Source organism: Phasianus colchicus, chromosome 4, assembly GCF_987193195.1.
Source record: "Phasianus colchicus chromosome 4, bPhaCol1.hap1.1, whole genome shotgun sequence".
NCBI lineage: Eukaryota > Metazoa > Chordata > Aves > Galliformes > Phasianidae > Phasianus > Phasianus colchicus.
The window spans coordinates 63,217,503-63,280,506 of NC_143439.1; the positions used below are offsets into that span (position 1 = coordinate 63,217,503).

The 63,004-nt window shown below is 38.5% G+C and overlaps 1 protein-coding gene across 2 annotated transcripts; it reads right to left on the minus strand.

Moving 5' to 3' along the window:
* Positions 1-2,620: 2,620 nt before the first annotated feature.
* On the minus strand, positions 2,621-60,686 carry DOK7 (docking protein 7). Of its 2 annotated transcripts, XM_031588323.2 has the most exons (12): positions 59,612-60,680; positions 59,422-59,467; positions 57,007-57,237; positions 53,362-53,562; positions 44,806-44,925; positions 37,534-37,641; positions 34,666-35,540; positions 13,468-13,510; positions 8,108-8,173; positions 7,002-7,073; positions 5,331-5,483; positions 2,625-3,892 (listed from the first exon to the last, which is right to left on the minus strand). In XM_031588323.2, exons 1-12 carry the CDS (start codon positions 59,663-59,665, stop codon positions 3,756-3,758), a joined length of 2,106 nt encoding a protein of 701 aa, XP_031444183.1. In that variant the 5' UTR covers positions 59,666-60,680; the 3' UTR covers positions 2,625-3,755. The 2 variants fall into 2 exon arrangements, with proteins under 2 accessions (XP_089995841.1, XP_031444183.1); XM_090139715.1 differs by having other exon boundaries at positions 2,621-3,892; positions 59,422-60,686.
* Between the last annotated feature and the right edge of the window lie 2,318 nt (positions 60,687-63,004).

Sequence of the window (63,004 nt, forward strand, 5' to 3'; positions counted from 1 at the left end):
ACTTACTGGAGTGTACATGTTCCAGCACTATTTAAACAACAATGTAATCTCTCATAATTTAAACTTAAGTACAACTTTCCAAGCTATAATAATTAAAACTGTTTTGTTTACCTCTATGGCAAAGAGGAAGATGAGAAATTTTTCCAAGCTATTTGTTAAAAACAACTGATTTTCATGCACATTTGGATACCTGCAGGCACAACCTGGCATTTCACCAATGAGGTATCACAATACTGTCAAAACCCAGACAGCTATTTGCCTTGTTTGGTGAATGAGTGCCTTCAAGCCTTGGCCTTTTCCTCCTGCTGCACTTTTTGACTTGGAGAAATTCCATTATCCAAATAAAAAAAAATGTTCTGCAACAGCTTACAAGCAACATTATAAAAAAAACACTGGAGCAGTATTTACATTTGGCAGCAACCTATGGAGAAAGGCATTGGGAGTGAAGAGGCATCACACGCTGCACGCAGATGTGCAAAACAGATGCATGGTGGAAAGCATCCAAGCCTGGTATGTTAGGCTGGTTCAGTCCAAGTTGCTACACCCCAGCACTTCACTGGCAGCTTGTTTTCTCATCCCTGAGAGCACTGTCCCCAAACTGGAACTTCTGGCACATTGATGTACTTTGAGAACATCACCAGACCAACATCATTTTGTCCTTCTGGTAGTTAATACCCATTCTGCTAGCTCAATGACAGAAAAACACTAAATTAAAGATGAGCAAAGCTTTTGTTTGTGCCAGTGGAAGTTACGAGTCATATTTATGATAAAAACATCCGAGATTTCTCTCTCTTTTTTTTTTTTTTTTTTTTTTGCAAAGAGCTCGGAGTCCTATAACAATCACAATCACTTATGCAATACTTATATATTAACTGCATTACTAGAGTTGGAGGTGCTCAAGGACGGGTTGGATGAAGCCTTAAGCAGCCAGATCTGGTCGGGGCAACCAGATCATGGCACAGGGGTTGGACTGGGTGATCTTTAAGGTCCCTCCCAACCCAAGCACTCTATGATTCTATGACTGGAGTTAACCCATGAAAGCTATATGGTAAGCACCATTCTACTCAAAGGATTGTAGCTCGACTTTCTTTTTCCCCAGTTCGCCACTGGAAATGGAAGGCACATTATTTACTTAAGGAAAAAGGTTTTGCATTTCTGTGAGTTCTGCTGTTCTTGAGAAAACTGTAATTTTTTCAAAAGAAATATCAAGCTTATAGCTCCACAGGGGGGTGGCTGCAAGATACTGTAAAAAAAAGCAAGCCATCAGTTTTTAACAGATGCAACAGTAAAGCTTAACTTGCTGCTTCAGCCTTCTCAGCATTTTGCAACACAATTTCCTGCATGAGGAAACAAATTTAAAAAACCAGAGAAAGTCATCTTTCCTATTTAACTTATTCAAGCTAAGAACAAAAAGAGAAATAGATGCTTGAAAAGTAAGTTACTTCATTTGTGGAGATGTTTCTGTTAACATTAACAAGACTATAAATATAAATCTATATCCAGCCATCTAGCTAATCCTAGCTGCAGTTATTATGACATACGTAAGTAAATAAATGCACACAGAGAACCACGTGCAGACTCATGCCCCCTGTTGAACCTGGAAAACATTTTTAATGTTACGACCCCCCCTGTAAGGCCAGCAGCAGTCTGATGGCAGCATCGTTGCATGAAGTCTCTGTTCATGATGTGAAGTCCCAGCGCAAGCAGTTTTGAGCAAGGTACAGAAAGGCAGCCCTCTGCAGAGAATCTGGGCGGTTTGTTTTCCTTGTAAATACGTTTTTTTTTTACAATAGAAATATTACAGTTTCATTATCTATCATGATTCTGCAACACTTACAAGTACGGTCCTGTTCATGGTTTGCTAAAGGCTGAGTCCATGCAGATGGAAGGCTCATTTCTGTGCAGATGAGAGATCAAGGCCAGTGGCTTGGGGACTGTGAATCAGGGCATTGCTCCATTCTGTTGTCACACATTCTAATGCCACAATAGGTAGAAAGGAACTTCAAGAAAACAGTTCTGCACTGGCACAGAGGCTATACTACAGCACAAGGAAATCCACTACTTTTGTCTAAACACTGGCCTTCTGAAATCCCAACTTTTTATTCTATTTTATTTATTATTCAATTTATTTTTAACTTTAATTTTTTTAATTAAATGTATTATTTAAACTATTTTATTTATTATTATTATCAGAATACAGCTCCGAAACAGTGACTAAGCAACAAATGGAACTGGAAAACACTGCATTTCAGTACATCAGGCTAGCAAGACTCATTTTAAATATGAAATATTAATAAACACATCACAGAAGTTTCATCCCTGCAAGCCCCGCAGTAGAGAACTTGGAATGGAACAGCACTGGTTGGTCCTGGTGAGCACTGGGCCTAAGAAAAACTGGGCCCAAGGATCTCCAAGTCCAGGGAAAAAGTTCATGCTACTCCCTTTGTGCCAACCATGTGCTTACAGAGTAAATCACTACAGCATGTTTATCAAATAATAAGAAAATATTTTAAAATGAGAGTCTCATAAGAAATATTTATTTTTTCCCTTCAGAAATAAGCCAGGGTAATAAATAATTTCTTCATACCGAAAAGATGACAATGGCAATTATCACCTCCCAAGTGCATTTTTTTTTATTATTATTATTTGAGAGATTTCCAATATTTTCCATTACGATTGAGGCTACAATCAAATAAATTGATAGGTCAAATTCTGCCTCACAAAACATCTTGGAAGACATTTTGCTCTAACCCAGGACTGGTTTAATGCTACTTACATATAGCAAATAATTATTCAAAAAAAAGTGTTCATGTCAATGTGGATGATCCAATTTTTATGCTTGTACATCAGGCATAGCTTTGGAGAGATAAATAAAGAACTCAAATTTCAAATGTGGCTATTTCTTTTGAATAACTTGACTTTAATCTATTCTGTGTGAGAAACCTGAGATCTGATTTTGTCAGTATGTAATGTTAAATTCCAGATGATAAGAATATTTAAGAATTACGGGTACACAGCATGTATGAAATCAAAACCCATGGTGTCTAACACAGAGCTTTTAAGAACAGAAGCACCCAAAACATCATTACAAATTACTCAGGTTTTTAGGCATAATGAAATTAAACCATCTGTATATGTGCGTGCTCTTGTCTGTATGCACCCCTAAGACTGCAACATTTAAAGCAGAGCAATTTTAGCCAAAGATTGGTGAGGTATAAAACTTAATTACTCCTAGATACAGTTAACTACGTCCTTAAATGAGCATATAAATTGAACAAAACCATGCCTGCAAATAATCAGGCACTGAGTTTTCTAGCTTTCATAAGATTTCATTAATACATTAATAAAGGTTTTACATAACTTATACACTCAGACATATACATATATTTTATCTGTAATGTGTGCTTACATACAAACATACATATGCACGCATGCAAACTTATGTGTACACATACCACACACACTCACATCCCCTTATCTGCACACATTCAAGTTCTTTAAAGAAAATGCCACCATTTAAAAAGCACTGGAATTGGTTCCAGGTTCTTACATGACTTTAGACTTATAGAAAAAGGTAGTTTACATCTATTGCATATGAAAAAGAAAAGGAATTTACAACCAAAAATTTTTTTTAAAAAAAAAGAAAGAATGCACACACCCCTGTCACGTTACCAGCTTTCCAATTAGGAATCAAAATATTGGAATGAATCTGGTATAAATACAATATGCAATGGCAGCTTTGTATTTTAGGCAAGTCACTGCTGAGCTCCTTTCTTCTTCTGCTCCAGCTCCTGCAAGCGTTCCTCCCGGCACTGTGCATGCTGTGTTCCCACTTTGTGGGCTGTCTCGGTGGCTGCAATGTCAATCTGTGCATATCTGGATGATCCACTCCCTGAAACGCCAAAGGAAATCATATATCAGTCCATACCCTTCATGCAATCTGAGGTAAAACAGGCTCAGGCTGAAGCTATTGCTAGACTTCTCCCATAGATTTCCTAGGTGATCTTGGTCTGGTATTAAAATAAGCTCTATAAAGGAAGTAAGATGATAAGCACAACAAAAAAACTCATAAGCTTGGTTATCTACTTCTTTTAGGTATCTGATTTTCTTCAAGTAAGCACCTGAATCACTTGTATTTATGCTCCACATTTCAATCTCCACCCCTGTTTCTCCCAGTAGAAGACAAAATTGAACAGAACAACAATTTAGTCCGATAATTGACAATAAGGTAGACAAAAGTTGCTCTATTTGTTCAGGAGCAGAGCAGTTCTGTATCAGTGTAGATATACCACTCTGGAAGGGAAAACTTCAATATGAGAAAAGTATAATACTTACAATCATTAGGAGCACCTCCAAAGTTACACAACTTGAGCATGGATTGGTGTTATACCAAAATTAATGTCAGTTTATAGAAGCAAGGCTCTTCACTCTTAATGCCTTGGTTCACCGTCTTTAAAATGGAGATAAAACATGACTTCCATATCTCAGTCTTCCATATCTCCCAAATGTAAGGTCTGGGAAAAGCTTAGAATTACTTACCTAAAGGTATATGGCACTGAACAACAAGACTAAGTAAATAAATAAAGGAAAAATTGAAAGATACTTCAACAGCAAATGTGTTGAATTGAATGCCAAATCCTTGCTAAGAGTTTTCTGTAAGGGGGGATGAATCTGTAAGTGACTGTACATGGTAGCTATAATTCACACGTGTGGGCTAATTCTGCAAGACAAGCATTACATGAAAAATATCCACATCCAGTAGAAGAATGGGAGCAGGTGAGGTGGGCAGGCGGGGAGTGGGGGGAATGTAATCAAATGCTTCTGCTTTCCTGCAACCCTCATGGAAAGCAGACAGAAAACACCATGTTCTATTCTTACACATTTGCCATGTGGCTCTAGAGGCACTATTTTAATATTGTTAGCAGCAAGCCCAGTAGTACCTACATGCTGCAATGGTACCATGACCCTTTTGCTGAATCCAAGTAAGAAAAGTTAAGCAAGTGTATTCTTAATGCATGCACTGAAAATCTTGAGAAAAATGAAAGAAATCACTGTCTGTCAAACTTCAGAGACATGGAAACATTCAGTTTAGGAGGAGTTCATATACAGTGCAACATCTTAGAGAGCTTTGCTTGTTATAAGTCTTTTCCAAAATAGTTGACAGTTACAAGAATTAGTACAAATGTACATGAGTACAAATTCCTGTTAGCCAGAGGCTGTGGGCAGATGAAATTAAGAGATATGGACAGAGAAATTAAGATTTTCCATACCACATATAGTTTGTAACGCTGTACCTATTGCTGTTTAAATAGTCCTGTAGGCTTTCTTACCTCTTATGCTTGTGCTGGCTTCTTGAAGTTCCAGTTCCATGTAATGAAGTTGTTTTTTGGAAGTAGGACTGACAGGAATATTAACATAGGTGGCTGTCTCACTGTGGGGTCGATCTGATGTAGGGACATCAGCTGAATAACCTACAGCCCCTTCTAAAATAAGTAATATGTTATTATAGACACTGTTTGCAATGACTAATGAACCATTTCATAAAACACACCATTCTGTCAAATGTTCTGAAAGCAAACATTCAGCAGTAACAAGAGGTTGAACTCATAAACAGATGACAACCTTAAGGGCTGATATAGAGTCACGAGTAGTCATGAAGAAAAAGATGTTTTTGAAGTCTTTCTATGCTCTGCTTAAGTGAAGTAGCAGGATTTTAAGTAAAGTGTCCTCAAAGTTAGCAAGCATGTAAGCCAGCAAACTCCTCTATAAAACTAAGCAGCAGAAAGGTGAATCTTATGCCTGGTGATTATCTTAAAAAAACAAAAACAAAAACAAAAAAACAAAAACCACAAAGAGAAAGATATATTAATTAGTGGATCTTTGTGCAAGAAAGAAAAGAAGAAAGCTTTGGCAAAACTCAAAATTTCTTCCTATAAACTTGACATAAAGAAAAATAAAACCCATGTACAAAGTTAGGCGAATTGGAATAGAAGTGAAGGAAAGTGAAATAAAGTGAAGAAAAACTCTCCTCTTGTTTAGTCTATGCTGTTTTAACAGAAACTTTGATTTCTTTGTAAATTTGGCTTTTCATTTTTTCTCTGCACAAAAATATCTCATTAAAAATGAAAAACCGGTTTATCCTTATTTGAAGAAAAAGGTTTATTTGAATAGCACAAGAGAGTCAACATCTCTTATAAGAAAATAAGGCATGCAGAGTGCCACGGACAAAGATGATGATTTCTGTGGTTCTGTTTGGATGGACTGAGGTAGAAAATACTTATGAAAAGGTTCAGAATACCAGGATTTGTGTGGGATTTGTGGTCATTATGGAGGGAGAATTTGGCAGAAAAAAAGAAAAAGACCAGAATTAGCAGTTACAGTCTGGAGACATTGCGAAAGAAATGGCAGAGTATCATGTTTGAGGAGAAAAGGAGGAAGAGAGAGAAACAAAATAGATAGTTAAATTAGCAATGAGAAGGGTGAAACAGGAGAAGAAGTGGTATTTAAAAGAATTGGAGAGTGGGAGGGAAGAAAGGAAAGGAAGAGATAGGAATGATTGGGAAGAGGAGAGAAAACATATATTTGAAAGTGATGTTTCAGTCTTACAGCATTTGTTGCTCACAGAAAGAAAACACTACAAATGCTGCTTGGTATATATGCGTGTGTGTGTATGTATAAGTGTTTAAGAGTCTGAACACACTTGTAAAACAGACATCTGCAATGATCACCACCTCAAAAAATCAACATTTAGAAGACATTACAGCATAAAAGAGAAAAAAAAGCAAAAGTTAGCTTCCTCTGATGCAATTGGTTGCAAAGATCTTTAGAATCACAGAATCATAAAATAGCTCAGGTTGGAAAAGACCTTAAAGATCATCAAGTCCAACCACAACCTAACCATACTACCCTAATTCTAACAACCCTCCACTAAATCATGTCCCTGAGCACCACATCCAAACAGTTTCTAAACACGTTCAGGGATGATGACTTGGTTTACTCACCAGGTTCCTCAGAGCTAGTAGGAGTTCCAGGTTCTGCAGGTAGTGTCAGCATCTCATAACCACCTTTAGGACCTACAATACAGGAACACCACCAACAGTTCAGAATTCAGCAATTTGCACAATGTAAGCAAAGCATCTGATTTTTCTGGTTTAGACTGGTGAACTGTTAATCTAAACAATCATACTGGGAAAAAAATCTTAGGAAGTAGCCAGTGTTGACTTTTCTGTGGTGGTGTGTCAGTGTTTTTTAATGAGAGAGAGTAAATAAACATGGCCATTTTTACAGATATACACACAGAAGGGCACTAAAGTCAACAGTGTGTTTTGCTATACATCAGTGTGGGAGCAAAGCTGTCTTGAATGCATGAATCAGGGAGAAGTGGGTGGGTGATCTTGGGAGCATTTGGAAGACTCTTGTTAAAATTCCACCTCCAGCATGATGGATAACTTCTTGATTTCTGACAAAGCATTGTAGAAAGTGCTTAAACTGTCCCTTGCAAGGACGACTTTGCATTTCAAGTGCAAATCACCATCCTTGCAAGAAGCCAAGGTGTGCAGCATCACTGGTGCTTCCAGAGCACTAAGATGAAAAAAGATTCCCAGGTTCCACCATGGTCATGGACTCCACCCAGTTTCACATAAGGCAAGCTAAAACACTATGCTCTTAATATGAATACATTGGTATTAATGTTGAATGACAAATACTCACAAGTTTATCTGCGGATGTTTTTTCCTTCATTACCATGAACTATCTTTAAATGTGCTGTTTTTTTCCCCATTGTCTCATTGCTAGGATTTTTCATGGCCTAAGGTGGGATTTTTTGGTGGGTATCCTTTGTTAAAACTCTGGCAGCATTATACTGCTGTGAATAAGATTACTGCCTATGCTCTGACACTTATCTCATCTGTCACCGTCTCTTCTAAACTTATCCCATCTGTCAATGTCTTTCTAACAAAACCCTGCACAGCAAAAAGCCCAAAGATATGTAAGTGTTACAAAAGGGAATCAAATCATATATTAACTTTTCCTGAAGTTTAAAATACTTCAAGCCTAAATAAATTTAAACTTACATGTACACACATACTTCATAACTACTCATACCTACCAGCTTGGAGACTGTACCCTCTCTGTAGTTTCAGAGACCCAGAAGCTGCCATGACAGAAGAAGCACCTGTTTCCAAAGAGAGAAAATCATATTAAATCTAAATACCTTCTGCTATCGTTAGATATCTGCTGTGCATCAGCAGCCTTAGTAAATGTTTCTGAAACATCAAGAAAAATTACCATAAGCTTTGTAAGTCTTTGGCACTTACTCTTGTAAAATTTCATGCAGTTGCTAATTGCCCAACCTTCTAATTTGTCAAGATCTCTCTGCAAGAATTTAAAGCTGTCATTACATTCTTATCAGATGGATCCAAAACCTGCCAAAGAGAAGAACTGTACTACACTTCAGTAGTCCACCGTCCAGTGCTAAAGGATCTAGCTTCAGTGGGGTTTGAACAGTTGGTTCTTGTGAAATATTGTTCCAAGTGTTACAGCCAAAAAAGCTTTACCAAAGACATATTGGATGGCACAGTAATTCTTCTTTCCTCTGCTCTATTCAGATCAGCATGAAATTCTCCAAACAGCTTTAGATAAGGAAGTCTAAGGGAAGATGAGCTGGAAACTTGGAAACGTACAAACTGGTACACATGTAATGCAGTTTGTCTACATCCATATATTCAACAGGCAAACTAAACAGCATTATACTTAGCTTTTCAGTTAGCATTATCATTAGCTGGCCAGAATTTCTTGTCTACTGTTCTTACAATGGGCACCTTAATCAAAATGAATGGCATTTGCTTCCTGACATGGATAATTTCATGGGACCTTCTTGTTCAAGTAAGTGGTACTTAACAGAAATGAAGTAGGAGGCTCTGCTTATTTGCAACCCTGCCACTGTGACAGGACAGCTGTACAACGTGCTGCTGAGATCATATAAAATTAACACTGTCTTCTAAAGCAATGAATAGTCTCTGAGCAGGTGAGACACATCTTTGCAAATTGTTCTTAAAATAGCAACCAAAAATTAACATAATTCATATGTAGCACAAAGAAATTCTGTAAGATAAATAGCAATCTCAAGTACCTAAGAAATCTGCGTGATCTGGGAACGAAAAGAAAAAGGTATTTTCTTAACTTTTCCCTTGCACAAATGATACACTCGTAAGAAATAATTTCTAATTCTAATAGTTTTCATGCTTGGAAAATTATTCCTACACTTTTAGAAAATAAGTGTAAACAAAACACATCATTTCACTTGATGAGGATGATAGATTAAAAAAACAGCAAATATCTCAAAAATGCATAACTGAACTAAAGTGTCTTATCTTGCAGAGGTTTTTTTTTTTGCACCTAAAAGCATATCGTGTAATCCAAGGTTACAAGAATGACTGAAAACTGACACAGAGAAAACTATATCAAAAAAATGAGATCAGACTGTAGAACTTTTATGTATCCTGGTGAAATCTTAAGCACCAAAAGCCTTCTTTAAAAACTTCTGTCTTTAAAAAGACTGTTAATACAAATAAATGCAAAAACAGGACAAAGAAGTATGACGTTCCAGACCAGGTTGTTCATTTATACTTCTCACCACAGAATGTCCCTTTCCGGCATTATTAAGGACATCAGAACGTGCTTTATAAAATTGAAAGTCCCATCTTTCTTTGAAAAGACAACTACAGTTTTATGCTAAATGTAGTTTCACCACAAACTGATTTTCTTTGCCCCTCAAAAGTTTTATGTAATCGTAATAAATAGTAAGTAAAATTGTAAATACAAATCATTCTTCAGGAAATTGGGACTTTGAAGTGATGTTTATATGATTTGTGAAAAGCACACAAGAGGGGGAAGTATAACCATAAAAGATTCCAGTTCATTTAGGGTCAAGTCAAAAACTTCCCCCATGGAGCTGCTTTGAAACAACCACGTTAATGCTTCAGGATTTGAAGTATTGCATTTTCCTCATCTTCAAATCCGGCAAATAACAAATATTTACATACAAATATCAAATCTCTCATGGAATTTTTGTGAAGTTTCTAAATGTATTACGTAAACATATATCAACAGAGATTGACCTATTTTCTTCCTTCTTCTTCATAGTGCATATGCATTTCTTTATGCTCACTCTTCAAGAACAAGCAGTTTTCAGTACATGCACCACCAGAAACAGCCATGGAAAAGAATATAAATGAGGAAAGCTGGAATGCATGTAATAAACCAAGCCCACGTAGGCACGTTTTCAAGTCTTGTCACCTACCCTTACAGTCAGTAAGAAGACACGTGTAATATGCAAGCAATCACCTCTTAATGCCCAGCCTCTCTGCCTTTATAGAGTAGGTCACAGAAAGACAAGTGTCATCAGGTCACCCTACAACAGGAAACAGGAACCTGCTGGATCTGCTCAGCCCAGAGGATGAACCAGCAGCACGTGGTTTCGTGGCAATGACTTTTCGTCCTTAGTCAGGCCCCTAGAATTCAGATTATTCTCTAAGGCCTTGGTTTGGTTTGTAGGTGCAATTAGCAATTCTGCTAAGCTTTTATTTTTCTTCTGGTATGGAATTATTTTAAGTGCACTTTTAAAATAAAGTACGATCAAGAAAGAGTATGGCATATTATGGCAAGGTTTTATTAATCAGCTTCTGATAATAATAATGCTGTTCTCCTGCAATAGTTAGCCCTGCGAACTACAGCTTATTGATGATGGACACTGTTCAGCACACTTTACTGACTCAACATTAGTATCTCTGTGAACTTTGCCTTCATACATCTGAAGCATTGATGATATGTATCCTCTAAATTTTTTTTTAATTATATATTATTTCCAACCCAAGCAATAAAAACCAACACAGTGTGGGCCGTATTCTTCTCAAACAGCACAGTCAAAAAGAAAAGAAATTTAAGAACCTCAAAACTTAATGATATTCAAGCATACTGCTCCCAACAGAGGATGTTTCTTTACTTCTTAATTTCCCATTCAGCTCTTGATTTTTGTAATGGCAGAGCCTGCAGCACAGAAGCACAGACTGATCAGTTTCCAATACAGATGTTTCATCTGGGTGTTAAAATGCCAAAGTATTTACAAATACTTTTTAGCTTGCCATTAGAACTAGATATGCTCCTTTGAAGTTGCTTAGTTGATTGCTCAGCATATGTAACTAACAAGAGAAAGATGACACTATCACCTACATTCTCTAGCAATAAACTGAAAAACATTCAAACAATTGATCCTGACTAACCCCATTTGTTGATACAGAACTGAAGCATTCAAAAGCAAAAATTGTTGAACAGAACAGGGGGCACATAGAGCAGCGAATGAGGTGGGTTTGCATTTGTATGTTGTATTTGAATGGAAAAGAAAAAAAAACAATACAATCATTTCTGTGCTAAAAATACAAAGTTTTTGTGACTAAGTGGATTGGTACAGGAGCAAACAACCTTGCTGTATCAGGTCACTGTAAAATTATGCACATTAGTAGGCGTATCTTGCCATCAAGCCAGATTTTGAAAGTAATTACCTCAAATTAGCATGCTTCTATGTTATCCGTAAATGTGGATAAAAACAGCATAAAAGAGAAACATAGAAAAGTTTTAATGCTGCTCCTTTAGTCCAACAGAACTGTTTGAATGACTGCTTGGCACCAAGAGGTACAAACCTAGAATTAAAGACAGTAAAAGCAAGGAATTGAAGGGCTACAACATTTTTTTTTTAGAGCTTTGTAATACCAAGTTTAATTACATTTGAAATGTTCACGTATGTAAAAACAATATTCCCAAATGGAATATCTGAGGATAATAAAAATGAGACAGAGAAAACGTGAGTTTATTTTGCATTGTGAAGAACAGTACAGTATTGAAGAATGAAGCACAAATATATAATCACATAATCACATGTAGCTGATGAGACTATCTGAAAGATCAAAACCCTACAAAGATGGCTAAAAACTTCAGTCACTGCTTTTAGATGCTGCATCTGTCTAAGGCATTTTATACTAAATGCAACAAGTATTCTGGTTTTGCAGTGTGCAAAAACCCACCCAAACTTTTACCAGTGTAGTGTCTTCCCTTTCTTTTGATCTTAAAATCTGTTCTCTGGTTGCTTTTCCAGATTGTTTAATGATAGATTTTATCAAATTAGCTAACTCCTTCATCTGCATGAATAGTATGAGATTAAGTTTTTGCCAAGTAATGTTTGCTCCCACGTTTAATTTGCCACTGAAATTTATGTAGAAATATACCCAATACACACAGCTATAGAACCCTCTCTACACACATTTCCGTCATAAGAATTTCTCTGGTTTCCTTGGGTTGGTCGGGGAACTAAAAAACTTGTGTTATTAGAAGTAAAGAGAAAATCAGAGGTAATGATCCAATTTATGCTTCTATTTAGACCTCTATAAATCAAGAGAAATTCCACTGACTCAAGCGGAATAACCAGGAACAAGATCTGCTACGTGCTTTTGGATTTACTCCTGCTAAGACAGACAAAAGAATAGAATTACTTATGACCTTTTTCAGAGACATCACCTGATCCTTGCATCTTACTGGATTTGCTCACACCAGCAGCAAGCAGCTACAATTCTTTCTGTACTTGCCAAGATTTTTAAAATTCATAAAGAATCCCAAACACGAAATGTTGTTCTGTTGGGAACAATGTACCTGGTATATTAAGTGAATCTACTGAATTATCAAGTGAACAGGCAAAGAATATAAAGATGTTAAAGACACATCATCCCTGTACAGACAACCCAAAGGAATGAGATGGGTGCAGTACATAAAGCCAGACATACTTACAGGCTTGTGAAGTGTTATCTGTGTAGTAAAATAATGATAATAAAGAAGCCAGACCAGTCTGACTAAATGAGGCAGCAAATTCCAGATGATCAACACGTTCCACTGGTAGGGAAATTTACAACACAAAGACAGTCGGTGTGTTACCTTTGCATAAATAATCATTCAAGGCAAGATATTCAGCTTCCTTCCTTTACTGATCATCTGTCAGTTAGAATTTCTACAGACATGAGAGAAGCAGCTCCATGTTTTCTCTGGTAAGAATACACTCCTGGGTTTTTGTGCTATTTAGAAAACATACAAATCAAGTTCATATAGCCTAAAAAGAACACACTGACTTTGGGGATGTAAACAGAAAAAGCACTACACAATTTGATAAAGAACCCGATAAATTCAAACTTCTTGATTATAAAAGGAAGGAAAAATTCAAATCATTAATCTTTGTAACTAAAGACACTACAGATTACAATCTACTTCATAAATGCCAGTCTCATGAATTGCAGCAGCAAAACCAACCGCAAGCTTCTCAATTAGAGAAGTTCAGTTATTCTTCCTCGAATATGATGCTTTCTTCATCACCATTTGGGACTTAAGCACCAATATGCACTAACAAAGTAAATAATTAAGTGTTCCTACCTGGTAGAGCTGGTAAGACTCCTGGCTGTAAAATTGCTGATCCCTAAACAAAACAAAGCAAAACAAAATTTTAGAATCTTTACAAGAAATAGAAATTTACAAAATATAGGAAGAATGGCAGAGAAAAGCACTTCACCATCACAAAGGCTTAACACGTGCTTGCCAAAGCCAGAACACAGGCAATGATTTTCCAACCTGAAGGTGTTCAGAATATGCATGTGTACCTTAGTGAATGCTAACTTCACTTTGATTGCTTTACAACTCCTGTAGCGCACATCATAAGGCTTAGGACAATTGAATTGACTGCAAAAAGCAGCAAATTTGGTATTCAGACAGAAATAAGAGCAAGCTGGAGTAACAGGATTAACATCGTGAATGCAGGGTAGGAGGGGTGGGCAGACCAAAGCCTGGTGCGTTTGTTCGGTTCCATAAAACCAACACATTCTAGTTTGGAGCCCAGACTGACTTCAGGCTGCCTACAAATCCCACCTGAGACATAGAGATCTTTGTACCAAAGCTTTGTGTCATCTCAGCAACATTACCATACTGGTATTGTGGCAATACAGCAGCTGCTGGGGGACTTCAAAGCAGGCAACCACAAAGTACCAGTGCCCAGTCACATCCAACAGCAAGCACATTTCAAATTGTGCAGGCCAGTATTCTCCCAAAACACACACTGTCATTCACAGATAATCAGAAACAGTGACACTTTGATCTCCAGACAGCACCGAGGCCTTTCCTGGGCTACAACATCAGTGTAGGCTGTGAGGTCAGCCTGCTCTGTGCTGCTGATCTCCATGCTGCCAAGGAGATCTTTTCTTTCTGGGCTCTCGGCAAGAGCAAAAATTCATCACCACGACCTATTCTTTTTGATTAATAAATGCATCTTCTGAACTTTGAAGTGAAAAAACACTATATGGCTACCAGAACTGGGCCATGATGTTCAGTTACACTGAAGTAAAATTCCATTTTATGCTAACACCTGACAACAATTTTCTTAATTTAAATATACACACTGTGACCTCTGATCTCTGTCTCCTATGCTTTCCTAAGAAGTGGAAGCTTTTGATAAATACTCAAGATATACAGGCACCTCTATATATGCACTGTGTTTACTTCCCCAAATTTCTTTTAATAGGAAACAAAATAGATTTTTGTATTATAAAGCTCAAGTCATACTAATTCCTGCACAGTATTTTCTTAAGGCAAACATATGGAGATGTAACATTAATTACATAATGCACTGCTTAACCCAGAACAAGGTGACACTGAGCAGCAAGATGGAAGGAATAGAAATTCACAGAAATACCTGAGAAAAAGGTGAGCACTGAAGCAACCCAGACATAGCATTTTCTGAGAAATAATCTGTCAGGCTGCTTTCAAGTGGTGAGTCTTAATCAGAGATTATTTTCTTGATGATACACTAATTATTTTACTTTGTATACTACTTCACAATCTCTTTTGCTGATATGCTTTCTAGTTTTCAGAAATTATGAACATAATATAGAAGAATAACTGTCAGTTAGCAACTGGATCCAGCTTCAGCTAAATTAAGTGAAAAGGCTCTTTTTGGCTTTGTTGAAACTTGCAAAACAATAAAAGATCGCAATGATTCTTTTTCAGACAATAAAATATACATTGAGAAGAGCTTCTTTGGATCACTTATAGTATATTTTTTAAAGTACAGTTTTAAAACGTGTGGTACCCCCCTGTTCAAGGATGTTTTGTGTTACACATCAGACAGGAGACCATCATGCAGACATGGAAACTCCGATCTCTGTGTTTATGGAGATTTTTGCAAGCTGTATGCTTAACATGAGAGACACTGAATATGAGCAACCTCACAGGGTAAAAGGGGGGGGATGAAGGGAAACAGAAAAAAAAAGAAATCCCACAGTGTTTTATTTAAATACATATATCTGTATTTGTTTAAGATAGCAGTTATTTGTTTCTATAGTTACTGTATTCCACCACAGAAGATATGGATTTCAGTGGGGGACAATGCATAATTATCTGTACAAACAAAGTAGAGATCGCTTTGGAAACTCTTACGAGTACTATATTGTATATTTAAGCACACTTTTCCTTCTCCCAATAATTTATTAGGGACATATTAATATAGAATATAAAATATCTCCCTGACTTCATGACTGTGGATATAAAGCAGAATATGCTGCCCCAAAGTTCATAGCTGCTAGCCCAGCTAATAGAATGGAGAGTGGCAGACTGCAGCATCAAAACACATAACATTCAGATCTTACGAATGAGGAAGGATCTCATAATGTTCAGGTAACTTGTTTTTGCTTTTAAAAATGAAGAATTTTTCTGTGTTTGTTTTTTGTAACCGACAGGGTTGGAGGGGTGGAATTGTATGCTACTACATGGGCTCAAAAGTTGTTTGAGGATGGGGAAAAAACATCTTCCATCCTTATGGCTCTAGAACTGGTGCAGCTTTGCTGCCATTCAAGGATCGTGCTTGATGCATGAGATTAGACAGCAAGATACAAAAAAATCTTTTCAAATTTTTTTTCCATAAATGCATTGCAGACAGAATATCCTAAACTATGGCAAAAGCAGGGCTAGAAATAACAGACAGAAAACAGAAGGCCTGTGAGGAAGTTACAAGTTCTTTAAAACAGAAAGCATTTGCATTCTCTATTCATCCATAGCCTCCAGACAGGAGTCCTCTTTCAATGTAAAATCTTAGAAGCAGCAGTGATGCACATAAACAAGTAATAAACTGCATAATTTTTACTATGATTGGTTTTCTTCTTAATGTCTAGCAAAGTTATTTCTTGCAGCATCAGCTATTATGTGCTGAATAACACTGTTCCTCCCGTAAATCCAAACCATAACTACTGGATTTATTTGCAAATGAAGTTCAATTATTTTTCCCTCTTCCCAATATTGCACAAGTAAGAACCAGAAGGATTAAGAAGCCTTCCAATGCTGAATGCTTCAGTTGCAGAAACTTTTTTTTTTTTTTTTTTTGCAATATGCTGCTTAATTCAACTTAAAGTCTGTCAGCAGGGCATTCTGAGCTCTGCATGTGAGCGCAGAGATCAAACCTTCATTTTCTGTTTATTCAGCACAGAAATAACCAAAGATTAAACATGTGTCACAAACTTAAGTACAGTTTCTTCAACAACTGAACCTTATCTCATGGCTTGAAATCCTAGTCAGTCTTACAAAACTAATTCTAAATAGCCTTTCATTTAAAAGTAGAGGTTAGATGAGTGATGATCGACAAAAGTTGGACAGAAAATCACAATTAATACTTTCAAAGCCATTCGAAGGAGATTAGATGATACCTGACATAAGAAACATAAAGGCAAGCAGAAGTTTGATATAATTTCACACATGTGATATTGGGCAATGATAAAATATCATTGGAATTACAGCAAGTAGATGTAATAAAGAGAAGAACAAATAAATAGAAGAAACAAATATGATTAGATATAAATGAGTCAGAGATAATAACAACAAAATGAGTCTTTTGTTTTCAAGTGATTTTTCAGACTATGAAATTGTTGTTTTCATTTTTGTTTCACTTCATTTATCCCATTATTTCTGCAACTATGAGGTCTCCTGCTATGACTCTTTACAAGAGAGACTTCACTAACTTACACTGGCTGCTGCTGAGGCAACTCACTAGAAAGAATGGGATCAGTGACTTTAAAGCTTTTCTTATTCTACATGCCTAAGACAAAACTGTCAGTAGGAGGAAGTTTTTAAATTACTGTGGCATAATGTAAACACACGGTTTTCAAATGTAAAGTACAATACAGATCTCAAACTACCATTAGGGCAAAGAAGAAAATCAGTAAGTGACCTCACTCCTATAATATGCTTTTGTTATGACTGGTATGATATTCAGACAGTAACTAATGGTGTACTTATTTAAATCCCACAGATCTGATGATACTTATCATTTAAGTCAAATATCTTTCAAATGTAGTTTACTACTTTCTTATTATCTGTGACCCAAGAGCTGAGTGTTGAAATAAGTGATGCACGGTTAGTTCAAACAACCTCACCACAACACCCACAGTAAGTGGATATGTACCACTTGTATATCACACATCATGGACTACATGTCCAGGGCTATTTTAACTCTGATAGTGATCTGGCTGCTGTCAGATGACATTCATTTTTTAAGTTCTGCTTCCAAACCTCTTGGGTAGGGTTCAGTGATGGATGTTAGGAAAAGCACTGGTTTGATACACTGATCCATTATTCATAGGTTAGTTCCGCTGCCTTAAGCAGAACCTAAGCTTTAGCATTTATGTCTGCAAACAACCATCACTGTACATAATTATTTTTACAATTAAAAAAAAAAAAGGACATCCTTTTCCCTGTATTTGGTACTTTTTTTTCTTTCCTTTTCATTTTTAGTAGTTTTATTTCATTCACTTTATTTCATTCCATGAAATACATAACTTACCAAATCAGTCTTTATCTAAAGAAAATTACCAGACAAGTACTGTCCCATATGAAGAGCAATATATTCATCTTTCTCTCTGAAGGCAAATCACTTTTCACCTTGTTGAGGTTAATTCCTCCTCCTACCGGGCCCAAGGGTATAAAACATGTACTTTAAAAGAACCAAAACATTTTTCTTTCAGATTTTTAAACATAGCTGATCTCAAAAAAAAAGAAAAAAAAGAAAAGAAAAAAAAAAGAAGGAAACCACTCTTCCAAGAAAGAAACCAGCTCAGCTTCTCTAGATTGTAATACTGAGCTGGGGTCCATCATCACTGGCAAGAGGAATGAAATGCCATTTGCCTGATTACTGTCAACATTTCAAACACACATCATCTCTCCACGGCTTATGTCATTCCCTTTGTGCATCTTCAGAAGTAAAGCTTTTCTTTCAGCTCAACTACATTTTTTTTTAGTAGCTCCATAATTCTGAACCTAGTAAGAGCTATATATACAGTCTCTTAGGTGTCATTTGCATTTGTCTAAGCAGATGCATGAAGCTTTGCCCCACTCTGGATTCTCAGAATGGCTCAACAAAAATGAGGGGGTCTAAGCTGCTTTTTCTGAAAGAGGAAACAGCAATAGTAGCAACTATTGTCACCACAAATATAAAAAAAATTCAGTAAATCTTCTCTCTTTCAATTTTAAAGCCACTGTACAATATCAAGGACATGCTAAACATCCATTTATTCAACTGAAGACCATCAAGATCATCATGACCTCTGAAGAAAGAAAAAAGCAGACTTCTCCAACAATACATGAGCAAATACTCTCATGCCTGCTATACTCAGCTGATAGCTCTTCATCAGAATCCCTGTTTATATGTAAAGAGAGGCAGCAGATTACACTTATATAGTTTACAACTATAGCATCTTGGATGGCGTGCAGATTCACAAAGGAGCAAAGGATTCAACAGCAAATCCTGAAGGAAGACTTTGAAATTAGCATCACAAAAACATATTGTTCTTGAAAAACAGAGAAAAAAACTTGAACACGTATAAGGTTTTGCAAAGCTCAGATACTTCAGCATAAAGATACCAGTTCCTAATGAAAGTTAATGTATATTTGTCATAAAGATGAAAAGCTATGACTTATTCTTGGAGCAAAGCCACAGTTTAAAGTTGGAATGCCCATGCTGTCACGGGGAAAAAAGTTCCCAGGAAAGGTCAATATAGAAACATGGAACAACCTTTAAAGGTTATCCACCTTGATGGCCTGATTCCCAATGCCCAGCAGTTGATCAAGTTTGGAACAAACAATACAAAAGTATTAAATTTTCATCATCTTTCATAACAATTCCAAATAAAACAGAAACCCCTGGCTATGATATACTTCAGGTGCAGTGCTCCAATTTCAGCCACAAACTTCTGATTACTCAGCTTCATCTGTCACAAGCCAACTGCCAGCTAACAGAAAGATTGCTGAAGTCAGTTCAGAAACATCTCAGTTCGCTCAGCAAAACCCAAACATCAGCTATTTTCTGAAGCATGAAGCTGCTGATTTTAGTGGCACTGGCAAGCCAAGTGTCACATTAAAACACACCTCCTAAAACCTGCAAATAACTGCGGCTCAACTAAGCTACAAGTTATAGGTGTCATTTAAGCAAAGAAATGAGAAAGAATTTAAAGTATTGTTTGATTGTCCAGATTTATGTGCCGTTCTTTTTCTTATTTTGATAGAGGAACATCTCAGTGGTGACTCTGAACTACCATGCCCAAACTACCATAGACCCGAGGAAATGGCATGAAACTGTGACAGGGGAGGGTCAGGGTGGATACTGGGAGATGATTCTTCACGAGATGTTGGTAGGGCTCTGGAACAGGCTCCCCAGGGCAGTGGTCACAGCAGAAAATTTACTGGAGTTCATGCATCTGGATAATGTTCTCAGACATATGGTCTGATTTTGGGTTGTCCTATGTGGAGCCAAGAGTTGGACTTGCTGATTCTTATGGGCTACTTCCAACTCAGGGGATTCTATGATTCTACGCCAGTTATGTATGCTTTTGTTTTTCTTCTTGCCATGGGCTTCCTCTCAGGCATGAGCAATTTGCCAGAATATGACCAGTAACATCACACTGAAGCTCTGAATATGACAGAATTAAAAGATAAATGATCCTTCCCTTCACTATATTCTGTTCAATTTAGGTAGAGAAAGGAAAGATGGCTGGCCTGAGCCTTCTGCCACAGCCACCACAAAAGCCAAAGTGCCTGGGCCCAGCTAACACCTTAAAAGGGAAGTCATTTCCAGCTAGTAGCCATACTCCAAAATTCAGATGGTAGGAGCCTTGGATGCAACACTAAAATGACCAATTTAATGCTGCTACTGATAATATATGGACATGAGGTAGCTGACAGAGTGACAAGCAACATGATTTGTTCTTGCCTTTTGCTTTTCAGGAATGGACCCAGAATTACTTTGTACCAAAGAGTTACACCAGGATAACGCAGAACTGATTGCAATGCAATTACATGGTCACACTCTGCTGGGACATTTGTCTCGTTCATTGCCCTAGAGGGACATACGTGTGGGTAACATCAAGACAGCATGAGCAACTGTAAATCTGTCAATTCCTTAACAGTAAGGGGCTTCATTTTTCATCCTAAATAACTTCCTTTTTACATCACACACATATCTTGTTATGCACAAAAATGCTTGGGCAGATTGCTGAAGGAGACAGCTATGCAATACCATCCAATACATATTAAATGTCTGGCATAAGCACATCAGTAAAGTTTGTGTCTGTTTCCAGGCACACTGCTACAAGTCAAGCTTGCACACTTCTAGACTAGAACAAAAATAAAAAATAAGAGCAGGAACAGCTGTCCCATACCTATATAGCTCACCCCCAGTAGATAGCAAAGTCTGAAGGCACACAGCAGTGAACCAGCATAAACAGTCATAGCACTAGCATCAGCTAGACAGTTTCCAGTGCTCAAATTTGGGGAATTTCTCTGTAACCCACAAAAACATAACAAACAAAAGAAATTTGCAGCACCTTCCAAAAACACAGATTTTGACTCTTTCAATTTGTTTTAGCTAATTTTACAAGGTGCTTTTTTTCTCATGGTTCTTCAAAGAAAAAATTGGTATGATAGTTCGAGTTCAGACAAAATGATGGAATATGTCTGTGAATTTGAGTATCCATCCTATTTAACCACAGGGGAAAATTAGAAGCACTGACTTGTATAGAAATGGAAGAACTTAACTGTCCCATGGAGGTACTGCAAGGTACAGTGACAAGCCGTAGAGAAAGACACTACAGCAGCAAGTCCTCAAGGTGGGTCAATAAAAGCCACTCCAATGAGGAGCCAGATGCAAATGATTATCAGCATTCCTGAACAGAGGATCTCATTTAAGCGACTTGACAGACCTCACAGCACCAAGATACTGGAGTATGACCAGAACACTTCTTGCTCCCAGTTCATGACAGAGGTCTTTCAGAGCAGGAGCTATGGATAGGATAAGGGATCCAGACAGAAGAAATAGCTAAGCCAGACACAGCAAATTGCCTCAGACACTAATTGTAACTCACTGTATTTGACAAACATGCCTAGAATTGATGCAGGAATTAGAAGGCAGGAACTAAAACCAATCCTTTACAGGAAATAAAAAGACCATATGCAAATATCAAAGGTTTTATTTGTCAAACATGACAACTGGAGCATAGCATCTCCTGATTGCAGAGTACAGAACTTTGAACAAATACGCCTAAGAACTGATGCTAGATATAGAATAAAATTCAATTAACATCAGCCTTCACTGTCTCATCTTTCACCAGATATATCAAATAAAATCATTCTGACATTCAGGACATGTAAGGCTCCTTACACAATTGCCATTAAAATAAACCATCAAATACACTCAAGTTCAGAAATGTCACTTCTTTTTCTCTGGTTATGATAGTTCTCTTAAGAAACATTCAGGTTTAAGATCCAGGGCAGATACTTCTCCTGATATAATGTTAAATTCATCATATCATATATTCCTAGGGCCAAATCGATAGCCAGTTCCTCCAGGCAATAAAAATCATGCACATTGCCTTCCCCCTGACTGCAGCTGAGCTGTTGTGCTTTACAGAAGCAATGATCTATTCTGGAATTTGATTAAAATGATTTTTAAGCTTAGGACACTTCGGAGATCTCCTAACTCAAGTCATTGCTGTCAACACTTTAGGAAGGCCTTCATTATAACATCCCATTCCCTTTTCCCCTTCTCAGAGCCTTGCTCAGCCAAGTCACCTCTCCTAAAAAAAGCCAGCTGCAATGATTAAGCAGAAGAGCTCAAATATGCATTTGCTCTGACTGTTGAAGGCACAGCAATGCAACCCACAGCACTGGTTTAACCATTCATGTTTTCACAGGTGAAGATGAGTGCTGTTATTCGTAACACTGGTGAATAGTGTACACAGCAACTTCAGCTATGCAAAAAAAAAAAACAAAAAAAACCAATGTATTTTTCTTTCAAAAGAAACAAAGACTTTACAAACAGATAGATGTTAACGAGCAACAGAAATCAGCATTGATCATAGGGGGCTATATATTGGTATTCTTAAAGAAAGACAGTAAAACTGCAACCACCTAAGCCTACAGCTGTGTCTTAACATGAAAAGGAAATTGTTTTAAATTCAGTTATGATAGCTCGGGTAAAAAGCTTTTCTATGTATGCCAAGCATACCCTGTTAAATAGGCTGACATTTCCAAAGTCCCATCATGTACAATGGAAATAAAATCATGCATGCAGACAGTTTTTACTTCCCTGTATTCCAGTTTATACTCCAGATATTCTAATTTCCAACAGAGGGTAGCATTACACTACTGCAAGAGCATTCTACCTTTAAACTACATTCAATTTCCCACATCTGCTGGCCTGAGCTTCCTTGTAAAACAGATCCATGAAATTCCACCCTTTCTGTACAAATGAAATCCACTCAGGGCAGAGACTCAGACAAAATTACTGTACCACTGAAAATAAGGCTCAGATGGGGGTAAATTAAGTATGAGTAAGAACAGAGTTCACTCTGCAGATAATTAGCAGCATGCTGCCTGCATCCCATTCTTCTCACTCTGCATGCAAAAGAAACAGAAGAGGCAAAGGGTAGGACCAGATGCAGCACCTCACATGACCCCTTCCTTTTGTATTTTCAAGCTCACGAGATTAACAGTGCCACCACTGAGGATCTCAGTACCACAGAAATAGCTGTGCAGTTAGGAAGTCATGACAAATGAGAAGTGTTTCCCTACATTTACTTAGAACAGCACATCCCAGAAATAACAGAATTCTGCTGCCCATACCAAGATTTTAGAAGTCAATAGAAAAATACTGTTTAACAGGTAGAGATTGAATACTAATTTAAAGGACAGTCATTAACAGAGTATATTAACAGAGACACATGTGCACACAAAAGGATTCAGATGTTTGATTAGGAAAAGGGTCATTTATGTAAATTTACACCTGAAGAGACATGTAAGAAAAATGTTCAAATAATTTATTGACCCACAACTATTTCTTCTCTGATGAGGAAATGGGATGAACCTAAGCCAACTCACATAAGAAACATCTAACGTATTTCACTGAAAAATAGTTCTTATGCAACTGTACTGGAAAGTATTCCAACTTAGCACAACTATGCTTGTTAAACAGTTCTCAATTAGCAGAAAATTTATTCCACTTCTTATCAAAATTAAAGAAAGTTTCACTTTTACACAAGTTTTCTCCTTGCAACAGGACTTTAAAACTAAGCCACCCGCCTATGAGGAAAATGGAAATGTTTGCAAATAAAGAATAAAGGCTACTTGTGGATTCAACTACACCATCACAGTTAAAGTGACAAACAAGGGATGAAATATAGAATATTTCAAAAGCTAGCAAAGGAAAATCTCAAACATTAATAACAAATTAAATTATGTCTACAGATTCTCAGAGAGAAATTTACATTAAGCTGTTATTACCATTGTGAAATATTCACCTAGCGACTGCCCTAAGAACACTCTGTTGCTTCTATTTCCCTCAAAGAGTTCTGTTAAACAGTGAGAGCTTGGCTTGTACTTGCTCTAAAAATACACTGGGGCCTGTTCTGCAGTCAAGGAACTATGCCAAGCTGCATTAGATTAGCTATTCGATTCCCTCCTTCCAGCCCATTCCACATAAAGGCAGAAAGAAAAGAATCCTTGTTATAACCTGCGCATCCTGCTCCACACAGAGAGAACTAGAGTGGGCTTAATTATGAACCTATGAAGAACGAAGATTAAAGCCTTGAAATACCACCATTGCATTCATTTTCCTTCTTTTTCAATTGCAATCCCACATTTACAGCTAAAATCAGTTGACTTTTCCCTGAAAATCAATGATCGTTATTAGAAAAAAAATGGATGGAACTAAAAGGATAAACAAGGGAAAGGAAACTCAGAATAGTAAGATTAAGACAAGTTCAGCCATCACTGAAATTATGGTTTGTCAAAGGTAATGAAACTATAATTAAGCATCACAGCTTCAAAGCATACAGATACTTAACTATGCATGGAAGCTGCTCGCAAATCTTTCCTTCATTGGAAAGCACTGCTATAAATTATTAGGTATAATTATTTCTGTAGCTTTCCAAAGCTTTCTATGGCAGTTATCTCCATAGCACGTGTGTTCTGCTTGACTTTGAGTCTCAAGGAATGAGTTGAATTTGCAAACTTCATCCGGTAAAGTTTTGCTAGTGCTACAGAGGACTCAGGCATTCAGTTACAAGCCCTGATATAGCCCACTTAACATTTCTCTGTCCTTGCAATAAACCAGGTCTGGAAAAGGCTTATATTTCCTTAATATTTTCCAGTGTCGAATTTCTTGTACATTCAAAATTGCTTCCAATCAACATTGAATTAGCAGAGGATTCCAGAGAATCCAAACTGCTGCAAAGGATGTGGTAGGGGAGAGGGAAAACAGCCAGAGCTCATGTCCCACTGATTCCCAGCTGTTGAAACAGTCATTTCAATTGACTGACAGCTGGCTGCTGCAGTTTGTACTGTGAATAGTCCGATATCCTCATGTGACAAGGCTTAGGAGCACAAAGTCAATTTCAAAGCCCCTTTTACTTCTAACCTTTGGACTTGTGTGGGATTGTGATGCTGCAGCAAAGAGTTGCTCAGAATGCTTTCTTTCATCTATCCTGTTTTACAAAAGGCAACGTGGAAACACATAAAAGCTAAAGCAAAGGGAAGCTTACATGCAGAGAGAAAGACAGTCTTTGGTACAGCCCAGAATCTGTACATAACACACTGGTATTCGTTCACCCCATCCTGGCTATCACTTATCACAGAGATCACATTAATAGTCACTTGTTTGGATCTTAACATCCCCACGCACCCTACAAAGCCTCAGTCTAACTTTTGCAGACCAAAGAAACCAGTGTGCACTGTTACAGACATTGATGCAACAAATGTTGTTGGATTTGAAGCATAAAGGATGAGAAAGGAACGGTAGCTCCACATAACGTTTTTCCTACTCTTATGTCCATGAATTGGATTACTCCCTGAAGCAAATCAGAGTTTTTCAAGGGATCCTTCAACAGTCAGAATGCTATTACAACAGCAAGGATAGCCAGAATCCAGGAAGTCCCTCTTTCCACATATCATCGAGGAAGGGTACTGAAAATGTTGCATGGAACTAGTAAAAAAAAACTACTTAAAAATTGGGATAAAAAGCTATTTTTTACACTGTAAAAAAGATTGGCTCAACTCCTCAGATGCAATAATTTTAACTTTTTTTTTTTGTGCCAGCTTGATTCTGACCCAGAATTCTTACATTTAGGTCTGAGTTTAACCAGCATCACAGAAACTCAACAGTATCTACTTGTTAAGATGGGTCAACTGGCAAGCTGAAATATTTAACTGCAGCTCTTCAGAGAGTTTGAGCTGCTACAGAAGTTCCCTGTGGCTATCTGCTCCTACATCTCACACAAATATGAAGATTTGGAGTTTCACCTATTCTGCTTTTCACCTCAAATAAGAACAAATAAAACAATTTTATTTATTAACAAAACAAAACAAGCACTCTTAGATTTGATGCAACAAGTTCTGAGAAGGCAGATTTCCTCAGAACACAGAAATTCTCTTTTTGATAAGCATGTTATCAGCTTTTATGTGTTTTTTTTTTTTCCTTCCTCAAGCTTTGCTTGAATTTCAGTGCTGCTCCCAAGCATGTTTTGGCATCTTGGACATTTCTTAATGCTAAAAAATAGTTCAATTCCCTGATTAATCCCATTTTTATAAAGAATCAATTTTCAACTGCCATATCCTCAGACTCTAAATTCACTGCATGCAAAGGTTCCTGCATTAATAACTTCTTTCCAGTTACTCTGTTGTTCTTGAAAGACATCATTCTTCAAACTGAATGTCACAGAAAAATTTTCTGTGAACATAGCATATCCATAGCATCAGCACTTTTCTGTCTTGAATTCACTGGGAGATGGCTATTTGAAATTATAAAAATTAGTGATTGATAGACTTCCCAGCAGTTTAAAAAAATTATATAGGAACTGCTCCATCTTAGCAGATTGATTTCTTCTTTAGTGACTCTTACTAATGAGTTCCTTATCTGTTCACAGTTCACATAAAAGGCAAATGGCTTTCTAGCTCTCTCCCTGCAGCCTGGGAAACATCAAATTTAATAATTTAGTAATAATTTAGTACTTGAATAGAATTCTCCACATTCAAATCACTATAGACAAACTGATCAATCCTGACAATAGACTTGGAAAGTAAATATTATTCTAGTAGGTATTATGGAGATACACTGACCAAAGTTGGTTGGACTCATAGAATTAAAGACCATAACCCAAAATTTCTAGACCAGTCCTAATCTCCAACTCCTTATCTCTCTTGCATGCTTTCGGATTCAACTTCTGTTAAAAGTGAGAGATTGCCCAGAATGCTGTCATCTGCATTTCACCATCACAAGTTCTTACCAGGAGTCTGCCTTAAACAAAGCACTACATAAATTGCAGGACTAATTTAACAGTCTATCTTGGAAACTTTGTCAAACATGTATTGGTTTTCTTTCCATATCAGAGTGGTTTACCCATATTGACAAGCCCTTCTGCTTAGTGGAAGTATTCATTCTGTTCTGAATATATAAATATACTTCAACAATTCATTCTTCAAATGCATTTCAGCAAGATTTTTTTGTGGAACAGTTAATAGAGAATCTTATCTTCAGTAGGTTTGTTGACACAGCTGCTACCTTGCTCATCAGCATGAAAAGCCACACTGATTACCCATATGTTGTAACTTTACTGGGACAATATTGGAAACTTTACTAAGACAACATTGGAAAACATTGCTTGATCTTTATCGCTAGGTGTAAGATTAAATATTCATATTAGAAACAATAAGAATTCACCTATAACACAATCTCTACATATGACTGATACCTTATCACAGAGTCACAGAATTGTAGGGCCTGAAAAGGACCTCTAGAGATCATTCAGTTCAACCCTATATGGATCTAACCAGACTACAAATCCATATGGGATGTTATCAAACTGCCTGATGGTATTTCCATAAATATCTTGAAGTATTAAGTGTACCAGGCACCTTGAATTACCAAAACTAGTTCTTCTCGCATGCAATCCCATAGATTGTGGAAAAAATAAAGTTTGTGTCATTTAGTTTGAACACATTTCACCCTTTTAAATTCATACACTTCCAGTTTTAAGTGGCTCTGTGAAAAACGGTTGGTAGGAAAGGTCCTACACCTACTGAGCATCTATTTTTCACTCTTTCCATCTACTCACAGTAAGCTGCTGTCAAACCTCCAGATATCCCACCCAAATGATTGCTATCCTACTGACATGCACCAATTACTTCCCCGTGCTGTGCAATTTCTATGGTATCAGTGGATTTTATTCAAAGCAGAGTATTTTCTGCATAGCCTTCTTCAATCTATGATCTTAAAAATAAAATATTAGTAAATGTTACCATCATATTGCAGAAATAATTGCCAAGTGATTTTTTTTTTTTTTTTTAAGTGACTTTGTTTACCATATTACAGAAGGAAATGAACCACTTGGGAGTCAAACCTCAGAGTCAGTCTGGGTTGGCACTGTAGTTACATTTGCTTTCCTCTGAGCTTCCACCTATTCCTAATCTTTTTGTGTTGCTTGCCTCTGCAGGTGAATTCTACTTTCTCTCTTTTTGAAAATGAAAACAGAAAATGTTGTCTGCTGATATTTCATACGATTCCATAGTTGTTGTGTTGTTGCCTTTTCCAGAAGTAAGTGGATTTCTAATTTAAAAAGTAAAAAGAGAGGGAAGAGAGAGGAAAAAACCTTTCCCTTTTCCATTTTGGCCACGTTGCCAGCAGTCTGAGTCTCTTTACAACTAGATCAAAAGCAAAACAGAACAAACACAACAACACAACCAGCCTACATTCCAAAGGGAGTAATTTTCCCAGCTTTCATTGTTGGAAACCACCTCCTCCTTTCTCTCTCTTCTGAAAAGCTATTGCTCCCAACAGAGGAATAAGTAGTGGCCAGCTGTAGTAATAACAAAAGCTGTCATCCAGCTTGATTCTATTTATAGTAGGAAGTAGCTTTTCCTATTTATTCATACCAATGGATGAAAGGTCAATACTGTGGTTTATCAATGTCTTCACGGAGTCTTTGACAGAAAAGCAATCCAGCAATGTTTCTGTTTGGTGCAAAAAAAAAAAAGAGTTCTGCTGAGCTATGCTGTCTGCATTCAAAGCATGTAGGAAATATGCCATCTTGACATTATTACCATTTCACTTACCAGTAGTTCTGTGGCAGGCACTTGCTTCCCCACTGCAGACACATGGTACGTATTTCACTTAATGTCTGATCTTAAGAAGTGCCAAGAGCAGTATTATTATTTAGATCAGAGGTAAGTGGCAAAAATAATTTGCACAAATGTTGTAGGATGGGCATGTCTTCTATTTCACTGCAATAACTCAAATCCAAAGTCACTTCCATTAGGTGACCTCCTTAGGCACACATTTGTTCAATTGCATGAGTCCTTACTGGCAATAGCAAAGTAAAATGGAAGCTGGGTCTCTTCTTGGGAGTAAAGCTTTCTGCCAATAAGCATTATAGCATTGTACAAAATAACAGCAAGAAAAAAAATAATTCCTCCTTTCTCTGTGAACTGTTGATAAGCAACATCTCTAAGCAGTGCATAAGCAGACCCAAAAGCAGTTCAGTAAGAGGAAGGCAGTAACTTTAGGGCAGTCCTAGCTAAAACTACAAAAAGGAAAATAAAGCAAATCAAGTTCTGAGTCTGTCACTCCTCTTACCTCTTTCCTGCCCCTTTCCTCTGCCAGTTTAAACTGGAGAATATTCTTTTGCTCCAAACTTTGGGTTGGATGGTGCTGGATGCATTTGTCAGCACAAACAGCACCAAAAATGACTGCATTTCATTGTCAAGGACAGCAATGATCACGGATATCTGCTGTTTCAAAAAGCTGCTGTGGGAAATTCAGTGTCTTTAAAGATCTCTTCAAATCTATGCAAAGTTAAAAAATACAGCACAACTTTATCGTAAAAGTTTCAAAGTCTTTTACAATAAATGTGATTATGAAATTATTAGCACGTACGCTTTCTTCGTTAAGCAGTGACAAGTGATGGAAGATGCAGGTTTAACTTTCCTAGTCAGGACTTAAATAACATATGGAATTAAATCCAAAAAGAAAGCACAAAGTAAGCTTTCTAGTTCATGCCAAAAGCTAATAGCACCCAGAATCAGCAGTCACCAGAACATAAGAGAGCCTCACAAACACATTGTTGCTGAGGTCAGTAACGCCAGCTCTCCTGACTTCCAGATTCTTCTGAGGTGTGAACTGTTCCTTTTATAGTTTGACAGCATTTGTTGCCTAACTGCCCAGAGCTCTGTGATTAAAACAGAAGCACAAGCAGGAACATAAAAGATTATAAATCTTTCTTAACGGAAGATTTACACAGCATGGAGCTTTTTTGTGAAGCTGAGAGGAGGCATAAAATGTTACAGCATCACACATCAATATAGATCTATATTAAAAAAAAAAAAAACCTTTGAAAATAAATATGAATGGTGTGTGATTATTAGTAATCATGTTCCTCCACTTTAAGAGAAAGCAGGAAACACACTGCAAGATCAACATAAGATGTTCAAACCTCGTGGAGAAAGAGGTACTGTCTGCAAGAGGAAAAGCAAAGCTATATTTAAGTAGTATATAGCAACAGTGTGGTTGCTTAAGTATCTATTTTAATACTACTATCTGATTAAAAGCCAAAAAAAAAGGCCCATTCTCAGTTACATGATTGTAATGAAGTAGCCTGCAGCTGCTGTATCTCAACAAAACAGAAGTTTACACTTCACCTCTTTCAAAAGCAGCATCTACGATGAAGGGAGAAAATCCAAGTTTAAGAGTCTTGTACAAGATTAGAAGGCTGATGTGGCATCCCCTACCCAGTCACAGGCAGCTCACAGTCTTGGTTAGATCAGTCCAGGCAAGAATGGAGAGCATATCTAGCCTTCTGTAGTCATTCATCTCCCTGGTCTACGTTGCACAACAGAAACAGAGATATTCATAGCTCTGGGTCTACTCACAGACCGCACTCAAAGATTGCATTTTATTAAAAAGCCCTGCAGGGACCTATAGTGCTGCATAAGTGCCTACTCAAGGATCACAGTACATACATGCACATGCAAAATGCAATGCAAAATAAAGCAGTTACTACAGAACAGACTAAATGAGTTATATTTCCTATCAGCTAATCAAAGCAGCACCCCATGTAAGTAGCAATCCACACACCCCCAGCACAGGTGTCAGATCTCCCTGTGCTGTGCAGGATGATCTTAGCCATTCAGAGCTGTAGATTCTGCTACCTAACAAAGTCTTTAACACATGGTGACCACAGCATTCCTGTGTTTCAGCTTACTGCAGACATGCTGGGTGCTACAAAGTTTGAGGCACAGTTACTGTGGAACCATAAAAATACATCACAGAGGGTTTTGGTAGATGTGCTCCTGATCTAGGACAACTGTCTCCAAGGAGAGTTTGGCATTTTTAAATGATCAGCTAAAATAAGTGGCTGAATACCAGTGCAGGATTGATAATAACAGATACATACAAATTGATGCTTTCCTTTTTCCTCTATCATGGCAGATTAACTACTGAAGCTGTAACCAAGCCTGTACATAAGAATTCCAACTAACGTAAATATGAGTTTAGGGCAAGTCAGAAATATATAAAAGTAATTTCTACTGAAAGGCACGTTTTGAGCTGTCAACAGCAATTTGAGCATAACACTGAGCAGTAAGAAGAGACAGCCATAATCATCCCACATTAATTCAAATTGCAAGAAGGTGAACGTCAGGGGACAAAAAGCAAAGAAAAATGAAAAGCAGTACTTGTCAGATGCAAAAGGACAAAACCAGTTGGAAAAGAATTTTATTTTTCAGACTAAGAAAATTTACAAACAGTGGTGGTGTAAAAAAAAAAAAAAATAGACACCCTATAAAAAGTGTTGACAGTTTCTCAAACTACAGCATCAAATGAAGTTACAGAGCAACAAACGTACAGTATAAAGCTATTCCTCAAATTAATAGCAGCTAAGTAACTGAAAATTGAATAAGTCTAATAATAAATCTCGGTAGCTTACTTAGAAATCCCACAACAATCCAACATTCTGAGCTTAAAATATTCTTAAAATACACACAGATTTCATCCGGGCATTAATCTATAGCACTAAAATCACCAAGGCAAAAGTTGCATAGCAGAAGGCACGCGTTGCAAAGGTTATAAAGAGGGACATCACGTGCACACTACAGTAATATACAGCAGAAAGCAAAACACCCTGTATATTTGCTTATTAATCCCCAACGCATATTATGAAATACAGTATAGAAATAAAAAAGGAAAATTTAGTAGTTTCATTCATGCTTGTGCTATTCTTCATCCACAGTGAAACAGAAAGGCTTCCTTCTCCTTTTTTGTTTGAACCCCTCTGTGTCCATCATCAACTTTTCCACTAGAGGAGCAGGTGCTTCCTAACCTAGACAATCCCCCATCACCAATGCTACCATCACTTCCACACATGCATGTTATCACTCTGCATCCTGCCTCCAGCTCTTCACAGAGCTTCTTTCAGCTCCAAAGCAAAGATGACATGCCCAAATCTAACCTTGATTTGCCACGGATTGCATCCAGGGCAGCAAACTAAGGCATACCTGTTTTATTCGTGCTGTAAGCTTCCTTCTATTCACTCACTTTAAATAGTAGGCATTCAAAAAACATCACCACAATTTAATTAACAGCTTAATTTGAAATTGCAGAGGCACTAAACATTGGCCCAGTAAAGCCTTCTGAAAGTGAATTCCAGTCAGTGTGAAACCTGGTGTCTCATTAATTCATAAATGAACTCCCCTTGGCCCTAACTATATCTCAAATTAATTCTGTTCAAAGCACGAGAAACAATTATTATTTTTAGTTAGATCACATGGATTTGTGCTTTCACTGTATTCAGCATGAGAAAAGCCAGACAAAGCATCCATTAAATACTGATAAAATAACTTATTTTGACAGTTTAAGACAATATACCTAAAAGTTATTTTTTCTTTCCGAAGTGAAAGCGAGTCCAATCATTCCTTTTAGTGAAAGTTCTTTCCCAAATACTTCCAGCCAAGTAGAGGAAAGGGAAAAGAAAGAAAAAACAAACAAGCATGCACATAATGTGAGAACACCATGAAAAAATAAAGTCGGTAAGAGTGTTCTATCAGTGTCTCTCTGTCACTAAACTTTCTTAAACAGCAACTATTCCTGACATTCTTACCAATGAATGTTAATAGGTAACTAGAATCAAAGTGAAACCTGTCGGCTCTTCACAAAAAAAGAAATAATAAATAGATATATTTTTATACATATACACACATTTAAATATATATAAAAATAAAAAGATCTGGCTGCGTATGTCATGGAAGTGAACAGGCAGTTAAAGGAGGAGCAGCATAATTTTGCCTTTAAATGTTCTGATTAATAGAAGAGAACACTTTCTTTCAGTTGCCTGTCTGCCACAGACATCCAGGGTAAGTTTCAATAAATTCATGTCTAAAGTGACAACTGAGATCACCCACAAACATTTCAACCATGTGAACTAACTCCATGCCAACTAATTCTCCCCTGCCTACAACAAAGCCATCTTGAGGCTTGCTCTTCTCAGAGTAGAAACCTTCTAGGAATCGGTTTTGTGCATTCTTTTCAACTTCTTTTTGACTAAGACAGCAGACACAAAAAGCCAGCAGCAGAAACTGTTCTCCTCAGCTCAAAAAAAGCAGAAGCTGGAGGCTGAACCTCAGCCCTTGCATCCAGTCAGGCTTTCAAAATGAAGCTGGGGGGCTTGCAAAGATGGCCTTGGAAGAACATTCTTCCTAACAATGAACATAGATGCAACCTTGTCCTGCTTTCTTGCCTCCCAAATGCCACAAATACAGGGCAATGTCCAGGTGCTCTCACACTGCTGAGACAGATGCTACACAAGCACCTCAGGCACAAAGGATTTTCTCGTTTTCAGACATGAACACAGCCAATGATGCAAATGCGTAACACACCACAAGAAGAAAACTGCCCCTCAAGTCTTTTTATTTCTTTTATAACTTCCTATATACTCAAGTCCTTTTCATAGCAGTGGTTTATGTAATCCCACCTGCTGAATTAAAAAAAAATACACAATTGAACCACAGTATTTAATTCTTCATACAAAAGTCTTTGCTGAATCCCCACTTCACACGTTCCTAATTTGAGCACACTCTCTGACCTTACCATCATTTCAGCAGCTCACTGACAGTTTTACCTTCATCTTACTTACCAAAACTAAAGTATTCTCCAGAATAGATAAAAACAAATATTTTCTCCATGCCTTGTAAAAAACTTACTACAATAAAAAGCCAAGAATTTAACAGGGTTCAGAAGGAACTCTAGAGGGAATAAGGTCATAGTTACAGATTGCCAAATGTGTTTAGAAAAGCATATGAATCTCCATGTCTTCTGTGACTGGTGATCAAGAATAACTTTCCCTGTAAATACACTGCCCAGTTTGTAGCTCAGTAATGGATTTTTGTATACTTCCCCTAAAGCATCTCTCAGTGGTCAGTTATAAATACAATAAAGTGATTTGTCTTGGATTGCTATGCTAACCAGACTATCTTCTCTTTCCCTAGTAAGAGGCTTCACTAATCTGCCTTCTCCTTGTGCAATATATGCTCACAAATTACAGCAATGAAGAAAAACATGAAAAAAATAATATGTGCTACAGCCATTCCAAAGAGGAGCACATAGTACACAGCCTCAACCTTCTGTCTTTTGAAATACCAGCAGCAAGACAGGTCAGTGTTCTCCATACCAAGTTGTTATCACTATAGGACAAATTCAGCCCTCTTATGTGTTTTTTCGTAATTTCTATCTCTGTCACTGCAGGCTATTCACATACACTCAAAGAAAAAAATTGGTCAGTTTAAAAGCAATGATTGATGGGCTATATTATTCAAGTGTTCTCTTGATCAGGCACAGATTTCGAAGAAATAACGTACAAAGCCTCTCAGCTTGAACATAAACAATACAAATATGATTACCTTAATTAAAATTATAAAGGAAATAACATGACTTGTAAGTTAAGCCATTTTAAATTAATCATGCTATATCAAGTAAGGCTTGTTAGCATCTGCTCAGCGTTAGGTATTTACCTTTAGTCCACCACAGATTGGACAAGCTGAAAAAAGAGCTCTTGTCATCCCAAGGTGGGGGCTACATGTGTCATAGGGGTCAGCTGAGGCTCCACCAGGTGGCGCTAACTCACTACTTTTGGAGTCTGACACCTGTCCTGGTGCTTTTGTATCTGACCACCTCGAAACAAAATCCACACACGCCTCATTACTTGAGTCTTTGGTGCTTTCTGGGAGTAAGGATGACGGTCTCCCTCTGTCCTGGCTGTGCTCTGGTGCCCTCTGTGCTTCGAAGTGTGGAAGGAGCAGTTTTGGATCACTAGCACCATGAGGAAGCAGGGCCTGGTCCTTGGGTAGCGTGGAATCTGCACTCTTGGGTTGCACATCTTTAGCAGCTGCCTGTAACAAACTCCTGGGTATATCATAAATATGTCTGAGAGAGCTGGGAACCTGATACTCTGATCCCACACCTCTCTGAGGCTCACTGTGAGGACAAGTACATAAATTCTGATCCGAAGGAAAGTTCAATGGCAGGCTAAGCAATGATCCAAACTCATCGCCATGGCAGATGTCCAAGCTCCCAGCATAGGAAGAGAAGCTTCCAGAGTAAGAAGAGTGACTACCAGTAGCTATTCCACTGTCAGATGAGCTCTGACGGCCTATCTCTTGTAGCTGTCTGGATCGGAGGGGCTTTGGAGGTGGTTTAGCAGTGCCACGTGCCCCTTCTGGATGGATCTTTTCTTCCCCAAGATGAATGCCCTTTGCAGCTGCCAGTCCATGACTCTCCTGTGAAGTGCTGGCTGAAGACTGTTCAGGCCAAATTGTCAATCTGCTCCCAACACTAACATCAGAGTGGCTGGTATCTGAAGATGAGCTTGAAAGACTTCGATCATCTCCTAAAAAAGAAGAAAAGAGATCAGCCCATGTTTAAAACACAACACACAGACTGGAAGCAGGGCAAGTACACACAGAAAGAACCCTGATATTCCATCTGCTTCGTGCTTCGTAGAGGGATCTTCTGTTGGAATGCCATCATTCCTGCAATTATTCCTATCCCTGCTGGAAAAATAACAGGCAGATAATAGTTTAACACAACCCTATCACACTGTGGAATACACTGCATTCAGGGTTACATTTTTAGAGTTTATGCAGCCAGCTCTCTCCTTACATGTGTTTCACTCCTGTACAGTTAACTAGCTTTATTTTAGATACTTCAGTCTTATAACACAGGGAATAGTCACAAACTTTCAGAATTTCAGCTGAAGATGTTCTGGAAAAAAAAAAAATCCACAAACTTAATAATGTAATCTAGAAGCATATAAAAGATTTCAAAATTTCTGTTGAAATTGAATGAAACAAAAGATTGTGGTACTTCTTTCTCAAGTCTTATCTGAATGACATCAAAATGGATGTGAGAGACAAAAAAAATAGAATGTCCTGTTCTCTGCTGTCTTCTACACTGTATTTCTCCATAATATCCATACTAAAAGACAATAATACAACAGCCACAAACAAAAGTAAGAATGCTACTACATTTACGTATCTATATAGAAAAAGATCTTATGTACATATTGCAAGATTTTTTTCTTCAGTGTATTTGTAAGGAGGACACATTTACAGTATCTATAGCTATCCAAGATGGAATATGGAAGGAAAAAACTAAACATTGATGAAAGTGTCCTCATGCTTTTGTGAAAAACACCATACTTTCCTGTACCAGCTCCATAAAGTTATTTTCTTCACTCAACTAAATATATTTTTTTAGACAAGATAAAGAAGACAAGGCCAGCAACAGGATAATTTTGTAGGTATTAATTCTAACTAATTTTAAACCTTGAGCAATAAGTTGCCAAATGGGTTAGATAAGTGAAGGATCCACTTAAAAATAAAAAAATAAAAAAAAAAATCAAGATCTGAGCTTTTGGTGTTACTGAACTATTTCTGTTTTCAATTGCTATTGGAAAAATTTAGAACAATTTTCCTACCCTCCTTGGAAGGATTCTTGTTTTGTACTAGCAGAAAATAGCAACATTTATCCTCTGAAATGTAATCCTTTCTTTTCCCCTAGCACCCACTACTTGATGCTAGCTTGTGACCCCCTGCACAAACCTGGGGATGAAATTATGCTGCCATCTAGGCAGAAGACATGAATTACAAAAATATTAGTGCAGTTCTCAGCAATGTCTGGCGTCTGAAAAAAAAAAAAAAAATTACCCTAATAAAAAATTACCCTGAATAAAACAGCTGTCTACAGACAAAAATACACATGCACATATACACACACTGACATATAGATATATAACAAGATTCTTCAATTTCTTTGAAATCACTTTTTCCCAGCTAAATATTTTAGAATTTTGGAAGGGAAGCTCTCCCACAATCATATATGAATTGTCCTAACTACAGCTTAGAACTGCATTAGAACCAAGACAATGGGAAAGTCTAGATGTCCAGATTCAGGCAAATGACCTCCCAAACTTAAAGTCTTGGTATTTCCCACAAATGTTTAATTTTCCTGTGCAGAACTCAACGGAATATGAAAAGCTCACTTTGTGATTCCTCATTCAGCCACATAACTGACCGCAGAGACTGGATTTAAAAAACAAACAGAAAACTCAGGCATGCTTTTCTATCATATTACAATATTACATCAGTCTGGTAGCTCTAAGAGACTTCCACAAGGGTCAGTGGCATTTAGTCACGAACCACATTACTCAGCAGTGACTGAAGCAGCCATGGACAAGAATACCCTAAATGAAACATATTGACCATTGTTTTATTAATTTTTTCTTTAAAGCTCATCATCTTATAATGACGTATACATGGTTCATTGTTACAGCCTAGAAAAGAAGGGAATACCACCTATATTTAATTAAAGGAATTTCTTACCTCCACTGCCCTGGCGACTTGTATGGGACAGCAAGCTCAAGCGCTTCTCTAATTGCAAAGCTTCATGAGCCAATCTTTCTTCTGAATATGCTGGATTTGTAGTTGGATCTGTAAAAGAAACATAAAATAAATAAATCAAAAAAGACATAGAAAAAATACATAAATAGAAATTAAGAAGCATTTTTATGTTAGACACTCTATTTTTGTGTTACAAGAGAGGGAAAACATGAATTGGAAAATGTCTGGGACATCCTTCTATCAAATAGGGTATCCTGAAATAATGCAACACAGTCATAATTTTAAGTGTCAGTGACTTTTGAAATTGTACCCCGAATCTGTCGAGTTTACCATAAGCCCTGAAAAGCACAGCATTCGAGGAAATAGCTACAGGAATAATTAGCAGGTCTAGAAGAGTTTAAAGCTAATAAATGACCTGTAAAATGCGTCCTGACTTCACTGAACTCACTAGGAATTTCATCAAGACAGACAACAATTGTTTCATCCTACAAATATAAAAATCTTAATAAAGTTACAGTTATAATAAATAAACCATTTTATACCCTTATAACTGATCCAGATCAGCTATTTAGAAAGACACTGCTTTCAAGTTTGATGTTTAGAAGGCCATTAAATCCAGAAGTCAGAGGTGAAGCATCACAAAAGGGTCTCTACCTACCTATTCAACACAAGATAAAATAGAGGTACAAAAAACACTACTAAAATAGAATCACAGAATCACTAAAGTTGGAAAAGAGCTCTAAAGGTCATCTAGTCCAACTGTCAACCTCTCACCCACTAAACCACGTCACTCAGTGCCACATCTACCCTTTTCTCGAATGCCTTCAGGGATGGTGACCCCACCACTTCCCTGGGCAGCCTGTTCAAATGCATCACAACTCTTACTGAGAAGAAATTTTCCTAATATCCGACCTGAACCTCCCTTGCAGCCATTACCTCTTGTCCTAACACTAAATACCTGGGAAAAGAAGTCAACCCACTCTTGCTACAATCTCCCTTTGGGTAGTTCAGACAGGGATAAGGTTTTCCCTGAGCCTCCTCTTCTCCAGTCTAAATAACCAGAGCACCTTCAGTCGTTCCTCATAAGGCCTGTGTTCCAGATACCTCACAGCTTCATTGACCTTCTTTGGACACACTGCAGGGCCTCAATGTCTTTCTTGTAGCGAGGAGCTCAAAACTGAATGCAGTGCTATACAGGTGATTTTCCTCATACGTTTTAGTGAGTTTGCCCTTCCAGCCAAAACTGCTTCAACTGAAAGTACTTTCCCTCCCAAAAGAAAGAGAAAGATCAACTGATATACAGAAGATGGAATCATTTTCATCAGAAAAACAGTATGGTCTCCTATAAACAATTTCATTTCCAACTGGGCACAGCAATAAAACCAGATAACAAAAGTAACCATCATCCCAAGAGAAAGCTCACAGATTTTGAGTGGCACTAACAGTTGTGTCACATTCAGCAATTGCAGAGGATACTGTCTGCTAACTTGCTCATTATCAGAACCATAGAATCCCCAAGGTTGTAAAAGACCTCCAGCATCATTTCATTCAACCATCCGCCTGCCACCAATATTTCCCCACTAAACCATGTCCCTTACTACAACATCTAAACATTTCCTGAACATCTCTAGGGATGGTGACTCAACCACCTTCCTAGGCAGGAGTTTTAGTAGGCTTTATAATGATCTAGAGAAGGTAATTAATGACAGATAAAACAGATTAGCTTCCTCACAACTACAGGTTTTACATATCCAATCAACTTGGTCAACTTGATCGACGCAAAAAAAAAAATTTAATTATTTAATAAGGAGGGAAGAATGAAAAGGGCTACACGTTGCTGTGGTTAAGTTAGTAAAACAAATTAAAAAAAAACAACAGTTGAAATGATGAAAGAAAAGTTTCCTTTTTCAGCCCAAATCTTTCCATTTTTTAAAGACTTCGGTTTGATGCTGGCAGTGCAGCACACAAAGCAAGCTCACAATCAAGGGAAACAGCTTTTCCAGGCAATCTGAAACTCCAAAGGAATCCCTACTTTATTAACTATCAGAGAACCTAGCTGCCATATTTCTCATCTTTGACTTCATTCCCACTTTCTGAATGGTCCAGGATAGGTGGCTGTGTATCACAGCAGTAGAAGTGACAGGGCTGAATTTTCTTCTGCACATAATGAAGTTTTCCATCTTTAGCAATCTACAATCTGGATTAGACTAGCAGAACAAGCCAGGCATACACGCAGTCTTGCTATAACAGCATATGTTGGAAATGCTAACAGGGACAGGGCAACAATGCATGTTACAAGAAGTGACCTGTGACCTCTGTGTCTCCCAGCTCCAACAGTATTTGATGTCAACGTCTCCCTCCAAATCTAACTTTTAGAACAGAAAAGAGGACTTTTTCCTTCAGATTTCCATTCCTATTTCTCCTGCAATACAACCCATGTTAAGTACAGAGTAGTTCAGACCTGTGTAATTGCTTACTCAAACCCAGTGCTTCCATATGGATCTCTGCCAAAGGCAGATACCAGATTTGGCCACCAGCACCTACGCTGCAACTCAGACAGGTCTATGCAAGGATCACCTCATTGGCAAACACTATTACAGGCTGCTGCTTGAATCTATTTTCAGATGTCCTCTGCTCCAGTTACTCTACTGTAAGTAGTTAAATATTCATATGTCCAAAAAGGTTCTATGACTACTTTGAAAAGAAAGTTGGCATAACAGACCAGTAACTGAGTCAAACCAAAATGGAACAGACACCAATCCTTGCAACAACAGAACTGCCAGTTTCCTCAGAAATTTGACTATTGATGCATATAGATTTTTCACATATGCAACTGCTTTTTAATAGTTTTTAATAACTATTATCCCTTTTGAAGAAGGAGAACATTATAAATAATTTTTTAAAAAGGTCAAGAAACTGATTCTGTAAGAACAGCCTGGGATAAACAAGAGAAAATTGTAAGTAAATCATCAAGTTCTGCATTTCATATGTTCAACTGCTTTTAGAAACAATCTTCCCTATCAGCTCATACACAGCTACTGAAGGCAAAGGGTTTCACCCAGCAATATGGAATCTCTAGGCACAGTGTCTCTTCAATGAGTCTGATCATTCTTTGGTTAGATTTCTCCTCTTGATGTAGAAGTAGACAGTCCTTGCCACATGGCTCATGAGATAGAAACTGCTACCTGAACACTGGGTTCACAGTTATGTGCTATGACCCCTCTTTGCTCAGTCTTGTGGAAAACAGGTTGAGTTTTTCAGTACACACTAGGAGACTTCTAGAGAAGCAGCTTCAAACCTACCAAGTATATGTAAACTTAAAAGCCTTAGATGTTAATAACAACTGTTCATCAGTCTTACTGCAGACCTCTTGTAAACAAGGATAACACCCATTCCCAAGAAGAAGCAGGTTCTCACACAAGAATTTTTGGTTATAGTCTATCCACTACTCTTGAGGAGGTTTTCCCACAAGATCAGATCAAGGACCAAAGTCATTGGCAGTCACATTTTAGAGACCAGCCCTAACTGGAGGGCATAATCTATAATCTCCTTTCATATCAGTCCATAAATAAGGTTTACAAAATGAAAGGTATAAACAAGCTGTTTTCTTCTTTTGTCAACATCTGTACCTCAAAGTCTCGAAATAACTGTGGAATAATTTGCCACATTACTAACTCAGGAGGACAGCAACAATGTGATGGGTACTGACACAGCTGTCCAAGGAAGTTCAGGCAGCTTCAGCCCACACAACATCCTGCAGCACTTCCAAAAACTCTAAAAGCAATTTGGTACCTTAATTTCCCAAATTCAGGACAAATGTACCCTATAATATAAATTTACTCCCATGGAATCTAGGCAGTTAAATTCACTAAAGTCCTTCAGTTAAGAAAATGCTTTATGAACCATACTTCTCAACCAGAAATAGATTCCTTGCTATAAAGAAAAAACTTTTAGGCAATTACTGAAATTTTCCTGAACACTGCTTCAAGGCAAAGGGGAAGCTTTAAATCAAATTTGGCTGGACTAAAAATGTCTCTGATGGAGATTTTATTTTTACATTACGTTGGTGGCTATTCAATACAGCCACATCAGCTGCTCATCGTGGGAGATTTAGAATACTTTGGTAATACACAAATAAACTGTCACCATAATTTAGAGTTCCAAGGTTCCTGGGGAAGCACCTGTTGGGAAGAATGTACCACGTCAAGTTAAATCAGCAGCTACCCAAGATAATCTTGATCGTAAGCATCTTTAAAATGCAATATTGTTTAATTACTTTGGTAAGCAAAGTTAGATAAGTTATGCTCAATGCCTGTCCTTTCTTCCTTTGCAACTGTAGTCAAATTTGCAAATCAGGCGTGGACCCTCACCTTCATGCTAACATCTCCACACCTTGTAAGATGTCTGGAGGAATGCAAAGGTGTCCTCAAAGTTTGAGGAGGATCCACTTGGTACAGATACTGCTGAAGGCAGCCACAGAGCTGTCTTGCAGTGGTCGAAGGTGTATCAAGCTTCGACAAAAAAAAAAAAAGCATCAGATAAATCCTCAGCAAGCAGCACTGCATATTCTCCAGTCAGTCACAAAGCAGCCTGAAAAAGCTTCCAGAATTAAAAAAGAGCATCAAGACTATTGACATTACACTTGGAGTCTTTCCAACCTGCAAGACTAGGCTGCCTTAATCAAATTTACAGGGTACAGATCTGCCATGTAACAAAAGATATCACTAATAAACTGTTCAGCTTTTACTGCGTTCATGGTTTGGAATTCAAAATAAATCTTGGTATTGAAAAGAAGGAATTCAACACACACCTGATAAGCAAACATTTCTCAAGTGATATGCATGCGAACTTAGCATAGATTACAAACCATGCAATAAGTGATTCAGTATTCTGTCAATATCTAGACTTCTGTCAATACAAGAAAACAGAATTCTATGGTTTGTTTTCTAAATACCTTCTCAAGGAGGGGAGGGAAAAAAAGTCTAAGTAGCCACAATTATTTTTCAACTAGCAGCTAGGAAAAATAAGCCATCAAAAGACTTCCTGTCATTCCTCCTTTAAAGCCTTTATTAAGATATAACACTGCCTAAAAACATCTAAAGATATGTGCACTACCTTTGGATTCCCACTCAACATCACGTCTTAAGTTTAAGACCTGATTACACAGCCTTTAACAAACCAACTGTATTTTGGTACAGTTAAGCTAAATTAATGGGCAGCCAAAATAAAGCTTACCACTGTGTTGTGGTGCTTAAAACAGCTAATGTTCTTTTTCTTTACATTTTATTTCGTATGTACATATAATAGAATTATCTTTATCATGATAATATTCCCTAGTGGTTACTTACCTATATATTTGAGTGTTCCATTTAACCATATTGTTAAGTGAAGTGTCTGTACATATGAAGCCTCTGGCTTCATTCATTATCCTGTTGTAAAGATAAACTAAGCAAATGCTGACTGCATAATTGTATTTATTCTATGTGCATTGAAGCCCAAGAACACTGACTTTTTTCCCCACCACACCAAATCATTTTCTCCACATTTTCCTTTCCTGGGACTACTTAACAGTTATTCAAGTATATTTCTTGCTTATGTTAGAAAGTTACAGTCAAAAGCAAGAAGTCAAATTCAGCCTGCGGAGAGAAGCCTACGAAAGCTTTTAACCAGAATATTGCATATATAAAGTACAGTTAAGGTTGTGTAGCACTCCTCACTTTCATAAATAAGAATTATTTTCAGATGATTTTTTTTTGTAGAATCCCCAATCTGGAAATCTACACCTAGCTATCTGGGGTGTGTAGGTGACTGACTTACTTAGCTCATCCATTTCAAAAGGTTCTCTGAATTCCAATACTCCTGCCAGATACAGTATGCAGCTGGTAGAGACTTGAGCTTCTCAAGCAACATAGTGTGTTCTGCGTAACATTATACTTGACAAGAAAAGTTAGTTTATGAATGAATCACTGGTATTGTACATGTGTATGTGCCTTAAGCAGGTCTGTGCAAGCTTCCGAATGGGACAGTAAATAAAGGAGAATAGATAACTAAGATGCAAAAACATCTATGTAACGTGGTCCTAAAAAGCTTTTTCAAAAAATGTGTCATCGTACAAAAAATAAAATCAAATTTAGTTAAAAAAAATTACTTTGTAGGTATATACTTCCTGGACATTTTTGCTAAATGGAGATTTGGAAAAAGCTTTAGAAATGCAGAAAAATGTGCATCCACTACCAAAGTTTTAAGTATCAGCAGTGTTGGGGGGGGGAGGGAAGGTTCACTGTGTTTTTTGTTTCTTTCTTTGCTTTTCAAATACTCTTCTTAACTTTACGCAAACACAGCTTGTGGTGTAAGAAGAACAATTTCAGGAAAGAGGAGAAACTGAGCCTTATGTCTACTGTATTTACCTTAGTAAACTTCTTGCAGTTTAAAATGTTTCACATCCAGACCTAATCTTTTCCACTACGTTTCCTTCCCAAATTGATTATCTTCATCTTACAGCAGTGATGAAACTCTGCCAAACATCTGTTAACTAACACTTAAACTCAAAAAATTTTATACCAACCCTTCCGCATCCTTCACAATTCCTGGATTCTATTCCCACTGTATCTCATTGCCAATTCCCAGATAACTTTCTGTAATTTTATTTCCACTCTCTTACCCTGTTTGACAGTCACTCCAACTCAACATTGTATTTTTTAATCTGCTGAAGTCAAAAGGCAGCAGGGCTCACTGTGATTCTGATTTCCTTTTTTAACATTACAGTACACGTAATACTTACCATGAAACAGGAAAAGGAATTTAATCCTTGCACACCAAGAAAAAAAAAGTCTAAAGCAAACCTAAAACTGAGGCCTGACAAAGTGTCTTTCGAGGTCAGCAAGGCTTTCCAAATGTTTGGGATGAATTCAAAATACCCAGTTAGTTTTCCCAGTTTCAACTAATTAAACTATCAAAAATATTAATTTAGACATTGATCTAAGTTGCACCGTGCAAGTTTACAATTGCCATATTTTAGTACCATTAAACAAGAGAAGGCCAAATATAGCAATATCACCAGAACGAGCCAGAGCAGCAGGGTGAAACTGGGTACATTCAGTGGATAAATCTGTACTGTCAACATTTTTAGAATGGAAACCGCTTCGCACTTTCTGCACTCTTAGTGTCTGCAAGCTGTTCTTACAATCAGAGCAATAAGTGCTAGACACAGCAAGTTCCTACTTTGCTCAGTCACTCTGCAGTTCCCATATTAACCTGGTAGCACTGGACGCAAACCAAAAGGGCCTTTCGTCGGGGAGATGCCGCGGACGATACAGTCAAACAGAAAGCTGATCTGCTCTCCTTCAGCACAAGAGAGGAAGAAAACACCAGCCCCTGCAAGAAAGAACAGACGTGTGTTTTTCACCTGGATACATTAGAAATACATTTAGTTGAAGCCATTTGCTATGTAGCAATCAAAACTGTATACAGTGCAAGTCATGAAAAGAAATGGATGAAACATACTCTACAGAGGGAAAAAAAGAGTTCAGCATATACACTGAGTCAGGAAAATATACAAATTCAATAGATAACTAATAATTTATGATAATTTTCTGCAACTCAGACAGTTAGAGCAATGCCAAAATGCAAGCCATATGCTTAGCAGCTGTCTGTGTCTTTTATTCTCATTTACCCCTAGAATTTTGTAGACTTAATCTTAGCTATGCAAGTGCCATGGTTACTGAAAGTGTCTTCATTGAAATGACCCAGGTTAATTCTGCTTTTACCAAACTTTATCAAAGAACAGCCTTTTATACCCCCAATAGTGGTCAGGGTTTGGTTATATTGATAGATTATAATATAAATTTTCCCAATTATTTAAACAGCCTAGACTAAGCCCAATGTACCTATTATTAAACAGAATGTAACACGACTCCACAGGCTGTCATCAGATCTTTACCCTTAGCTCTATTCTGATATTTTGCTTTCCATTCATTAAGAATAGCCCCCAGCAAAATTAGTATGAGAATCACTAAATAAACAAACAAGTTCTGAGCCACATGATACACAGCTATGGGGACAACACACAAAACTAAAAACGTTCCATGTAACATTTGATTTGAGAATTTTCACCCCCAGTCCTACTCGCAACTGAAAAGCAGCACAGTTGGCCTTTTCAATGAACTGAAGGCATCAGGCAAAATACCCTCCATCCCAAGTAACCAGTGAGATTAGTATATAGAGCTTTTAAGAAATGCTGTCAGTTCACCAGAGCCAAGTACACTACAAAACCAGACCACCACATCAATAGAGTTTTATATGCAGCTTTCCTAAGAGCCTGTAGTGGACATAAATTTGACTTCTGCTCACTTCTCTAGCTTATTATGAGTTAAATGGCTACTTCTGTCAATTTTAGTTAAAGCAGCAGCACTGATCTTGACCAGAATGCCCTATCATATCCCACATATACATAAGTCTTATCCAATAGGTTTTCCACATTTCACTCAAGCAAAGGATCTGCTTGACAAAGGGCTACTGGATTCAAACAAAGGGGGATGAGGGGGTGAGGTAGATCACACATCAAATTAATTATTTTAGAAAATTAGATACAGCTGGCAAGGGGTAAGCTGATTGCTTCAAGAGAAAGCACATTCTGCTCCATGCTCTTCTGTCACTCTCAGTTTATGTAAAACTGAAGTCCCTCCCTGCTCCATTTAAATCCGTTCCAGACTACGCTGTTTGAACCGTCTCCTAATTTTATTCGTCACACCATCACTTTTGTTCCTCTTCAGATCTAACTGATCAACAGTATCCCACATTTTCTCACAACAAATACACATGCAATGGCTTTAGTATCAAAAAATCAACTAGGAGATTACAACAGTAATCATGAAATCTGACAGGTATGAAAGCTTCAGATACTGACTCATATACAGTCTTGTCACATTTCCCTCTCCAAGAGATGCCAAAGAGTCAGAAAACTGTATTAAAAGAAGTTGGGTGCAAAATTTGCATTCAGAAGGTATTTGAAATTCAGCTCTCTCTCTCTCAGCTATTTTCTCCTTCCCCCACTCAGTACAGAATGGTTCCCCTGATGTTTAGAGGCTGTGACTCTTCCCCTGTGAATCACACTGAGGGCAAAGGACGTGCCTTTCTTGAGGAAGCAGGGCAGCACAAAGCTCTGCAGGGTTCTGAACACGACCTTCTCATTCCATGAACAATAAGCAATCAAGATATGGAGACAGAGAACATTCATATCTCAGGCATAGACTACAGCCTGGTAATTCAGCAGAAGCCTGCACATCCACGTTACCATTCAGGAAAAGAAGATACCTCCAACATCTCTGTACGTAAAGGTTGCATCTGGACCACGTGCTCTTCATTACTGTTGCAAAGAAATGGCTTACTTAAATTTTTGTCTCTACTAGCCTGTGACTTCAATGGAAACAAAAAAGTAAACATTTCCTGAAATTTACTTCCACACAACTTGGCTAATTTACTCAAAACATAATTTATGTGAAAAATTATTCCACATTCGGAAATCCAAAAAACAAACATGAAAGCTTTTATATAATTTATGAAAACAGCTTATGGATGTGTGCCCATGAGTACAAACCCAACATACATGCATTCCCATCAAATATTTCTTTGTAGATTCTGTTATTCACACAATCACCATAAATGCTGGTCAGCTTTATGGGAAATGTTTTCTTTCTTGTTTTGTTAGACAGAACTAGAACGCAAAGGATGAAAGAAGTTTAGGAGTCCTTAAAAAAAAATACATCAGAAGAGATGAATGAATACTGAGCTTCAACTGAGTTATGTTTGAAGAACATACATAAAGCCAGCAATTGCATTTCTTTTTTGCTTTCTTGAGAAAGATGATAAATTCACAATTAGAAATCGCACATCTCAGTCATGTGCTGGAACAGATTTGGTGCACAGGCATTTGGTAGCCCAGGAGTATGTGTTATACTGTAATACCATGCAGCTGTTTACTAGACTGAAGAGCTCTCTCTCTCTTCACAGGGTGAGAGACTTGGTGAGAGATATTGCTTGAACTCAGTATGAAGAGAGTTTTCAACAATGGCAGACCAAAAGGAATATACTGTTTGTCCCTTTGAATGCACACATGCAGATGATAGGAAGCAAAAAAACAGCAGTCTATGGCAACTGAAGTTTCTCAGCTCTCCCATGTATCGAGAAACATCTCTTAAGAAAGAAAGAAACAGTAATACAATGCAGAAAAATACAGTGGGACTCGTTCCAAAATACTTTCTAATTCTGGTCGCCTGCAGCCAAAGAAAAGATTAATGCATATTGAAAACCAGGTACACAAATGAGCAACTGCTGAGCTCTTACAGGGAAGACAAGACAGATGGGCTTGTTTAGCCTAGCAAAAGAGACTGAGCACATAAATAAAGGTTCTGTAGGTAACTGAGGAGGTAAGCATAAGGGAGAGAGAGAGAACATTATTCTAAAGAACAATGCCAGAATAACAACCTCAGATATAAGAGCAAAAAGTTAAGTTTGGTAACCTCGTAAAAGCATTTTAAAGGATCATAGACATGAAAGGGTCTACAAGACTCAAGACCCCCACGCTAGCCTAATATACATTTGGATCCTTTTTAACGGACTGGAGTCATGACAACATCAGTATTCACTGTTGACAGACACTCAAATCAGATTCTTTATTTCTGTATGCCTCACCACAACTTCAAACACCACTTTAATCAGTGGTATACCAAAAAATGCAGAATATCTTCCTGAAATCTGAAGTGTTTCCCTTGAAAGAAAACATCTCATTTTTTCATCTTTATCACTTTGACACATATTGCTGGGGAATACTCTTGATTTACAGTACTGTGGAAAACTACAGAATACACCACCAGCTAGAAGCAGCACCCAGAAATTAGGATAAGCTGAAAGGTGAAAGGGCACCCGAGGGAAGAACTTCAGCATAACATAAGTAATTCAAATACTTCAAAGTCCCACAGCAAATCTATCAACTACAGCTTCCCATTTGTATCATTCATTCACATTTCATATCACACATTCTTTACACAACTGGCATCCTGGCCTACGAAGTAGACCATTTTGGTTTCATGCAATGAAGAATTAAGATACAAGCAACAATTGATTGAAATTCTCAGAATATAGAAATTGCATCAAATCTAGAACAAGTCACACAGGATCTGCAACAACTTAACTAAAGAACTTAAATGGAAGGCTATGTTTATAGCCCATTACTTTCTTTCTGCTGTCAACAAGCACTTCTCAGTAGGAAGCAAAAAAAGCTTTAAAGCCCGGAATGGTGAAGGAGGCTAGGAAAATGTTTCCCACACTCATAACAGTATGACGACCAGAAGAAACATACAGAGCAACAAAGCTACCATGTCATCTTTTCTAGTGATGTTTCAGAGTGTCAGAGCTAGGCAACTCAGAAAAAAAGATTCCAGTTTTGGCTTTGTTTTTTGAATGCTTACCTACAGACCCAGAACACCTTCACTCCTACTTCCCAGAATCAGTCTGCAGGAGCATACTTTGGCCTGTTCAGGAAACTACTTGGAAGCATCCCAGGGTATCTGGTCCTGGAGAGAAGACAGATCCAGGAGAACTGGCTCATTTTCAAGGATCACCTCCTGCAATTTCAAGCCAAGCAGAGGTGGCAGGAAAGCCTACACAGAACTCCATGTAAAATTCAAACATAAAAAGGAAGGTGACCAAGATGATGCAGGAGAAATACAGACACACTGTCGAAGCACACAGGAATAGGGCTAGAAAAGCCAGTCTCTAGCAGGAGTTGAGTCTGGGGTGAAGAGCAACAAGAAGGGCTTCTGCAAGTGTATCAGCAAAACAAGGAAAACAAGAGAAAACTTCAGCCTACTGCTGAAAGGGTGGTGGACCTGGTGTCAAAGGACATGCAGAAGTTTTAAACACTAAAAGTCTTCTCCATTTTGCTCTTTACTGATAAGATTCAACTCCCCTGTCAGTAATCACAGACCCTTGAAACCAGTGGGGAATCTGGAATGAGGAAGACTTTCCCTGGGTGGATAGGAGTGGGTTGAGGAATATTTAGACAGGTGGTGAAGGAGTTGGTCAATGTCATTGCAAAGTCACTCTTGATGGGCCTTATTTTACAACAATTAAAAAAAAAAAAGTAACAAAAGCAAATAGATCTTCAAGAAGGACAAGGGAACAACAGGACAGGGGAGGTGATAGCACAAATAATCCCAGAAAGCATTTCCAAATGCACCAAGGACAAGATGATTACTGGGAATAATCAGCATGGAATTTACAAAAAGGAAGCAATGCCTAAACAAACTGATATTCTCTAATAAAATGACTAGCTTGGTGGATGAAGCAATAGATTTCTTTTGGTTTTAACTCCAGGAGGGCTTTCAACACCATCTCCTATAAAATATCCACTGACAAAGTGATCAAGTGCAGACTAAACAAGTGGACAATAAAGTGGACTGAAAACTGGCTAAACTGCCAGGCTGAAAAGGTTATTATGAGTAGCACAAAGTCCAGCCAACTACTACTTGTGTATGGTGAAGCAAAATTTTGGGCCAGTGATGTTTAACATCCTCATTCACCCGGATTGTGGCACAGAGAACACCTTCAGCAAGTTTGCAGAAAGTAGAAAACTGGGAGTAGCAGCTGATACGAAACTACAGGAAAAAGTTGCTCATAGAAGTTATGAAGTAATCATCCATAGAGATGTTCAAAACCTGATTGAATGTGATCCTGGGCAAACTGCAGCAGCAAACCTCACTCTGAGTAGTGGGCTGGAACAAGGTAACCTCCAGAAGTTGTTTCCCAACTCAAACATTTTGAGATACTGTTAGATCTAAGCTTAGTTTCTTTCCGAACTCATTCATTACTTTCAGACTGCAGCATAGAAGCTCCATAATCAGCACTATAATGCTGCAGAACAGACTAGCAGTGTATCATCCACACTTCAATAACACAGAATGGCTACAGCAATTTCTCTGTACTAAAGTGTTGATTTTTCCACGATAAATTGCAATGTTTTCATCTGTGTTATCAAAGAGCTAAGGAAAAACTAACACAGCTAAAGAACGACAAATATTAATCTAAATAACTAGACAGCTTTCAAAACTCAAGGATTTCTGTGAGCTGATGATGCTTTATGTGCTGAAGCACAGAATACTCTTTCAGATCAGTTAAAAGTGAACATAAGTTTCTATTATATTAGTAATGCTTTAATATGTGTAGTATGTGTATTTTTTAAAAAATCCAGTAAGAATAATAGGACATTCCCTAGATACTGTAATGAAAATGAAATGTACAAACAGAAGGTGACCAACATTCACATACAAGCCACTGTACATCTTGAATACTACTAAAACTAGCTTGTATTATTCACTGCTCTGCTTCCAGCTAAGAAAACATGTTACGTTGTTAAAGATGCATAAGCAATGCATAGAACTGTAGGGTGATACAATAGTAATTGAATACTTTCAGTTCCAACTATATATACAGATCATAACAAATAGTACATAGTCAATAACAGAGATCTACCCCATTTCATAAGAAAACCAAGGAAGAGAAAAAATACCCACTAACTTAGGGCTGATCTAGATCCTATTAAAACATACCTTTAATCTTTATGCCAGTACCTTAAAGTGCCTTATTGCTGAATACTCAGAATTCAGGCAGTCTCAAAACAGTATGTAGAAGTGCTAGACTTGCATTTCTGGATGCACGCAACCATCTGATAGCAAATGTAAAGTGGACAAACACAAGACCTGGGTAAGATGAACAAAGGAGGAGCACGTATTGCACACCTCAAAGCAAGGCTCTACAGGACTTTGTAGGAAGCTGTGGTAAAGACACCTCCAAGCAGACAAGAACCCAGCCACCAAATTTCTTGTTTTGATGGCTCAGCCACCAAATTTCTTGTTACTCTCCTCCAACACACCTCACATGCAGGTTGCTAAGGGAGTATCAGTGATACTGACATCCTCAAGGAATCTTTAAGAGGAATAAATTTCAGAATACTAGAGACATCTCCTTACTTATCCCTCATCCCTGATGTGTTCAGAAACCCAGCCTTACCCTGTGCACACTCTGAGGCAATATGTGCTAAAAACTCTGTCACTCAGTGCTGAACAGTCACTGAAAAAAAGCATGAAAGAGAAAAGGTCAACTGTTGTGGGGTTTTTGTTTAGCTGTTTGCTTTTTTTTTTATATAAAGGAGAACACATGACCTAACATCCATCACTATTTTCTGCTACTCATTTCTGCTTGTGAATAGTCATTAATGTTATTTCCTTCCATACACTAATGTATGTCTGCATAAAATACATATTTGAAATCTACAGATACTCCAAAGTACACAAAGATACACAAAGAACACCACACTTATAAGTGAGGAAAGTTTCTTTCTGAAAGCATTCTGAATGCATAAAGATTTCTATTTTCAGTTAAGAATCCAAAAAGTGGATTCAAATTACATCTGCACAGAATTGCACGCATTTAAATACAAAAATACAATATTTTATAACAAGTTATCTAGCTGACATTCTGAACTATACTACTAAGAAACAAGACTCCTGTTCTAGGCCTCACACAACTTCTTAACCAAAACACAATAATCTTAACTACAAGCATTTGTTTTCTTACAGACTATACCTGTAACACATTCCTTCAGACAATGAAGACACCTCTTTAACTCCAACATCTAAATTAAACAGTGAAGGACCTCAACTAGAATGTTCTGCAGTGCAATCCAGTGCCCTAATTCAGAAATGAGGGTATGAATGTCAAGTCCATACTTACCAGCTTTATAACTCAGCTCTGTACTTTTCAACAGACAAACCAATAAACTCTCATTATAAAACAGTCAACAGTAAAACAGTCAAAACAATTGATTTTCTCTTCCTCTCAAAATTTCATTAGAATTCCAAAGGAATAATATTTTTTGGATTTCAACCAACTTTGAAACCTTTTCTTTTTTTTTTTTTAACCTCAGGTAACTGAAGAAAACAATTGTCTTCACATTTCAGCATGCAAACGTCACACAACTTGCTATACAATTTGGCAGTAAACACATCCATTTCCACTCTGTCAAATGCAGCAAATTCTGCTACTGAAGTTAAAATTCAGTGCTTTCAATTGATGTATACGATTGCATTAATCACCTTTTCAGCTCTCATGTAGTTTTAAAGTGATAACATGAAAAGTCATAAGCATGACATCAGTGCAAGAGATACTGCCTTAGTAGCTTAAAAGTACCTTAGCTTCTAGGCTACAAAAACTAGCTTGAGCTTGCTTTCTTTCATTTTGGCCTCATGAAACCTGTGGTACTACAGCATGACAAATCTAGAAGTTCCTAGAAGTAAGAAGTCCTCTCTATTGGATTTAGCAGCATTTACACAGTGAGAGCCCTGCTTCTACTTCACTATCAATTTCCTTCTGCAAACAACAGAAATAATCATAATTTAATAATCTGAACATTAAACCACGTTGCTTCATCTCTTACATGACACAGGCCTTAATTTTCATTACCTTATTCTTGCTCTGAGTCCACAAACCAACAACTAACTGAGCATCTTCTGAAGAGCAACATGGCAACATTCAGCCATAGCTCCACATTTTTACTGAACACGAGGGTTGAAGCAAGCAGAAACTTACTCTGCAGAATAGAACAACTGATATGAAGCTGAGTGTATGACAAAGCTGCATAGCTGTTTCCAGAACCTCCACATTGATTAAAAAACAAAAAACCCCAAACAACAAAATTTACATTTCCACAAACAGGTTCAAACAACTTTTAGAAGACAAGGTTCTATTTGTACTTACAGAAGCCACACCTTGTCCCCCCTTCAAAGATGAATCCATTTGGGACAGCTCCATATCGACGCAGATCTGAGAGTTTCCATTGCCCCATAACACTAGGAGGAAGGTCTTTTGCGAGGACGAGGATGTCATTGCAGAAATGCAGCGTAGCAGGCCCGCTCTCTAGTTTAGTGCCAGGTGCTACAAAAACTTGAAATCTATGAACTATCAAATAAGGAAGAAAAAAAAGCATTACTGTAGAAAGCATGAGTAATGTACCGTAACTTACATAAGTCATTCTGCACAGCTGTGGTGTGTAGACTGACCCCTACCCACATCACAAGGCTAGGATAGGGATTCTAGGTAGAGCCTAGGCAGCCCCACGTGAGTAGCTAATGTTTCAAGTTATTAGGTTGTAATGCTACAACTTAATGCTACATTAATCTATCCAAACTCCTACAGAACAAACCCCATATCAAATTAGTCAGTTATCCAGCCTCCTTCCATCCTTGCATCAACACAGGGATTTCTTTCTGTGTCCTCCTCCAAATAGCCTTTGCCCAGCCTTTCTGAATTGCATGCAACACAGTGCCCAACAAGCCCAGAAGTCAAGGCTCAAAGAAATAGGCAAGTTCTAACAAGAGGTCTGTCACTGACTCATTTACAGCCTTTAATAATCTGCTTCACTTCCTTCCACACATTGCCTTCCCTAACAGTAAAATGAGGAAAATTACATTTTCCCACCTTTGTGACTCTTTTCTGAGCTGATGACACTGGATGCCCCGGTATGTAAATTGAATTGGAAATTAGTGATTCATTGGTAATGTACATTCTTTAAATGTCAGTTAACAATTTGTATTTCTCAGTCTAAACTCCAGAAAAGGAAAGACACCTCTCTCATTCATGTTTATGAAGTTCTTGCAACCAGATACACACACACAAATCTGTCCTGGCACAGAGAAGCATAAGGACTGTCACATTTTCAGATGGATCTTCAAGGAAGCATTTATCAGGAAACGTAAATTTACATTTTTTGTTATCCATTTAATATCATTCAAACAGCTTCCTGCCTATGATATCTCCAGAGTAACTTCCAGGTCCTCTCATTTTTTATAATTATTCTTCACTTCCTCTTGCCTCCTTGAAGCTTCATTAATTTCAACAAGTCTGAGCCTTGTTTCTTGTTTAAACAGTTGCTATATTAGTTACCATCTTAGCTGTAAGTCAGCTCCTCACCTATGACGTACATTTGCAAAGTTTCCTAAGGCTTCAGCAGAATTAGCCACAAAGTCATTTGAGTGAGATGTGTAAGGAGCCAGAGATAGATCTTTAAGCAATCACAGCTCTACTTACAGTAGTACTGCTAGGGAGCAAGTCAAGAGACACATAATGTTCCCTTGAATTCAATTACTTTACACAACCTAACAATAATGTAAAATATGGAAGAGATAGCAAAACCACCCTGATGACTAATATTCAGTAAGCAAGATTTCATATCATTTGGACAACTCTGCACAGTTAACTTCAGAGGTACTTTGACATCAGTTAAACTATAAAAAGCAGAAACATCAGCATCCTTTCTGTCTCACAAATGGAGAAAAAAAAAAACACTTTAATACAAGAGGTTACAAGTTACCATAGCTGCCAAAATCTAAGAGTTGCAGCTCAGATTCCAGAACGCTATTAGGAAACAGCATACAAAACCAAAACAGAGGCAAATTCAGGTCTGGACATGAAGGTTTTGCTATATTATCCTTTCCTGGTAATTTGTGTGACTTCTAACATTCTCCCCATGCATCTACTGTTCTGACTGGGAGGGGGGAGAAATAAATAAAAGGCAAAAAAATGGAAACAAAATAATCAACAATAAGATACTTAGCTGAATACAACCACAAGCAAGAAATATTGCTAAGGTTTTTATTTCCTTTAGGTATTCTTTTTCTCTTCACAGCTACTCACTGACCTGCACTATGCTAACTTCCTCAGAATGAGCTGTGGACTTGAGCACACTCTTCTCACAAATGGCCTACACCTCACTCACTTAATTCCACTGCTTTCTCTAATTCTCTAATCCTGAATGGTTTATTCCCTTGAGCTGCCCTAGGAATCACACTCACCTGACCTCCAAAAACAGGAAGAAAACACTGGGAACCCCAGTGAACTCCTTCCATTCTGTGGTCCTCGCTCAACAGCATCAACTTGTTTCACTCTTTTTTTTTTTTCCTTCCTGCTTCCCAGACTCTGAGGTCATTTGCCCACAGCCTATTTTCAGCACCAGCCATGTTACTTCCAATGCACACAAAGGCATCCTTACTGGTCTTTAAGAAAGAAACACCAAACAGTCACCAACTCCTGTTTATATAGTAGCCTCCTCTTTTTTCTTTCTATCTACTCGGGCTAGATTTTATTGTTACCTGACACTTCATTTCTTCACTTCCACCTGCACACTCCCCTCATCTGTCTCTGATCCAGAGCTACCTTCATCTCATAGACTCTATTCCTACCTTATTCATAGCTTTAATAAATTCCTCATTTCCTTTGAATTTCCTCCTACCACAATCATAACTCTCACATTCGGATGAAGACCAAACACTCTCTTTATCCCAGCACTGAATCAATGCAAGATCATGAAAATCAGACCAACTCTGTCAAATTCAAATTCTCCTCCAGCTGTCTTACATTTGTCCTAATTTGTCCTAAAGGACACATCTATGCTGTAAAGAGATCCCAATACTAGTAAAGAAACAGAAGTGGAACACAAAACAGCCACACTGTCAGAGTGTACTCACTACTCCCTCTACATCTGCCTATGTTGTTCAGGGATCCCCTCTAACCTTTGCCCTTGTGCAAGGCTGATAGCTCCAAGTAATAAATCTGTGTCTCCATTTCTGTATTGCTACATTTCATTAGTGTAAAATTCTCAGACCATCTTTGCACGTATATACTGAAAAATGATGAGTCCAAAGTTACAACAGATGGCAAAGCATATGTAACAAATGATTACGATAGCTAATGTGTCTTCCACACACCTACCCTCCATCCCCAGTTATAACTAAACAGACATAAAAGCTACTTTGGATTTTCAACATTATCACCTCCTTCTTCACCACTATATACTTTGCTAACCAAGAAAAAAAATCAGGTGCATGAGTAGATAGCTGGAAAGACTTTATCTACTGTTATATGTTATTGAGAGATGTCTCTTCCTGAAAGGGGGCATCAGCAACAATGTGAATTATCAAGGGCAACACCTGGTAATATACAGCTCATAAAATTGGGATCAAACAAGCCAACTTCTAACCTGGGATCTACTTCTCTTAATTCAAGCTCTTTCTGAATCCTGTCATCCAAATCCCCAAGTAAATTGCATTACCAGAAGAACTGTGATCACTTTGCTTCATAGCTACACACTTTCAGTGGTTAAGTCAAAAATGAAGTTGAGAGCTTTCTTTGTTAGTGACCAATGTCAGGCTACACCGTAATCACAGCCTACCAGAAGGGACAGCTGCTTTAAGACATAGGGGAAGAGTAGCCTCTTCATTCATATGAGAGAGCCTTTTCCCTAACTATACTTTTTAATTTGCATTTTAGTTACAGCTTTCTTTCATTTTTTTCCTGTCAAGGAAAAATAAATTGGAAAAAAAGGGAGTATGAGAAGACAAAGGTTACCTTCCCCCAAACTGTAGCGGATTCGTACATCCCACGCATACATTGTTTCCTTGTTCTCAAATCCTAGCATCACAACTTGAGAAAGACAGATGATTGCAAGGGTGTGATTCAAGCCCTCATAGGAGAGCCCAGGATCCAAGCCACAGATGTCTTCTAAGGTCACGCTGCTTCTCTCCTTGTGCCCTTTCGCTCGTTCAGATTTATCCTTGTACACCAGCATGAGCAAACAGTCTAAAAGAAGCAAAACTGTCAGAGATGATGAGGCAGAACAGAACACAACACGTTTGTACCAAAGCAAAGTACTAAGAAGAGTGCTTCAGACAACTGCAGGGTCAGTCTGATCGAGCCAATACTAGAATGCAGCCTCCTTCCCCCACCCAACCAGGTAGGCTGCAGCCCATGTTCAGAAAGCAGACATGTTTCAACAGTCATCTGTGGGATCAGAAATACAAAGGCAAAAAAACGTCTTCCCAATTACTTTGCAGAAACACAGTGATTTTTTGTATTGTCTCCCCAGTTTAGAACGAACTGACTCATTAATTTTGAGCATTAGAAGCTGGAGTACGATAGCTGGACCCACATTACAAGTGCTAAGGACCAAGCGGCTATTGTCATCTTTATTTCCATGAGAACATACTGAACCACAAACGAAATTCTTACAGTAGTTCACAGATTACTCAACTACTAAATGGTGAGCAGACTGCCTGCACTGCCAGACATTGTGCCAGCTCAGGTTTCCTAGTGAAATGTTACACAGTAGCCATGCTCAATAATCATTATGTGCCATACCTCTATTTATTATCATTATTTTTTAAACACGTCACCATTTGTTTTTAGTCCTTTCCTGGGCATGTTTACTATAAAGTAAATAAGCAATGGAAGAACGTAACTCAAGCATCACAGCGCCCTAGGAAAAGCACATTTCAAACAAAAAAACAAAGGGAGCATCCCTTTTCCACCTTCAGCATATAATAACAAAAGCATTCATTTTCACCCAGATTCCCTCCCTATCGCACAGCACTGGGTTATAACCTGAACTAATGATACACAGCAAAGCTGCAACATCCGCAGCTGCAGCTGACCTGCGTGCCACCAGGAGGAAGCCCCTGTGCACCATTTCATGAATGTTGGGGTGTGGTGCTTCAGCCCTGGCAAGGTGCCCTGCAGCACTCAGCTGGGCAACAGCCTGGCAAAGCTCCAAAGAGGTGAAAAATGACTGAAAGACCCAATGCCTGCTAGCCAACGCTTTACATACCCTCCCAATTGTTTTCTTGCACCTGTTAGCAAAAACAGCTGCCACTATGATACTTCTGCATTCTGCTGTGCAGTTGTGTATCTGAAGAAAGAACTGCTATGGCATACAGACCAAGTGAAGCAAATCTTGGGGGAGGGGAGTTTCTGGTAGATTTGACTAACTTTGATAGAATGAAAACAGCATTTTTGAGGAATAACATCATCAGTAAGTTTTCTTTTAGAACTCCCCCATCTTTCCCCTTTACGTTTGGTTACAAATCCAGGCCCATATTGGCATGTCTGGATGTTGACTTTTACAACCTAGAGTTGCCCATTCACGGAGAGAAGTTTAACAAATGCAGTGACTAAAACACCAACATTTAACTGTAACAACTGAGAACCAAAGAGTTTGTCTAAGAAGCTAGAAACATTCGCTCTATAATCTAAAAAGGGCTCTGTAATGGTTTCAGAAGCAATGCAGATCCATGTTTGGACAATAAGCAACAATTCACTCTGGAAATAAATACTTCTGAGGCCAAATGGTTTTCCCATTAAAAAAAAAAAAAAAAAAAAAAAAGATTGGGAAACATGAAGCCTACTTTTCCCTCTCCAACATTAAAACATCAACTCTTCATAACATTTTCAGTTCTCCCTTGCAAACCGTGGAACTGAAGTTTTTAATTCAAGATGACATCTTATTTTTAAATCGAAACGCTTTATGTCAAAACACAGAACAAAAATAACCGCACAACTCACAATGGCAGCCTTTCACAGCCACCAATCACCCCGAATAAGTAATTTCTAAAGCAAGCGTTTTAAACGGGAACCAAACTCTCGGCGTTCGTTACGGGTCTCCTTCGATATCCTCTTTCTATTTCTGGCCGCCTGGCTCTCCGCCAGCTGAGCCCAATAAGAAAATAAATATATATATGTATATACATTTATTATTATTTATTTTAAAGAAAGAAAGAGCAACGACGGCTCATGGAAACCTCCGGCCGAAGGGTCTCCCCCTGCAGCAGCGCACCGGACGGGGTGCCCCGTAAAGAGCTTTTCTCCCTTTCCCCGTGCCCCGCACCCTCCGGCAGGCGGAGGAGAGGCCCCGCGGCCGCCGGTCTCCCTTCCTTCCCTCCCCCCCCCCACAAACTCCCAGGCACGGGGTCCCCTCCGCCCCGCTCTTACCTGCCACCGGGGAGGGCTTGCGCAGCACCAGCCACCTACTCTTCCACTGCAACGAGAGGCAAAAGGACAGGGTTAGCCAGGGCCGGGCAGACAGGGCTCTATTCCCCTCGTGAGGGGGGGGCGTCAGTCGGAGACCCCCGGCCCGTGCCTGCCGCGTGGCCGAAGCGAAAGGGCACAGGCTAGCTCGGACCTTTTTTCCATCTCTCAACTTGACGTGACCCTCCACCACCACGGAATCCGTCATCTTCAGTCATGATTCCGGACAGCTGCGCCCGGCTCGCTGCTCCCTCCCCGCGCTCTGGCCGAGGGGTCACTTTCAAAATAGCTTTGTAGGTCCCCGCTGAGGCACAGCGAGCGCGGCGGGCGAGCGGCCAGCGCTGCCCGGCCCTCCCCGGCGCCCCCCGCCCCGCCGTGCAGGGGCCGGGCCGGCTCTGGCTGAGGGGGGTCTTAGAAAGCCCCCCGCTGTTTCTGTATTAGTGTATTTTATTGCTTTGTAAAGTTGGTGCTTGTTTTTATTTTATCGCTTCCTCGGGGTTTAAGTCCGGGCAGGTGCGAAGCGCAGCACCCACGGCCCGACGACTGCCGCCTCCGCCGACCTGCTCCGGCCGCGACCCCTGGAGGCGCCGAGCTTTGCAGGCGGCCGGGTTCCTCCCGTGCCTGGGGCCGGAGGGAAAGCCCGGAGCGGATCACCGCTGCCCCGCGGCCGGAATTCATGGAGCCACGCGATGGTCTGACTTGGAAGGGTCTTAAAGCCCATCCGTGCCCATCCCCTGCCGTGGGCTGCGTGCCCCCCACCAGCTCAGGCTGCCCAGAGCCCACCGAACCGCGCCTTAAGCACCTCCAGGAATGGGGTGCCCGCAGCTCTCTGGCAGCCTGTGCCGGACCCCACTGCCCTCTGAGTAAAGAATTTCTTCCTATTCCTCATTCTTCCACAATGAGGGCACAGTGATTTCCCATCTTTTAGTTTAAAGCCACCCTCCCTCGTCCTGTCGCTGTCAAACCATGTAAAAACTCCGTTTCCCTCCTGTTTATGAAGTCCCTTCAAGTACTGGAAGACAACAGCAAGGCCTCCCTGGATCCTTCCCTTCTCCACTCCTCTCTCAAAGTGTGATTAGCCCTTCCCTTGGCTCTCAAAGTCATACCCCGCCTCTAATAAAAACACTTTTTTTTTTCCTTTGCAATGCAACTGCTATGAGATAACAGCCCACTTACCCCAACCGAAGCTGCTACAATTAATAGAATAGGATGTGTTAATTATGTCTTTAAATTCATTTCAATGAGAAATGGACTAATTAGAGTCCATTATTCTAAAAATACTCCTATTGCGTCTTATTTGATGATAATTAGTCCTTCAGCTTTTTTTTTTTTTTTTTCCCCCAACAGCAGCACAGCACATTTTTCTTTCAATAGCACAATAGAAGGGTTTTTTTAGATGTTTGCTTTTATTTCTTCTCTTTGAATCGGTCAGTTTGCATGGAATAACCTGTAATTTAATAAAACCATCCTTAAGTGTGCGTCGTAATGAATTGGGGGCGTTTGTTCAACTGGTTTTGCATTCTAATCCTATTTCAAGTTAAATGCTAGGGAAAAACATCAAAGAAACTTTCCTGGTAAATTTTAACTCTTTCATTTTAATACAAACGATGAGCACTTAAAAAGAGCTGGGCAGAATGGGGGAAACATTTCCACTGGGAAATGCTTGAGAGAAAGACAGGAGGTGCTGGATTGCCCATAGGGATGTGACCAGCATTCTCAGAGGTGTGAGAGCTAAGGCATAGATCTTTTACTAACCTTGGGCGTTTGCCTGCCAACCCAGTCTGGAACTGTGGATTTAATGTAGTGCTATTCAACACAGCAGAGCATCAGATCATGACATCAACATCAACATGGAAAAAGAAGGAGAGGAGAGGAGAGGAGAGGAGAGGAGAGGAGAGGAGAGGAGAGGAGAGGAGAGGAGAGGAGAGGAGAGGAGAGGAGAGGAGAGGAGAGGAGAGGAGAGGAGAGGAGAGGAGAGGAGAGGAGAGGAGAGGAGAGGAAGCCACTTTGAAAGCCACAGATTCAATGTAGTGAATTCAAGTATGACAATTCAATGAAGATTTTTCATTTAAGCTAGTAAGTGCAGGAAATAGAAAGTTTGCAGGTGAAACAGTCTATATGTGCTTTTAAGAATTATAAGTTACTGATTATACTAGCTTTGCTACATACTTCTAGAAAAACAGCATGCATTTTGAAAAGAGAGTTAAAAATCTCTGCACAAATTGTTCAAAACACCATTCTATCACCTTTCTTACTGAACAGCCACCATCTTTATAGCAAGAGAAGATAGAGAATGCATACAACGCAGAACTACCAGATTAAAATCTTGAGTAGTGTGGATGGATATCAATTTAAAAGTGAAAACAAAAAGTCACAGAGCAGACATAGATGTTCAAAACAGCTTTGTGTTGGAATCTGTTCCGAATGAATCACTTCCAAAGAAAAGTAAATAGTTCCTTCAAGCTGATTTAGTACTTGTCCTTCATCAGTAGGTACAGTTAGTCTTGTTAAACAGTCACATTCATTTCACAACGTTAAGCAAGCCAGACTCATACTGCAAATGGCCAGAAAAGCAAACTAAGACAATAATAGTCTTCAGATTGTTTTGGAATCAGGAACTTGGGACTTTCATCTTAGTGTTAACAGTATTTACAACTGAAAATCTTATCCAAGCTTTGTGACTCAGGTGTTTTTTTTTTCCCACTCATACACCTGTCTATGGGAAATTTTGCATGACACTTGTATAAAACTGGGAGGACCACCAGCTGAAAGTGATTCTTGTACAGAGCTTCTGAGGTGCTTCTTGGCACAGAGAAGCATTATTTCTTTTTCTACCAGCTCTCAACTTATAAAAATCCTATACAACTATTCAAAGGTATAGTTGTAACTATATACACAAGGCAGTAAGAGACAGAAGGTAAATGTTTTTATTTACTATAGAATCACAGAATTGCAGTTTATATCATTTATCTAGATGAGCACTGTTATTTGAAATTGCAAAAAATCAGATTTTGGTTATTCTGCCTTACAAAGTTTATTTTAACTGTAGAGATCATAAAATCATAGAATGGCCTGAGTTGAAAAGGACCACAATGATCATCGAGCTTCAACCCCCTGCTATGTGCAGGGTCACCAGCCACCAGACCAGGCTGCCCAGAGCCACATCCAGCCTGGCTTTGAATGCCTCCAGGGATGGGCATCCACAGCCTCCTTGGGCAACCTGCTCCAGTGCGTCACCATCCTCTTAATATCTAACCTAAACCTCCCCTGTCTCAGTTAAGATTATTCCCCCTTGTCCTATCACTATCCACCCTTGTAAGCAGCCGTTCCCCCTCCTGTTTTTACGCTCCCTTCAAGTACTGGAAGGGCACAATGAGGTCTCCCTGGAGCCTTCTCTTCTCCAAGCTAAACAAGCCCAGTTCTCTCAACCTTTCTTTGTAGGGGAGGTACTCCAGCCCTCTGATTATCTTAGTGGCCCTCCTCTGGACCCACTCCAAGAGCTCCACGTCCTTCCTGTACTGGGGGCCCCAGGCCTGGATGCAGTACT

Bases quoted from the DNA above. Each gene is read 5' to 3' on its own strand.
- DOK7 (XM_090139715.1), bottom strand. From the start codon at position 59,665: ATGACGGATTCCGTGGTGGTGGAGGGTCACGTCAAGTTGAGAGATGGA. The intron at 53,563-57,006 runs GTAACCTTTGTC...CTTATTTGATAG, and splicing joins CCGCTACAGTTTGGGGGAAG to TTCATAGATTTCAAGTTTTT. The intron at 37,642-44,805 runs GTTAATATGGGA...TTTCTTTTACAG, and splicing joins TTTGCGTCCAGTGCTACCAG to ATCCAACTACAAATCCAGCA.